Genomic DNA, 68,334 nt, shown 5'->3' with positions numbered 1-68,334 from the left:
TGCAGCCAGAGGATTGCCGAAATCCTGTCTGTCCCTGTCCGGTAAGGAAACGAAGGCAGCATGCAAACAAGAGGCAGAGAGACAGGGATCATTTCTTTTCTCTCTTTTATGTCTTTCTTGTTTTCAGGAGAATTTCACACAACACAAAATTAACTGTTTCGACAGTACAATTTGGTGGGATAGAGAGTACATCCACGATGTTGTATAACCATCAGTCCTATCTAACTGTGGAACATATTTATCACCCCAAAGGAAACTCCATGGCCATTAGCAGGCACTCCCCATCCCCTCCCCCAGCCCCTGACCCCACCATCTACTTCCTGTCTCTGTGGCTGTGACTCCTCCAGGGACGCCCTGTGAGCAGAATCAGACAGTATTTGTCCTTCTGTATCTGGCTTCTCTCACTGAGCGTCACGTCCTCAAGTTTCATCCATGTCATAGCAGGTGTCAGAATCTCCTTCCTTTTCGTGGCTGAGTAATATTCCACTGTATGGATGGACCACATTGTGTTCATCCATTCATCTGATGACAGATATTTGAGTTGTTTCCACCCTTTGTCTATTGTGAATAATGCTGCTATGAACATGGGTGTACAAGTATCCATTCAAGTCCCTGCTTTCCACTCTCTTCTGTATATACCCAGAAGTGGAATTGCTGGATTTTTGGGTAATTTTTTGTTTAAGTTTTTGAAGAACCACCACAATGTTTTGCACAGCAGCTACACCATTTTACATCCGTACCTGTATGTGTTTTTGCATTTTGAGAAATTAAAAATAAGCAGAAAGATACATTGAAGAGATTCATTTTTTAGATGCAAATAATCTAGGCATTGCTTTTAATAACATACCAGTTAAAGAGCATTAAAAAAAATCAGCAGGGAATTCCCTGGCGGTTCAGTGGTTAGGACTCCGTGCTTTCACTACTGCCAAGGGCCCAGGTTCAATCCCTGGTTGGGGAACAAGATCCCACAAGCTGTGCGGTAGGGCCAAAAAAAAAAAAAATCAGCAAAACAGGGACTCTTGGCTAGCTTGGCTAGCTTGAGTGGGACATGCAGGGATGGAAAGACGTCTCTAAAAAAAAAAAAAAGTTAAACTAAAGCATACATTAATCTGAGTATTTAGAAAAGAAAAGAGTGATTAGCTTCCAGTAGGATGGTTTCCCGGAGTGCTGTTTCACATAGGAATAGATTGGGACACCAAGAGATGCTTTGCAAATTAAGAGGAGAAACACAGGGGGTTGGACTCTCAGGGTCCTACAAGGTTGAGGAGCTGGGCTGCGGGGGGGACTCCAGGAGGTGGGTTCTACCCTCCAGCCACTGCCTTCCAAGGGTAGACGTTGAACGGATACCTTGGTTCTTGCAGGAGTGGAGCAGGGAGAAAATGGAAAGATTGAAAATTTTCCCCCTTCAGGGTCCTTCTAGACCTAAATCTTTCTCCTTGCTTAGCAGTGGGGTTAAACCACGGTCTTCCAACCCCCCCCCCCGCCCCCGCACTGTGGACAATTTGGGAGGCTGCTTTGGGGGCGTCCTATGCATTGTGGGGTGTTTGGCAGCATCCCAGGTTTTGATGCCAGGAGGAACCCCAGGTGTAACAACCACAAATGTCCCCAGAGATCGCCCAGTGTCCCCTGGGAGTGGGGGGACAAATTGCCCCTGGTTGAGACCCTCTGGGTTTAACCTCTTTAACCAGAATGAATAACCGGATTTGTTCATTAGCATGTCTCGCCTGGGAGAGTCAAGAGGTCCCTTTCGCTTACTGTAGAGATGGGAAAGTGAGGCCGGAGTCGGCTGGGGCCCCAGAGCAGAACTGGAACCAGACCGCATCCTGGTCTCTGGGAACAGGCTCTCCGGTGCCACGTGGCAGCAGCAAACTGGACTCGGGGAGCGACTGCAACGGGTGGCGTGTGCCTCTCCGCCTCAGTCTCTTCACTCTGCTGATTTCCCAAAGGGCCCCCAGGGTCGGACTTTTCCCGCCGCCCTGATGGGTCTCGAACCCTCAACTCAGAGCTCGCCCCCCCCCCCCCCCCGCCGGTCACGGGAGCAGCGCTCAAGAAAGGGGCGGAGCGTGGCGGAGCGCGCGCGCGCGCTCTTGTGGGGATTGTAGTTCAGGCTCCGCCTCCGCCTCGCGCTGACTCCGCCCCTGGAACTACGCTCCCGTCGTGCCCCGCGGCGCCAGGCGGTGAAGAGGCGGGGCAGGCGGGCCGGTTGCTAAGACTTGGTGAGGCGCAGCGCTTCCGCCCGTCTCGTCAGGTAAGCGCACGGCCCCGGGGTCTCGGGCTCTTGTGTCCCAGGCTCCCGCGGAGGGCGAGCGGGAGCTGGGGCGGGGGTCGCGGCTGCGGTGGACACCGGCCGCGCGGGGAGCTAGGGAGCAACCTGGGCCGGGCTCGTGCGCGCCTCGGGCGGGCGCGGGGAGCGGCGCGTGTGCGTGTGCGCGTGCGCGTGCGCGCGGGGCTGCCGGGCAGCGGGACCCCGCTCTCCGCGCCATCGCCCTTCTGCGCGTGCGCGCGCCCCTGCCGTCCGTGGTGGAGACCTCGTGCCCCAGCTGTTTCCGGCGTGCCTTGCCCAGGGGTCATCGCGGCCAACCCTCTACCTCCGGGCTGTCCACTGGACCGTCCACTTACCAGCTTCCCGCCCGCTTTGGGGGAAATGCCCCAACCTTTCTGTACGTCCTGAACATTGATAATCTTTTCTGATACTTAAGGAAAGTGTGAGTTTTCAAGACCTTTTAAAATTGTGACCTCGGGTCTCTCCCACACCCCACATGCACGAGGTTCTCGAATTTTCATGCACGATGGCCCACTTATAGGGTGGCCAGGTTCTGCAGATAAACACGCAGGTTGCCCCCTTAAATTGGAATTTAGTGTAAACAACACACACATATATATTTTAGAATACGTATATCCCAGTGATTGCATGGGACACAACGATTATGCTAAAAATTTATCTGATCATCTGGAATTCGAATTTAGCGAAGCGTCCTGCATGTTATCTGCGGACCCCACTTTGTTGGGGAGCTTGTCAGAAATGCAGATTTTGGGGCCCTCCCCCTTCTATGGGGCCGAGTCCTGGAAACCGTATTTGAAACCAGTGCCCACCCGGACTGTGTGAGTGTTGGAGACTCCAGCCCTGGCTGTTCCTTCTGCCCAGGGCTCCCCACCCTCCCTCCAGGCCCAGCTCTGTGTCATCGCCTCTGAGGAGCCCTCCTGGAGTCTGCCCGTTGCAGGGCACTGGGCCCCTGAGCCTCCTATGGATTTTGTCACTTTCTGCCCCAGGCAGCCATGCATGGCGGTGGCCGTGGGTCCCATTTCACAGAGGGGGAAGCTGGGGGTGGGGTTGGGACAGGTAACACCAGGTCTCAGCCAGGAAAACGTGGGCTGGGTAAGGGCTTCGGGCAGGGCTGGGACACACCCAGGGGTGAGATAAGGCCCCTTCCTCTGGTTGGGTGTCACCTTCAGAGCCTGACTCAGCTTGCTGAATAAGCCCCGTTGCCTCCTCGGACCCCAGACCCACAGCCCAGCAGTTCCAGGGCACCCAGTGAGGGGACTGGCTGTTAGGTGTCCTGACTCCCTGGTTCTGCAGACCCTCCAGGGCCTGCCCCACGCAGTTGAGCCCTCCCTGAGCCTGGCAGCCGGAGCCCGCCGCAGAGGCTACAACCGTAAATGTAAACAGTTGTGAAAGGGGCTGCACCCCCTCATTGGAACACAGGCACCTTTATGAGGTGCCCTCGCTGTAGGCAGAGGGAGGTGGATACACCCAGGGGAGGGCCTGAGCTTGGCGGGAGCAGCAAAGAGCACAGCGGGGAGGGTGGCGCGCAGTGGGGCGCCCAGAGCTGGGGGTGGATGCGGGGCTTCAAGGACGAAAAGAGGACCAGGTCAGCCTCCGAGCGCGCGCGTTTAGGTCCCCGCGGACGATGAAGCAAGTCGCTGGGTGGGTCACCCTCTGCGGACCCTGTTTCTCATCTGTAGAAGGGGCTCAGGACCCCCATGGTCCGGGTCTCAGAAGGCAGAGTCGGGGAGCTGCTGGCCACCTGGCCTCAGCGTCAGGTCCTGGCTCTGTCCTCCCAGCCACTTGGCCCCAGGCAAGTTCCTTGGCCTCTAGAAAGGGAACAGCCCCACAGTCTCTGTCCTGGGTCATGGGAAGGAGTCGGGGAGCCTGTTCACGGCAGTGTGAGGACGTGCGGTGGTTCCAGCGCCAGCAGTGGTCACGAGGTGCTGGGCCTCGTTTGGGGCCGGCTGCCCTGGCGACCACCACATGTCCCCCACCACCCGCAAGGAGCAGCAGCTCTCCTGAGATACGATTCACACACTGTGTGGTTCACCCACTTAAAGTGTATGTTTGAGTATATTCACTATGTTGTGTGATCAGCACATCTGTCTAATTCCAGAACATTCCATCCCCCCAACAGGAACTCTGTCCCCATCAGCAGTCATTCCCCATCCCCTCCACCAGCCCCTGACAGCCACGAAGCCACTCTCTGTGTCTGTGGATCTGCCTGTTCTGGACGTTTCCCGTCAGTGGAATCACACCCTGTGTGTCCTTCTGTGTCTGGCTTCTCTCACTGAGCATCGTGTTCTCAGGGTCCAGCCACATTGTAGCGAGTGTTGGGGCTTCACCCCTTTTCATGGCTGAGTGATACCCCTGTGTGTGGAGGGACCACGTTGTGTTTATCTGTCCATCTTTCTGTGGACATCTGGGTTGTGTCCACCTTTTGCTGCTGGAATCCTGCTGCTGCAGACATGCGTGTGCGGGTGCCTGCGTGGATGTGTGTTCCAGTTCTCCTGGACACACACCTAGGAGCGGATGGTGGCCTGCTGTATTTAGGCATCCTCCCTGGGAGCCGGCAGCCCGGCCAGCAGTGTCCCAACGGCAGCCCCCTGGACACACACCTAGGAGCGGATGGTGGCCTGCTGTATTTAGGCATCCTCCCTGGGAGCCGGCAGCCTGGCCAGCAGTGTCCCAATGGCAGCCCCCTGTATTTGTCATTTGTTTTATTTTGATCAGACAGAGCTTGCATTCTTGGAGATACAAACGGGACTGTGTCTGTCTTGCCCAGGAGACAATTTTATCTTGCCCGGGAGACAATGGGAGCTTTTGTGGCCTGGGGCAGGCTGTGCAGGCCCTGGCATCCTGGGCACGGTGTGTGCCGGGAGCAGATTCAGAGCCAGTGCCCCGGACCCTCCTGAGGGCCCCCGCCTGGCACGGGTGTCATGGGCGCCCGAGGGGCCCGTCCATGTTGGCTGCTTCTCAGAGCTGCCACCTGCACCCCTGGTCCTGTGCGTTTGCCGAGCTCGTATCGTGAGCTTTGGACAGGCGGTGGTGGGCGAGGACCTACCGTGTCGTCTGGGGGGCCTGTGAGCCGGGGCGCATCACAGGAACAAAAGCCTCGTCCGGATGGAGAGGCGGAAGGGGCTGGCCCACTCCGAGACGCCGCCAGGGTGCAGGGTGCTGCGGGCGTGGCACCGAGATCCTCTGGGGTTCCGCGAAGGTCATCTGTAGTGCATCTCTAACGTCATCCAAGGCAGCCCTGACCAGTAGGAATATAATGCGGGGCATGTATGTGAGACGAAGCGTTTAGAAGCCATGTTTTTGAAATGTATGAAGAAACAGGTGAACTTAACGTTAGTAATACGTTTCTTTAACCTGAGACAGGCAGGGTATTCCCACTTCAGCACGTAGTCAACACGGTCGCTCCCCGGTATCCATGGGGAACTGGTTCCAGGACCCCCAAGGATAACAAAATCCGAGGATGCTCAAGGCCTTTATGTAAAACGGTGTAGTGCAGACGGTCCTCGGTATCCGTGGAACACAGAAAAAACTGAGACAGTTTATGTTCTTTCTTTTGTATTAAGTCTCTGAGGTCCGGTGTGCATTCTCCCAGCGTGAGACATCTCAAAGCAAAAGGGGGAAAAAGACACCGTAACGAGGGCGGTTTAAACTCTGTGCAAAGCAAGCGTTAGTAGGCCGTGAGTGAGAGCACGACCGCTGATGCGTCTCGCTCGGTTGGACGAGCCTCCAGATTCGGCACGCTCCTGGGACCGACCCCTCGTCCGGCCCAGCAGGCTTCCCGCAGCTGAGGATGATGCCCTGCTCCGGTGTCTGTCCCCGCAGTCGGAGCCCTGCCGAGGATGGACCCCACCCCGGGCGACGTGGAGCCACACAGAGACGCGAAGGCCGGGAGCCCCGAGCGAGAGCCGGCGTGGCAGGCCCTCCCGATCCTGTCTGAGCAGCAGTCCGGCGCTGTGGAGCTGGTGCTGGCCTATGCTGCGCCGGTCCTGGACAAGCGCCAGACCTCACGCCTCCTCAAGGAGGTGTCAGCCGTCCACCCGCTGCCCGCACAGCCTCACCTCAAGAGGGTGCGACCCAGCCCCCGCCCCGGCTGCCCACACGCGCTGGAGATGCTGCTGTGCCTGGCGGGTCCGGCCGCGGGCATGCGATCGCTGGCCGAGCTCCTCCCGCCGCCGGCCGTGGACCCCCGTGGCCTGGGCCAGCCCTTCCTGGTGCCTGTGCCCGCGCGGCCGCCCCTGACCAGGGGCCAGTTTGAGGAGGCGCGCGCCCACTGGCCCACCACCTTCCACGAGGACCGGCAGGTGACCCGAGCCCTGGCCGGGCAGCTCTTCTCGGCACAGGAGCGGGTGGCGATGCAGGGCCACATGGAGCGGGCCGTGTGGGCCGCGCAGCAGGCGGCCTCGCGGGGCCTGCGGGCCGTGGGGGCAGTGGTGGTGGAGCCGGCCTCGGGCCGCGTGCTGGCCACAGGCCACGACTGCAGCAGCGCAGCCGGACCCCTGCTGCACGCCACCATGGTGTGCATCGACCTGGTGGCCCGGGGCCAGGGCCGCGGTGCCTATGACCTTGCACCCCACCCCGCCTGCTCCTTCGCCCCAGCCGCCGCCCCCTCAGGCGTCCGCGCGGGCTCCGTGCACAAGCTGGATGAGGACGCCGATGGCCTGCCCTACGTGTGCACCGGCTACGACCTGTACGTCACCCGCGAGCCCTGCGCCATGTGCGCCATGGCCCTGGTCCATTCCCGCGTGCGGCGCGTCTTCTACGGGGCGCCCTCGCCCGACGGCGCGCTGGGCACCCGCTTCCGCCTCCACGCCCAGCCGGACCTCAACCACCGCTTCCAGGCCTTCTGTGGCGTGCTGGAGGCCCAGTGCCGCCGGCTGGACCCCGACGCATAGGCCCAGCCCGGACCGGACCGGACCTTCCTCAGCCTCCCTCATGTTGCCAGGGGCTGCCGGCCCATCTTGGCTTGGGGACACTCGCGCTGTTGCTGCCGGCGCGTGGGGTGCATGCCTGTCTGGGTGAGCTCTTCTCCGGGCTTGGGCGTAGCGGGGCTCCAGCCAGGCCGAGTAGCCGGGCAGCTTCAGACCTGGGCCTCTGGGGCCACCAGGATTGTGTCTCCTTTTCTCAGGTGTCAGGAAACAGCTCTGACGTGTGAAAATAAACAACTGAAAACCAGGTCGGTGTCTGGGACTTCCCTGGCGGTCCAGTAGTTAGGGCTCTGTGCTTCCAGTGCAGGGGGCACAGGTTCGATAAGATCCCATGTATCAAGCGGTGCGGCCAAGAGAAAAAAAAAACCAGATCGTTGCCTGTTGACAGAGGAACGAGGGTCCCTGGATCGGAGTGGCTGCTTCCGCCGACACCTGGGCTTGTACTGGAGGGGGCGCGGGCGGTGAGCTTCTGAGCCACGTGTGGGCAGAGCGGGGCCCCCGGAGTCTGGAAGGCTGTGGCTGGACTCTGGGGAGGAGCCCGGCCAGCCTGGACTCAGCTGACCACATCAATTTCCCGTCCTTCACAGGTGCCCACGGGGTCCCCAGAGGGGCCCTTGGGCTCTTCCAAGGCGGGTTAGCACTAGGACCCGTGTGCGAGGGGCTCGGAGCAGCCTGTTTGTCCATCCAGCAGATACACGTTGACTGACCACACAGTGCCACAGGGCCCTGAGACATCCCTGCCCTGAGCCCCCGCTCCAGCCCCCAGCTCGGGGATGCTCCCAGCCCGTGGGGACAGGTCAGGGGGGCTCGGCCAGAGCCGGAGCAGTGGGCAGACAGTGGGGCCTGCAGGCAGGAGGGCAGGGCCAGGCCAGACTGAGGGTCCCGGTGGGGCCCTCACTGAGCAGGGGGCCGGGGGGTGGACCCAGGGAACTCTCGGTCACTGGATCCTTCCCACCTGGACCACCTCCAGGCAGGGCTCCCCCACCCACTCTGGTGCCAGGCACAGGGGGCAGTGCAGGGCCAGCTGTACCGTGAGGGCCAGGTGGGCACTAGGCGTGGCCACGTTGCCTGGTCTGTTTCCTGAAGATGACACCATCTGCCCACAGGGCCCTCGTGGAACAGGTGAATTCAGCTCAGTTACGCGCCTCGGTGGTGTCTCCTGTGAGGGGCTGCTCTGTGACACGGGCTCCTGGGCTCCTCCTGGGCAGGGCCGCTGGGTGCCGGGTCTGTCCCCTGGTGTTTTACTTGGATTGCAGTGGGGTCCTTGGCCTTGCAAGACTCACAAGGGCAAAAACCGCAGACCAGAGAGGTTGTGTGGTTTGCCTGAGGTCACACAGCAATGAGCATGGACCCATTTATCGGTGATTCAGAGATTCTTTGTGGCCATAGGAGGTGCTCAGAGCCATCCGTGGATAAAGGGGAAGTTCGGGGGGTGGGGGAGATGAGGTAGGAGGGCAGTGGGGGTGGGTTGCCGGGATCCTCTGGCCTGATGCCTCCCCTCGCATAAGTGCCAGGCTGCCTGGGGGGCTCTGAGGTGAGGTGGTGACTGGGATCGCATGTTCAGGGCTGGGCCAGCCTTTGGGCCAAGAGCCCAGATACCCCTGTGGACAGTTTGGTGGTTAGGACGGTGCCCGCGGTAGCCCTCTGGGACTGCAGCTGGCGTTGGGGTCACCCAGCAGACATGGGGACCCCCTGACTGTGACTGTCTCCCCTCCAGGTGGCTGCAGGCTTCTGCCCCTGCCCTGTCTTCACAGCGGAAATGTCAGGTGAGTCCTGGCCGCGTTGCACAGCTAGGGTTCCGGCTTCTCCACTCCTCTGGGAAGCGCTCGGGCGCTGGACGCTGTGCTGCGGGCAGGATCACGTCCCCATTGAGGCCCGTGCAGTGCCTGCCATGGCAGCGCGTGCACTAAAATGGAGCCATACAGAGATGAGCACGGCCCCTGCGCTGGGAGACACGCGAGACCGGAAAAGTTTCGTGTTGAAAACCATGAAGTCTGGACCCCGGGACCCTGGAACAGGACCCTATTGCAGATGTAACTTAATTTGAGGTCCCAATGGAATAGGGTGGCCCTGATGTCTCACGGCAGACGTCCTAAGAAGGAGGAAATGTGGGCACAGACACACAGAAGCCAGGGAAGATGGGGGCGGACACTGGAGGGACGGGTCCACAAGCGCAGGACGCCTGGAGCCCCCAGAAGCTGGAAAGGGCAGGAAGGACCCTCCCCTGGAGCGTGTGGAGGGAGCGTGGCCCTGTCACACCTGGGTCTCAGTCATCTGGTGTCCAGAATGGAGATGGATAAATCTCTCTTGTGTTAAGCCCCCCAGTCTGTGGTCGTTTTGTTACAGCCGCCCTGGGAAGTTCATATGTCCCGAGTGCCAGAACCTTCCCTGGAGTCAAAGGTGTGAATGGCACGTGGGCCCTGCCATGGAGTCTGTGTGTGTTCCTGTGACTTCTGAGAAATCACCACAAACTCAGTGATTTAAAATAAAATTTGTTCTCTGACAGTCCTGAGGTCAGGAGTCCGACTGGGGTCTCACGGGGCTGAATCCAGCTGTGGGCAGGGCTGGTCCTTCCGGAGGCTCCAGGGGAGCAGTGGTTCCCGCCTTTCCAGCTTCTAGAGGTGCCGCATCCCTGGCTCGCGGCCCCTCCTGCATCCTCACAGCCAACAGTGCAGCATCTCCCATCTCTTTCTGCATCTCATCCTCTCGCCTCCCTCTTATAAGGACCCTGTGATGACGCTGGGCCCCTCGGGGAATCCAGTGTCCTCCCCATCCCAGGGGCCTTAATTAGTCCCACCTGCAAAGTCCCCTCTGCCCCGTGAGGTGACATGTCCACAGGTCCTGGGACCAGATGGGCGCATCTTTGGGGCTGGTACAAGCTGATTGCAGAGTGGGTTTTGTTCTGGCTCCTCTGTCCCTGCAGAAAAGGAGAACAACTTCCCCCCGCTGCCCAAATTCATCCCCCTGAAGCCCTGCTTCTACCAGAACTTCTCTGACGAGATCCCTATCGAGCACCAGGTCCTGGTGAAGAGGATCTACCGCCTGTGGCTGTGTGAGTGGACAGGGCAGGAATGGGGGGCCACCTGCAACACCCAGAGACCCAAGCCTGGGACAGGGGCAGGCTAGGAGGCCGCCCTGCACCCGGGCAGTGAGAGCCTGAGGGTTTGGTGATAAAGCTCCTTTCTGCTGAGCTCCTGTCCGGTGTGGATGGAGCAGGGGGCGGGGCTGGGCCCTCTGGACCCTTCTCTGGCCTCGGGGTCCCTGCACTCATGGGAGCCGCCGTCCAGGGGTGGGGGGTGTCCCGGCTCAGCCCCTCTCTCCCCCTTCGCCCCCTCCCCACAGTCTACTGCGCCACCCTGGGCGTCAACCTAATCGCCTGCCTGGCCTGGTGGATCGCCGGCGGCTCGGGAGCCAACTTTGGTCTGGCCCTGGTCTGGCTGCTGCTCTTCTCCCCCTGCGGCTACGTGTGCTGGTTCCGGCCCGCATACAAGGCCTTCCGGTGAGTGGGGCGGGCGGCCTGCACCCTCCAGGGGCCCTCGGGGAGTGTCTGGTGCTGACAGCCCCAAACTGAGGGGAACAGGCTACCTCACCGCGTGCGCTCCCCTCCGTGCCCGGCCCCGCGTGGGCTGCATCCTGGTGTGCATCTGCCGCCGGGCGCAGGCGTGAGCTCCACCCCCTCCTCTTGTCCAGTTCGGATGGCACTTTATATTGGGTCTGCAGACAGCGGCCCACGGGCCAAAACCAGCTGCTGCCTGTTTTGTTCACTTCTAAGAATTTTATTGAGATCATATTTTTACATGTTATCCAGCTCACCTGCTTAACCGTTCAGTGTTTCTAGTATCTTCACAAGGTTGGACAACCATCACCACTGTCTAAAACCCCAAAGAGAAACCTCGTGCCCATTAGCATCCCCCCATCCCGCTCCCCAGCCCCTGACAACCATGAACCTGCTCTCTGTGTCTGTGGATCTGCCTGTTCTAGACATTTCCTGTCTGTGGAATCACACCCTGTGTGTCCTTCCGTGTCTGGCTTCTCTCACTGAGCATCGTGTTCTCAGGGTCCATCCACGTTGTAGTGAGTGTCGGGGCTTCACCCCTTTGCGTGGCCGAGTGGTGGTGCCCCCGTGTGTGGAGGGACCGCAGGTTTTGTTTTGTTTTGTTTTTGTTAATAATATCGTGGGGTTTGTTTTTGGCTGTGTTGGGTCTTTGTTGCTGCGCTCAGGCTTTCCTCAGTTGCAGAGAGCAGGGGCTACTCTTCGTTGCGGTGCGCGGGCTTCTCATTGCAGTGGCTTCTCTTGTTGCCGAGCATGGGCTCTAGGCGCACGGGCTTCAGTAGTTGCCGCACAAGGGCTCAGTAGTTGTGGCTCACAGGCTCCAGAGCGCAGGCTCAGTAGTTGTGGCGCGTGGGCTTAGTTGCTCCGCGGCATGTGGGATCTTCCTGGATCAGGGCTCAAACCCGCGTCCCCTGCATTGGCAGGCGGATTCTTAACCATTGCGCCACCAGGGAAGTCTCCCCACAGCTGTTTATCCATCATCCGTGATGGGCGTTTGAGTTGTTGCCACCTTTTGGGTGCTGTGAATCTTGCTCTGTGAGTTCAACCCCAGCCAGCCCCCTGCTACTCAGGTGTGTGCCATGTTTGCCCCTGGAAGGTCCCTGAATCCAGGACTCAGTGGGAGTCATACAGGGCCCCTGGTGCCCTCTTGGGGGCAAGAATCAGAAACCTGCTCACATGTGCTGAAGCAAAAGGGGCCTGTTGCTTGAGGCCCCAGGCTGGCTGGTGTGACCGTGCGCAGGAACGGGGACCCCCGAGGGCTTCGGGGACTGCCTGGGAGCAGCCCTGAGCTACGCGGGCATCCCTGCCTCCCCCGCCCTTCCTCTGCTGTGGGTCCCCCGGCGCCTGCCCTCCTTTCATGAGCCAGAAGCGGCCTGGGTGAGCCCCGTGCAGCCTCCCTTGTCCGGGGCAGCAGGCATGGGTCCAGCATGCAGAGCACCTCAAATCCACGATGAACCTCCCTTGGGCCACACGGGTGCGGGCATGTCCTTAGGACGCAGGAGGCTCTTAAACTTCCCAGGAGGAGTGTGTCTGGGTGACGTCCTCTGGGAAGGGCAGTGCTGGGCCCCTCCTGATGGGAACTGCAGGGGAGGGGCCGTCCCAATCCCACAGCCTCTGCCTCTTCCTCCTCGGCCTCAGTAACGGCTGTTTTCCTTTCCTCCAGATCTGACAGCTCCTTCAATTTCATGGCGTTTTTCTTCATCTTCGGAGCCCAGTTCATCCTGACCGTCATCCAGGCTATTGGCTTCTCGGGATGGGGCGCATGGTGAGCAGGGCCCCCGAGAGCCCGCGACGAGCGGGGTCAGCTCTGGGGCCACGAGTCACTTGCTCGTACCGTTAGTGCAGGCTGAGCTCTGTGACGAGGACCCCAAAACTCCGACAGCCGGGACAGGGCTGACGTTTGCTCCTTGTTCTCGTCAACCCTCCAGGGAGCTGCCGGCTCCGGGGGCCGGGTGCGGCGGATCCGCCCGCCTTCTGCCGCCTCGTGCCGTGGTCACCCGGCCCCAGGAGGACCTGGGAAGCGTGGTCCATGGTGTGTCTGGGGGGTGGGAGAGCAGCTCGAGGGCCTGCCCTGAGCGGCCACCTGTGCCTAGGCCTACCATCTAGGGAGTGAGTCGTTTTCCATTTGTTTGCTTTTGGGGTATCATATGAGGTTTCTGTGGCTACTGTAACAAATTACTCCAGATTTAGTGACTTGAAATGAAAGAAACTTATGTCACATTCTGGAGGTCAGAACTCACTTTAACCTGTGAGTGGGCAGGGCTGGTCCTTCCGGACACTCCAGGGCAGCATCGGTTCCCGCCTTTTCCAACTTCTAGAGGCGCCGCATCCCTGGCTCTCAGCCCCTCCTGCATCCTCACAGCCAGCAGCGCAGCATCTCCCGTCTCTCTCTGCTTCTGACCCTCCCGCTTCCCTCTTATAGGGACCCTGGGATGACGCCAGGCCCCCCGGGGAATCCAGGGTCATCCCTGTCTCAGGGGCTTTAACTTAATCCCACCTGGAAAGTCCCTTTTGCCACCTAAGGTGCCACATCCGCGGGGCCCTGGAGCAGGACGTGGCAGTGTCGGGGCAGCGGGTCCTTCTGCGGCAGGCAGTGCCCAGAGGTGGCGCTGGGCGGTTGCTCTTCCTGCCGCATGTGCCGCCTGGCGTGTCCCCACATCTCTTGGTAGAATTTCTCGGCGTGTCGGGACCTTGCCCGTGTGAGCGGCGGGGGGTCTTCTGGCTCCTGGGTGGGGCTGCCTGTTGCCATTGCCTTCTAGGTGTCCGTCCCCGTCACTCTGCCGTGTCCGCGGGGACGGCCGCCACGTGCCCTTGGCAGTGGTGAGCTGTGCGCGCTCGTTTTCTTGAGGCCCCGCTGAGGTTGCACGGCCTCTCGGTGTCCGTTTGCTGCCGGGCCTTCACCCCTCCCCAGGATGGAGCCTGTCACCCAGGGTCATCTCCAGGGTGCGTCTCTCCGGGTTCCTGACATCGCTCCCTCCCCGCATGGTGAGCAGACCCTGAATGCTGGGCCTCCTCTCGGCCGATGCCTTCCCAGATGCGGGTGTGGGGTCCTCAGGACCACCCCAAGTGCAGGGATTCACTGGGCGACCCCCAGGCACGGCCGAGACCCCAGACCCAGCGGGAGAGTAGGTGCCCGGGTGGACTCCACGTTTGCATAGGCGGTGTTGGGACGGGGAGCCCCCGAGGTCTGGTTCCAGACGCGGCCTCACGCTGGCACCCAGCCGCCTTCTGCCTGGCCCCCCATCGCCGTGGTTTCTGCGCGGACGGGCAGGGCGCACACCTTCCTTGGGGCCCAGCCTGCAGAAAGGGAACATCGGAGCCGACCTTCCCACCTCCCGTGGGGGCCTCCCCAGCTGGTGACCTCACCTCGTGCAGGGGCTGCCCCGAGATGTTGCCCTTGTTTGGGGAGGGGGAGGGGGGTAGTAATAACAACGGTGACAGTGACGGTGACAGTGCTCCTGGGTGTGCAGGGGGGCTTGGGCACCTCCCAAGGGCTGGCTCATTTGCTCCCCTTGAAGGGGTCTCCTGACTTCCTAGTCTGCAGACAGGGGGACAGGCGTGGATGGGGGCAAGGGTTAAGGTCAGGGTTAGGCTCCGTATCTGGTACCCAAGGCCCTCCCCTTCCTGCCGGTGTGGGCAGCTGTCCTGGCTCTGGTCCCGTACGGGGAGCCCCGGCCTCCGCAGATGGGGGAGTAGATGGCGCCTGGCCCGGGGGCCGCCTCGGGGCTCAGTGCTGGGGCTGGGGCCGAGGAGCTGCAGCTCTGCCTGTCTGCAGTCACCCTGACGGGCCAGCCTAGGCTTCCCCCGCCTGGGGTCTGCCCCGCTGCTGAGCCTCCCCGCCCGGGGTCTGCCCATTCCGGGGGTCTCCTCCTGGCTGGCTGGGGTGTCCCTGTTCCCGGAGTCTCACCCTCCTGCCCAGGTGGCCGCAGTCCCGCAGGTCACCTCCAGGGAGCGAGTGGACCACTCGGGGGTCAGCGTGTGGAACCTCGGGGATGCCTTCCGGGGGCACTGGCTCCCAGCCAGTCCCGGGCCCGCAGGTCTGTCCCTCCCTGCTCACCCCAGACGCTTCCCTGTGAGTCCGTGCAGGAGGCGGACTTTTAAAACCTCTGAGACGTCTTATACGTAAAAGGCTGCGATGCTGCTTTGCGCCAGGAAACCAACAGTGACCCCAGCACCTCAGGTGCTCAGACGTGTCCTTCCTGCCCTCTCGTGACCTCACGTGGGGCTCCTTAGAGATTCGCCCACCACTCAGCCAACTCCCCGCCCACATCTGACGTCCTGGCCGCGACCACACATGGCGGGTGCAGTGCTCTTACCCGCCTGCAGGTGTCCCAGGTTTCCACAGTGTTTCCGTGACGGGTCTTTCCCCTGGGGATCCCTGTGGGTTGTTAACGTTTGGCCTTTGCGGTTGGTTCACATCAGACTCCAGGTGAGGTGTGAACGCCTCTCTGATCCGGGAGCTCGACCGTCTGTAGTCTCCATGGTAGGGGCTTTATCTAGGTGCCTTCACAGCCAGAAAGGCAGCCTCTTAAGCGCATGATTCAGTGGTTTTCAGTGTATTTACAAGGATAGAGGTTCATCACCTCTATCCAATTCCAGAACATTCCGTCACCCCAAAAAGAAGCCCGTCCCCATCATCAGTCACCCACACCCCCTCCCCAGCCCCTGACAACCACGCATCCCCTCTCTGTGTCTGTGGACTTGCCTATTCTGGACGTTTCCCATCAATGGAATCACACCCTGTGTGTCCTTCTGCGTCTGGCTTCTCTCACTGAGCGTCGTGTTCTCAGGGTCCGTCACGTGGTAGCGAGTGTCGGGGCTTCACCCCTTTTCGCGGCTGAGTGATGCTCCCGTGTGTGGAGGGACACGGTATGTGTGTCCATTCACGGACACATGGTGGACGCTTGGGTTGTGTGTGCCTGTCTGTTATTGCTTGTCGTTCTGCTGTGCGGTTTCTACAGGTATCCGTGTGAATGTGTGTTCTCATTCCTCTTCCACCTGGTTGTGGAATTGCTGGGCAACACAGTAACTGTTTAGCTGTCTGAGGAGCTGCCAGGCCCGCCCATAGCCTTTGCAGGCTGCATCCCTGTGCTGTCCTTTTGCACCTTCTGTCCCCATATCCCTGGCTCTGTCTCCTCGAGCTCCTGGCCGAGTGGCCTTGGGGGAGCACCTGGCACCCTCGTGTCCCTGCCGCCTTGTCTCCAGGCCTGTCATCCTCCCTGCCCTCCCCCCACTGCCGCTTGCCTTGGCTGACCTGCCTGGTGGGTGCAGCAGGCTCTGCACATCTGTCCGTAGCTGGTCGAGGCCGGTTTATCACCCACTGTCCTGAATGGGTCACCCTGGGCTGTTGGTGATACTGCTCTCTGGAAGCTCCGGCTGCCGGTCCCTCTGGGAGTCTGGGCCGTGGAGCAGGTCTGCATCCTACAGCCCCACCCTCCCCAGTGGCCAGGATCCATGGCCCCAGATCCGATGCGAGATCATTGGTCCCCAGAGGGGCCCCTCCCCCAGCAGAGCCAGCCCCTCCTCCCCTCCCAGGAGCCCACAGGACAGCATCCAGCCCCCCACTGGCCCAGCCCCATCTGCCTGTCTACCTACCTGAGCCCCCCAGCCGCCCGGCTGTGCTCATACCCCTCAAAGTGCAAAGCAGCGTGTTCTGCTGTCCTTGTTTGTACACAAGGACGTCTCTCCTGGTTTCACAGAGGGGCGAGGCCTGTTCGTGTGTGCCTGCAGCGGGTTGCATACGTCTTATAAACTCTCTCAGGATGGATACATAGTAGATGAGCTACACCAGTTTCCTCGGCAGGAGAGAGACTGTCTATTGTGTTTTTTTTTTTTAATTTCCTGAATCTTGAACAGTGTGGTGTCATTACTTGCTAAGAAGAAACATTCTCAAAAACACCCTATTTCCTGCCTCTCCCTCCCAGAGACCAGATGGGTGTTCTTCCACATGTGGACTAGGGACGCACCCAGTGACCACCAGCTTTTCTCTTGTTTTGCTGTCTCCTTAGCAAACTGATGTTCCAGTCATTCCCAGCCAGTGGGCGTTTACAGGTTACCCTCAGCTTTTCCTTCTTACAAACAATGGCCGTGGCGTAAATTTTTACAAGTGAAATAGTTGGGGAAAAAGGAATGAGCGCTGGGGCTTCCCTGGTGGCGCAGTGGTTGAGAGTCCGCCCGCCGATGCAGGGGACACAGGTTCGTGCCCCGGTCCGGGGAGATCCCACATGCCGCAGGGCGGCTGGGCCCGTGAGCCACGGCCGCTGAGCCTGTGCGTCCGGAGCCTGTGCTCCGCAACGGGAGAGGCCACAACAGTGAGAGTCCCGCGCACCGCAAAAAAAAAAGAAAAAAAGAAAAAGGAATGAGCACTTAAGTCTTGTTGTAGGTCACACCCCATTGCCCTCCAGGAAGGGTGCACCCCACACTGACAAAGTAGTGTTTGTTTCTCCATTCCCTCGCGATGTTTGCCGGGACGATGGTGTGAGAACAAGACTTTTTCTAACTTGCACATCTTTGTTGGTGGGTTCGAGCATCGCTTCCTAAGTTTGTTGCTCCTTGTGAATTGCCCATTTTCTCTGCCGGTCATTTACCTTTTTCTTGTTGATTTATTGGAACTCTTTACATATGAGGGATGGTGGGCCCTTGTCTGGCGGTCATGCTGGCTCCCACACGCTCTCTCGCCCCTTGCAGTGGTTGGCTGGCCGCGATTGGGTTCTTCCAGACAAGTGTTGGGGCCGCCGTGGTCATGCTGCTTCCGGCCATCATGTTCTCCATGTCGGCCGCCATGATGGCCATCACGATCATGAAGGTAACTCCTCTGGGTCCCGAGACATCCCACTTCCTCTCTCACATCCTGTGTCCTGACCTCCCATCCCCGGGGGCTCGTCTTACCCTGTTTTGGGAGCAGGAGACCGAGCATCGGGAAGTGAAGTGAGCGCTGTCAGCAGGGCACACCCTCCGTGGTCCGGACCCTCGACTGCTCAGGCCAGGGCCCTGCCGTCCTGCCCACATGGCCTTCCAGGGAGGAGGGACTTGGGGAGACAGTGCCCTGTGGCCGATGGTGACCACTGCTTGCCAGAGCCCCTAGCACGCGTGTCCCAGAGGGTGGTCCACACTGCCAGTTCAGCCACCGCCGGCCACTAGTCGCTGTTTACAGTTAAATCCAAATTGAGTAAAGTTAACTAAAACTAAAAATTCCTTGCGTCCATTGCACCCACCTCCTCCCGAGCGCTCAGGCGTGAGGGTCTGGCGCCGACCAGCTCCACCGTCACGGGCTCTCCTTGGACAGCCCCACTTCAGGCGTTTGGAGGCTTCCAGCGGGAACGTGAGCCCTATAGTCTGGGGGCATCGGCTGCACGAGGGTTGTCCTGGGGCCACGTGGAAACTGACGGGTGATGAGGCTGATGGTGCGTCCACCTGGCCTTCCCGGAGGTGACCCTCTCGGCCGGGCCCCTCCTGTGCGCCCAGTTCCGCTGCTCAGGGAAGCCAGCCCTACCCACAACTTTTTTTTTTTCTTTTTTCTTTTCCTATGCTGTGGGGCTTGTGGGATCTTAGCTCCCTGACCGGGGATCGAACCTGCACCCTCGGCAGTGAAAATGCAGAGTCCTGAGCACTGGACCGCTGGGGAAGTCCCTGAAAGCTGGGTTTTGAGTCCCTTCCAGCCTCTGCCGTGGGATCTCAACTGTTTTGTCAGGTTTTGAGGCCTGCACTGTTCCGGAGCCCGGGGTCATCTGGAAGGACAGAGGGGTGCCTGCTCCTCTGTGTTTGCCCCTGAAGTCCCCTGGCTCTATGGATGACCCGAAGGGGGCAGGAGGAACCAAGGGAAGCTTGGGGAGATGCTGGGACGAAGGCCGTGCAGGGACAGCTGCGGTTCCACCAGGAACATCTCAGCAGCAGACGGGAGGGGTTCCGAGCTGAGCGAGTCCTCCAGAGCAGAGCTGCCCCATCGGGGTCCCCAGCACCGCCCCGGTTTGGGGGTTCGCCGGGAGGCCATTGCACAGGAGAAAGATAAAGGACAAAAGCGTCAGCTTCGCTGCTCAAGAGCCTCAAGTTAAAACAAATGCCATCTTCTCAGTTAGTGGATTTGCTGGGACGTCCAGAAATAGCCCAGCCCCGTGTCCGAGGGGCCCAGCCTTCCCGCACGGTGGGGAGGAGGCAGTGGTCCGTCCCCAGAGGTCTCTGCTGAGGAAGTCATTGCAGAGATGCCCTTGGCAACATGGGGGCCCGGGGCCTGATGTGCCCCGGGGGTTGAGTCACCGGGTGGTCGCCAGGCTGCAGGCCTGTCCTAGATGAGCCCCATTCCGCTGGGGCGGCGGAGACCCTCGGACGGGCAGGCAGTGGTCACAGCGCAGGCGTGGCCTTCAGAGCCCCCCCGTCTCAGCTTCTGCGCTTTTTCTAAAGCTCCTGCAGTTTGTCATCTGTTTAAGAAAAGCCCCACCTCGAACGCAAGTGGGTCTCTCCACCGTCCTTTCTTCCACCCCCGCAGGTGCACAGCATCTACCGCGGGGCTGGTGGGAGCTTCCAGAAGGCGCAGACGGAGTGGAGCACAGGTGCCTGGCGGAATCCGCCGTCCCGGGAGGCCCAGTACAACAACTTCTCGGGGAACAGCCTGCCTGAGTACCCCACCGTGCCCAGCTACCCGGCCAGCGGCAGCCAGTGGCCTTAGGGGGAGTCCGGCGGCCCCGCTGCCCACCCTCCACCGGCCCACCTGCCCCTCGCCATCCACTCCCACTGCCCTGGGTTTGGTGAGGTCCCACTGCCAGCCGGGGCGGCAGACCCGGGGGCTCTCGGGGACCCGCCCTCGCATTCACCTCACTCCCGAGAGCAGGGCTCCCTGCGAGCTCTGCCCAGAAGCTGTCCGGCCGCCGCTGTCCAGCAGAAGGCCACCCCCTGTGGTCCTGAATGCGTTTAGTCACCGTGACGTCCACTGTGCTGCAGCCACACCCTCTCCCCTCGGGCCTTGCAGGTCAGAGGTGGGCCGGCTGCCCCCTTTCCAGAGCTGCTGACGCAGAGAAGGGCCCCGGCCCTGCGTCCACCCTTCCCGGCCTCCATCCGGGTGGTCGCCCTCGGCCCAGCTTCCAGTAAGAGGGAAAGAGGGAGGCCTTCCCAGCACCAGGTTCCGGTCCCTGGTGGGAGACGGAGGGGCGTGACGGTAGCCGGATCCTCCATGTGTTTGCCCTCTTGTGGACTTGCCGCCTCAGTGCCACGATCTGAGCTTCACCCCGTCTGGCTGGCTGTCCATCTGTCCATTGGCAGCTTACCTCCAGTCCCCCTGCCCGTGGCCACGCTCATTCCGAGACGCTCTCATCTCCCCCGGAGGGGTCTTAGAGCTGGGACCCTCAGGCGGGACCTCGTCAGATCTGACACCTGGGACCAACTCGCTCTGCGGGGAAGGGGAGCCGCCGGTCTGTCCCCGATGGAAGCAGACGGGAAACCAGGCGCATCTCCGCAGAGCGCACGCCCCAGGCCGAGCGCTGGGCCCGAGGCTCGTGGGCTGCCGTCCACGCAGCCCTCCCGGGGCCGCGGGACCAGGAGTTGGAGTCCCTGAGGGGACAGAGGAGAGTGACAAGTCTGTGCCTTATTAGGAATCTGAACCCGCCCCTTCGCTCTGCCCTCCGGTCCTTCCAGCTCCTTCCCAGACAAGCAGCCTGCACCTGTGTGAGTGGATGGGCCCCGTCCAGGCTCCCAGGCGCCCCGGATGCTGCCCCTCGGCTCCTAGCCGCCCAGCCCTCGGGGCAGGACGCCCTTCCTGTCGCACCAGCTGGGCCGCCCCCCACGCCTCTGCCTGCTTGCTTGGCTACTCTTGCCGACCACCCCGCGGTGCCCGAAGGTGGCTGCAAGAAAGCGCCCGGGTCTGGGACCCTAATGGGCCCCTGAGATGGCGTCCCCAAGGCCACCTCCCGTGACGGAGGCGTGTGCCGCTCTCCCCGTGGGGCCGAGTCTCGCGTGAGCGGGGCGCCACCAGTGACGGGCGATGAGCAGGCGTCAGCCAGCCCGGGATCGCCCACAGCACCCACCCCCACCCCGCTCCTCGCTGTGCGTTGTGGTTTTTGTTACGTGAGAATATCCAGGAAATAAAGACATCCTTTCTGCATCAGAGGAGCCTCCGTGGGGGCTGTTTTTGGCGCCATGTGGTATCACCTCCGGGGCCTTCCTCCTCTGGGTCCCAGCGCCCACGGCCTCCGGTGGGATAAACCAGGACCAGGCTGTGCGCTGGGCCGAGTGCCGTCCAAGCTGCCGGCCGCCCCTGCCCGGCACCCTGCCCCACCCACCGCGGAAGCTCGCCCGCAAGCCATGTCCCTTCGTGTTCTTGCTTTCAGTCACATTTTCTTCACGCTCAGCAGCTTTCCTCTGAGAAAGAAAATTTGCAGGAAGTGAGACACCAGCGCCACTTGCCGGGAAGGAGACACGAGGGCTGAAGTGGCTGAGATAGGAGCGGTGTGGGTCTGCAGAGGCCCCAGCCCGGCTCACGGGGGGCCCTGGTGGTGGAGTGGACACCCCGCGTGGACACAGGAGAGCGGCGGCGGGTCTGTTACCCCACGGACACCCGGGGAAGGAAACGAAGTCAGCAGAGAGGAGGCAGACGGAACCCAGAGCAAGTGGCGTGGGTTTCCTCGCGTCCCCCCAAGTTCACGTGAAGTCCTGACCCAGCACCTCAGAGTGGGACCTGTGTGGGAACGAGGTCTTTGCGGGAGTAGTTAGTTAAGGGGAGGTCACACAGAAGCAGGTGGTCCTAACGCAGCAGGACTGGTGTCCTTAAGAGGGGGCCGTTTGGACACACACGGGGAGGGGCCATGTGAAGGCAGAGGCAGAGATGGGGTGAGGCCGCTCCAAGCCTAGGGTTGTGGGGAACCCCGGAAGCCAGGGGAGAGTGGGGGCGGAGGAGGGCAGGTGGTCCCTGGGCAGGAGCCAGCCTGGGACCCCGGATCTCGGGCTCTGCCCTGCCGAGCTGAGGGGATACACGTGTGTGAGCCGCGCAGTCTGCGGTGCTGGGTCGCGGGCGGTGTAGGGCTCACCTGTCGGTGTGGGGGACGTGGGTCTGGGGAAGGGCATCTGCGTCCTCGGCTCAGAGGTGACAGGGACACAGGACAGGGTGGAGGTGAGGGGACCAAGGCCAGGTCGAGAAGGGGACCGTCTGCTGGGGCGGCCGTGACGGGACCACTGACCTGGGACCTAAACGAAGGATTTATCCCTCCCGGTTCTGGATCCAGGTGTGGCCAGACCACACTCCCTCCAGACTCCAGGGGAGGGTCCTTCCTGCCTCTCCGACCCTCAGGGCGCTCCAGGCTCTGCCTCTGTCCTCACAGCCTTCTCTTCTGTCTCTTACGAGGAAACCATCCTTGGATTTGGGGCCCACCCCACATCCAGCATGATCTCAGCTGGTTCCTTACTTTTCATACATCTGAAAAGACCCTGTTTCCAAGTAAGGTCACAGGTTCTGGGCCACTGCTCAGCCCGTCCAGGGAAAGAGAACCGAGGCTGCACCGAGGGGCTTGGCTTTGGGGATGGGTCCCTGGGATGGACAAGAGCATCATTCACGGGGGAAGGGGTGCAGGTGAGGGTGGGGGCACGGCACCTGCAGACGCCCGTGGGAGCCTTCCTGCAGGGGATGCTGGGCTGAGAGCATCCTCAGTGGGATCCGAGGGGAGGGGCTGACCTTGGTCGGGAGCAGCGACAGGTCACCTCTGGTGACAGGAGGCCGGCGGACCAGGCAGGTCCTGCAAATTGTGAGTAGTTGATAGCTGACAGCTTCTCACCAGCTGTCCTCCAGCTCGGGGTCCCCTGGGCACTGCAAGCACTGGGGTTGGAGCATCTTCTGAGGACCGTCCGGGGTGCTGCGGGGTGTGGAGCAGCCTTGCTGGCCCCACCCCCTTGATGCCAGTAGCCCCCCAGTCGTGATGACCACAGACGTCGCCAGACATGGCCCCGTGTCCCCTGGGGGCAGGACCACCTGGGTGAGATCCCTGCTTTAGCTGCAAGATTTGACCTGGCAGATCTGTTCTCAGTGGAAGTCAAGAGCAGCAACTGAACTAGAAAACTTGATGAAGGTTTTTTTTTTTAATCTGATTGAGGGATCAAGTACCCTCAGTTTCATCCCAAAGCATCGAGGCTGATGGAAGTCACTTCCAGGAGTAAGAACATGAAACAAAAAAAACCAGGAAGTTTTTAAAAGGGGACTTGCCTGGGCGTCCAGTGGTTGAGACTCCACGCTCCCGATGCAGGGGGCCCAGGTTTGATCCCTGGTCAGGGAACTAGATCCCACATGCTGCACGGCGTGGCCAAAAAAAAAAAAAAAAAAAAGGTAACTGGAAGAGATTTAACTTTGCTGTGGAGAAAATGAATGATCGATCAGGATTACATTTGATTTGTAGAGTTTACTCCGAACCTACTCAAAGAAACTCATCAGTTGGGGGGCGGTGAATCTGGGTTTAGATGCTGTCTTTCATCAACAAAGACCCAGGGGCCAGGGGGCAGGTGGAAAGGTCCATGTAACAGACGACCACAGACTGGGTGGCTTAACACGGGCAGGAACTGACGCCCACATTCTGGAGGCCTGAGCGCAAGGCTGAGGTGTCACAGGGCCCTGCTCCCTCTGAGACCTTTGGGGGACCCTTCCTGCCTCTCCCAGCTCAGTACTGTTATTTACTATATTAGGATTGAAGACAGAAAATTTTGAAACATTTGTTAATGTCATTTAAAAAATAAACTCATTACATTTGAACTTTTTTTTTTTGAAGTATAGTTGATTTACAATGTTATGTTAGTTTCAGGTGTACAGCAAAGTGATTCAGGTATACATACATGTATATCTATTCTTGTTCAGATTCTTTTCCATTATAGGTTTTTTTTTAACATCTTTATTGGAGTATAATTGCTTTACAGTGGTGTTTCCGTTACAGGTTATTAAAAGGTATTGAATATAGTTCCCTGTGCTATACAGTAGGTCCTTGTTGTTTATTTTATATACTGTAGTGTGTATATGTTAATCCCAAATTCCTAATTTACCCCCCCCTTCCCCCTTTGGTAACCATAAGTTTGTTTTCTATGCCTGCATTTTAACGTTTTTAAAAACCACATTTTCCAAAAATAAAAATAAAAATAAAAGGATGAGTGACATTGCTTTCATTTTTCGAATCTCTGACTTGTGGCTTCAGAGAAGAGGAGCTGGATTCGCCCGTGGGCTCCTTTGCAGCAGGATGACTTGGACCCGAGACACAGATTGAGGGTGAAAGGTTTACCTGGGAGGCGGAAGGCATAAATGAGCAGGTCACAGCCGTGGGCAGTCAGGAGGGCTCAGTCCCTCGAGGACCCTGCCTCAGGTTGTCTGCCCACGGGGGGTGCGCTGGGGGCGTTCATCCTCCAGCTCACACACCTGGGCTGGGGGCCGGGGGGCCTTGACTCTGCCCTCAGGTGGAGAGTGCTGGTCTGTGTGCCTGCGTCTGTGTGTGTGGACGTGCGTGTGTGGGTGTGTTTGTGGGGAATGTGTTTGTGTCTTGTTATGAGTTGAACTGTTTCTCCTCGTCACCCCCCCCCCAAATTTGTATGTTTAAGTCCTAAACCCTAGGACCTCATGGGGAGCATATTTGGAAATAGGGTCATTGCATGTGGGATTAGTTAAAATGAGACTATAGTGGAATGGGGTGCTCCAAACACCAGTATGGCTGGTGTCCTTATCCAAGGGGGAGTTTGGACACAGACAAGACACACAGGCAGAGAGAACACCGGGGGTGGTTGAAGTGATGCTGCCACAGCCAGGGAACCACCAGAAGCGCAGAGAAGGGCCTCCCCTCTCCCCTTCAGGGGGACACCTCAACCTTGGACTTCCAGTCTCCAGAACCAGGAGAGAATAGATCTCTGTTGTTGAAGCCACCCAGTCTGGGTGCTTTGTTACAGCCGTCCCCAGACACACACACAGATGGGTTGTCCTGTCGCCTGGCCAGTCTTCATCTCTGCTCCTGTGACCCCAGCCGTCACCAACCAGGTCCTTCACCCACAACCCAGAATGTCTCCCCACTGCCTCGTGGCTTCTGTTCACCCATCGGGTAAGCCGGGCATCTCGCCTCAAGCATCAGAAACCACCTCCGGCTGTCTCGAGACGGCCCAGGAATTCATTGGAATTGATTTTTCAGAGTAAATTGATTTATAGGAACTTAGCAGATACCCAAGGAATTGGTGAGAGGCTGGAGACCCTGAATCAGACCCCAGACCAGGAGTGAAGGTGGCTGTGAGGACCAAGAGATGCTAATAGAACATCATCTTTTAAAGCATCCTGCGTGGTGAGAGGGTAGGACAACGGCCTCGCCCCTGGAGTGAGCTGGTGGGAGCTGGCTCCAGGCTCCAAATCCTGAACAGGACTGTTCAGTGGCTGTTTTAGTCTCCTGGGGCTGCTGTAACAAATTAACACAAACACTGTGGTTTAAAGGAGCAGACCTGGGCTTCCCTGGTGGCACAGTGGATAAAGAATCTGCCTGCCTAATGCAAGGGACACGGGTTTGATCCCTGGTCCGCGAAGATCCCACATGCCGTGTAGCAACTGAGCTTGTGTGCTGCAAGTAAGGAGCCCATGTGCTGCCACAACTAAGACCCAGTGCAACCACATAAATAATTTTTTTTTTTTTAAAGAGCAGAAATTTGGGGATTCCCTGGCAGTCCAGTGGTTAGGACTCTGTGCTTCCGCTGCTGGGGGCCTGGGTTTGATCCCTGGTTGGGGAACTAAGATCCTGCAAGTCATGTGGCGTGGCCTAAAAAAAAAAAAAGAAAAAAGAAAAGAGCAGAAATGTATTCCCTCCTGTTTCTAGAGGCTGGAAGTCTGAAATCAGGGTGTCAGCTGGGCTGGTTTCTTCTGAAGCCACCAGGGAGAATCTTTTCCATGTCTTTCCCGGCTTCTAGTGGGTCCAGAAATCCTTGTCATTCCTTGGCTTGTAGACACATCACTCCAATCTCTGCCTCTGTGGTTACGTGGCCTCTCCCTGTGTGTCTGTGTCCAAATGTCCCTCTTCTTACAAGGACACCAGCCATTGCATCAGGGCCGCCCTAATCCAGTGCGATCTCATCTTAACTTGATCACGACTGCAAAGACCCAATTTCCAAATAAGATTGCATCCCAGGTCCCAGGGCTCAGGACTTCAACATACCTTTTGGGGACCACAATTCCTAACAGTGGCTAAATCTGGGTGCACGTCTATATGCGTTTCCTGGGGTGGCCGTAACAAAGTACCACAAACTGGGTGGCTCAAATCAGCTATTTATCCTCTGAGGGTCCTTCCTGCCTCTTCCAGCTTCTGGGGGCTCCAGGTATCCTTGGTTTGTGGACATATCCCTCCAGTCTCTGCCTCCGTTTTCATGTGGCTGTTTTCTCTATGTGTCCCTCTTCTTATAAGGACGCAAGGCATTGGATTTAGGGCCACCCTAATTCAGCATGACCTCATCTTAACTAATTACATCGGCAAACACCCTATTTCCAAGAAGGGTCACATTCTGAGGTTCCAGGTGGATGTGAATTTGGGCGGATGCTATCCAACTCTCTACCTTGCCCAGGCCTTGGCCCCCGGTAGTGGGGCGAAGGAGCTCCTCATGGGGGCTCCTTGGGGACAGGTAGGACATTATATGCCCGATGCTCGGGTGACTAAGGCTTCCTGGTTTGGTGGGATTTTTGGGATTTTAGCAATGAAAGGTCCGGGTCCCAGGAGACCCGGGTATATTGGGGTGCTTGGTAACCCTGCACTGTGTCTCAACAATGGGGGGTGGTGGATGCCAGAGAAACCACACAATGGCAGAAGGCCACCATCTGGGTCACATCTCACACAAGTCATGTACCTTGGCCTCCATCCGCTGAGCAGTCCTAGAGGAGGATCTGATTGGCTCATGCTGGGCCAATCAGAGATGGCTGGGAAGTCACATGGTACAGACCTGGTTGCTGGGGGCTGTTCTCAGAGGATGGGGAGGCCCCTGGGGTGAACAGTTTGCTCCGGAGTGCTTCTGTATCCTCAAGGCCTTGGTTTCTTCCTGGTGTCTTCTGGCCTCAGTTTTCCCTCCATAGCTCACAATGACCAAAGAGAGAAATCTGATTTGTCCCAATCACTGGTGAGCTTATGGCGCCAGGCCTCGCCTGCAGCCACTGGGATTGAGGGGGGGGGGTGCTGGGCCCACCCTCTACCCACTGGTGGAAGGCAGCAGCATTGGAGGTTTGAAGCTGGGAGACACTGGGCACGTCACTTGGCCTCTGTAATCCTCAGTTTCCACAGCTCGAAAATGGAAATGTATGTGTCCAAGTTCCTGCCCCACTGGGGCAGAGGCCTGGCTGCAGGGAGGGCTAATTCCATTCAATTCAACAAAAGCTAACCGGGGCACCTGCTTGTGTCTGTGGGCTGGCGCTGGACACCAGGACGCAGCCCTGATTCTGTCCTGGGGTCTCTCCATGCACCTGCCTCTTACAAGGGTAAAGGAACAGAAAGGGGTGCTTCCTGCTTGTCTCTTCCCCGAAATCTACAGCTGTTTGGGATTTATTGGGAGGCTGGGATGTTGTTCGACTTTCCCTGGTAGATGGGTAGGGGTGGGGGGAGGGGGCAATGTGGAGACTAGCTCATCCTCTTTGCAATGTTCTTATTATTTTATCGAGAGCCCCAAATGGGCTGTTTCCTACCCTAGCTTCCCCAAATGGTGTCCCCATGATCAAAGCCAAAAGGAAGCAGGAACATGTGGCGCACCTTTGAAGTGGGTTAAAAAAGAGGGAGCATGAAAGGCTGTTTGCTTTTTCAAAGATCCCAAGTGCTTAGAGAGAAATATGTCCATTTGAGGCAGAAGGTCCTATGCTGGCAGGTCTTTTATTCACTAATTCATGGATTCTCATGATGTACCCGAGGGGGCTATCGTTAGTTACAACTTGCAAACGAAGATGCAGAGGACCCGAGGGGGTTAGTGACCTACTCATAGTCACAGAGCCTTTGGCTGGCACAACCCCAGTCCCGTGGCCTTTCTGCATTCTTTCCTTTGCACAAGCCCCCCTGCCTTTTACAGGGACAAGGTTGGAGCTCGGGTTTAAGGCTCAAATATATCTGGAAGAGAGGCCACCATGCCTCCTGCTCCCCTGGGAGTTGAGCACCTGTGGGCAGATTTTTTTTGAACGTCAAGAGTAGGTGCCTACAGGCACAGCAGTGAGCAAAACAGATTCAGTCCATGTTCTTGCACAGCTGGTGGAAGCCTTTGATTTGAAACAAAGTTAAGGCTCAGGTTGGAGAGGGTGAGGATGCAGTGAGAAAGGACAACAGGGGAACGTGGCTTGGGCTTCCCGGAGGCGGTGACATTGCAAGTGGGGCTGAAGGAGGAGGACTGGGGCAGGACAAGCCCTAAACCGTTGTCATTCCGCCGCCCCCCTCCAGTTTAATTCTCCTCCCCCGTTTTTGGCTGCTGAGACCATGGAAATCTTCTTCCCGTCTGCTAGATCTAGCTCTTAGCCCTTAGGGCCTGGCCCTTGGTCACTCTGCCCCAAGTCACCTTGTAACACCATCTGAAACCGTCGTGTCCATTTATTCACCGTCCTGTCCATCCCCCGGCTCAGCACTTAGGACTCGCTGGGAATCCATGCCAAGAGCCTAGCTCACCATTCTATTTTCAGAGCCGCTGGCAGGCACTTAATAAAGACGAGAATGAGTGAGTCTCCTCCAACGGTAAAAATGCCCCGCCGGAGAAGGCCCTGTCCCGGGGGGAGCAGAGACTCACTGCAGGGCCCTTGCCAGTCGCCCCATCCCCAAGCTTCCTCTTGGTCCGGGGTGGACTGACAGTGCGTGAGCCAGCACTCTGCAGACGACACTTGTTGAGCGCCAGCTGCGTGCCAGGGCCCGTGCTCGGCCGGAAGGCCCAGCTGGACCAGTGCCTTGGGTGACCCCCTCCTTGGCTCCTCGCTTACGTCACTGTTTCTTAGGACGCGGAGAAGCACCGCCAAGCCGCTCGCCAGTCGACCTAAAGTCCTCGCCCCTCCCGGGCCCACCCAGCCGACTCCCGCCGCCCGCTCCGGAAGTCGGCCTGCCCCGCGCTGGCCACGCCCCGCGGCACCGCCCGGCCGTGACGTCAAGTGGCGAGACCTTGACGTCACAGAAGCGCGGTGGGGCGGTGTCCGGGCGACCGGCCACGCGTCGCCATGGCAACGGCAGGGTGGGCCAGGGCCGGCGGCGGGAGCCCCGCCTCCCGGGAGGGTGGATGGGGTCCGGTTCCTTCACCCCGCCCGTGCGCGCCCTCGCGGCCGCGCGCCTCCAGTGGTCCCGGGGGCTGCGGCCCGGCCGCGCTGGAGCGGCCGCAAAGCGCGGCGGTCGTCGCGCGGCGCCACCCGCTGCCGCAAAGCGGCGGGCGCGCCGCCGGGCCCCGCCCCGCGCGGTGACGTCACGCGCGCGCCCCAGGGCCGCCGGCCGCTGCGCAGTGGGCGCCGGGCCCTCCCCCGCGACGCTGGCGGCGTAAACGCGGGCCGCGAGCGACGCTGCGAGACCGGGGCGAGCCGGGCGCCCGCGCGGCTGGGACAGCCCGCGCCCAACATGCGGAGGCCGGCAGCTGCAGCGGCGCCGGAGTGGGGGCCCGAGCGGGCGCCAGAGCCGGAGCCGGAGCGCGAACGGGGTCCGGAGCGGGGGCCCGCGCCGCGCTGCTGAGGGAGCCCGGGCCGCCCAGCCCGGCCGCCCGGCCGCGGGGCCACGGCCACGACCACGGCGAAGGCCGTCAGGTAACGACGCGGACGCCCTTGTCGGCGGCCCCACCCCCGCGGACTCCCGGACCACGCCGCCCTTATATCCCGAGGACCTCCCAGTTCCGGCACCTCGCAGCCCCTACACCCTCACTTCGGACCCCCGCAGACCCCTGCATCCCGTGTCCCGCACCCCGCGGACCCCACAGTCCTGACCCTTTCCTGTGGACCCCTGCACTGCCGACTCTGCTTCCCCACTGACCCCTGCACTGCGACCCCACTGCCCCTCCAGCTCACTGACCCCCACACTCTAGACCCCACCCGCTTAGCACTTCTCCCCTGCACCCCTGATCTTGCCGCCGCCAGCGACCCCCGAACTCAGGCCATGTCACTTCTCACCCCCACTAATCCCCATACTGCAGACCTCATTGTCCTTCCTGATTCCTCACTCCAGACCCTACTGTTCCCTCACTCCAGACCTCAGTGTCCCCCACTGTCCCTCAGCCCCACCCCACCTCCCCCCTTCACCACCTCCCAGCGCTCAAGCCCACGGTCCGCTCCCCGCGTCCTCCCACCCCTCCAGCTCTCTCTACTGGGCCCATCGCTCCTCTCCACGCTGGCGCATACACTCGCCCCTCTGTGGCCCTGCAGGTTTTAGCGGGGAGCTGGGAGCAGGGAAGGGGAGCAACAGTAGGGGTCTGGTCTGGGGGACCTGTTGTGGGCTGCTCAGGAACTCCCGGCTCTCGCCTGGCTGCGCCTCCCCCTTCCGCCCTCGCCACCGGCTTTGTTTTCCGGAAACACTTCGGATCAGGGAGGGGAGTGCGATGTCTGCGTGCCCAGCAGCCACACTCATCCCCTCCCTGCCCTGTGCTTCCCCTGTTTCCTCTGCCCCTGTTTTCTCAGGGGAAGTGTGTTCACTATCGGGCTGGGGGCTGAGAGCACTGCTGTGACGTCCGAGGCGTCGTCCTGGGCAGGCTTTGGGCAGCTGGGGTAGTCCCTTGGCCTCCGGATGGCATTGTTTGCAGGAAACGGCCTGGAGAGCTCTGTGCACATAGGTGGAGCCTAGCATTCTCTCCCCAACCCCTTCCACAGGGGGACCCTGGCCAGGCCAGCATCTGGGACTCCAGGGTTGTTCACACATCCATCCTGAGGGGCTTCTGGGGGGTCCCCCGTCCCTGCTCCAGGGGACATGGACAGGCTCAGTTGGCGTTTCCGGGCCCCCACGGGCTCCTGTGGTTCAGGGATGTGAGAGATCCGTGGGAGAGCACAAAGGCTCTGACCTGGGGGCAAGACCGGGGGCTGGGGGATGGCTCTGATTGGAAGGAGGTGGAGGCTGTGCTTGAGGGGAACCGGCTGAGCTGGGCCGCCGGTTTGAAAGGGGGAAGTTTGTGGTCCTCGCCAGGAGTTCGTTTTTATCTGCTGCGTCTCCACCAAGTTGTGGCTCCGCAGGCGCGTGGCCAGGTGGGTTGGGGGGTTGACTGTAGCGCCCCCAGGAGCGCACACAGCCTTGGACAGGCCCGCCTCACTGTCTCCGGGGCCCCAGGTGTTCAGTTCCCCGGCTGCGGTGGTGTCTGTGGCCCTGCCTCTGAGGAGTGGAATGGGAGGGCCACTTGGGGGTGGTGGGTGTGGGCCGGGGGTCCAGCTGGTGGGGGGCAGCTCCCAGGCTGGGGGCCAGTTGTATGTGCTGCGTTTGGCCGTGGAGGGAGGGGGGTTGGGAAGGAGCTGGCTGGACCCCCACCCTAGGGGTGGGCCAAACCCTGGGGTCTGCAGCGGTCATCCAGCCCGGCTCTGGTTTTTCTGTGTGCAGTTGCCATTTGGGTCTTCTGGTCTGATTTCGAGTTCCTCTAAATTTTTCTGAAGCGGGTTGGGGACAGGCATCTCATTCCCTGGCTCAGAGATGTGACAGCAGAGCCGTGTGTACACAGACTCCTCTGAACTGCTGCTGCTGGTTCCATCTTAACCTCCTCCTTTCAGCTACATAGTAATTACCTCTGGATTGCAAGAGGAAGTAGGTGAGGTTTGTTGGTTTTTTTTTTTACACTGAAAGTTTTCTATCTGTTCGTTCCAGCTCTGGGGAAGCCAGCCAGCCAAGAGGCGTTCTGGACAGCTGCAGGGGCAACCTGTGTCCTTGGGGGTTTACTGGTGGGTCTGAGCGAGCCCTCATTGTGGGCCCAGTCCCCACAAGGTTGTACCTGGGGAAGTAGCACCTCCCCTGGACGTCCTGGGGCACCAGGAACTCCTTGTTCCAGTGCTGCCTGGGCCACCTCAGAGCAGCAGGTTTTCTCCTCACAGTTGTTGTGGGTTTGGGTTGCTGCCTGCCCCCCCCCCCCAGAGGCCTTACTGGGAGGCCTTACCAGGCTGCAGGCTGGGGAGGGAGCTGGCAGCGGGGTGTCACGGCCAGGGGCGTTGGGTGGGTCAGCATGGATGGTGCGTGCGGCTTGGGGTCGTGGTCAGTGTCTGGGGTCCAGCTGGTGCTGTCACGCCCAATGGGGGCCTGGCTGTCGTGATCTAGGCAGCGGGGTGTGCTCGGGAGAGCTCTGGCCGTCGGGTCGGGAATCTTTCCGCCGTGGAGGAAGGGTCCGCCAGGCCCGAGACCTGGTAGGTGCGGAAGGCCCTACCTCGGGCAGCTCCGTGTCTGCCCATCCCCGTTTGGGAGCTTTGGGGGGCCTGTGCTGGGCGATGGCCCAAGTGCCCATCCTACAGATGAGGAGGTGAGGCCTGAGTGACCTCCAGTAGGAAGACCTATGCTCCCTGGGCTCCGCTGGCCCACAGGGGCTGCGAGTACCCATCTCCTCTCCTGGCCTCAGCCCCTCCCTCGTGCCCTGTCTTCCACAGGAGCTTCTGGTCCAGGCTGAGCCCACGCCCGCCTTTGTAGAGCGGGGCTCCATGCAGAGGGTCGGTGGGACTCTCCGGGAGAGTGGCTGGTAGCAGCACTTCCTTCTCCGAACCCCATGCGTCCCCTGGTACCCGGCACGGTCCACGGATGTGCGCCCGCCCTGCTGTCACGCAGCCCTTCCTGTAAGCCCCTTTCAGTGAGCGGCAGAAGCCAGGTTGCTTGGAACAGACTGCGGTGCTTAAATTCCAGAGGGTGAGCCCCTCCCCTCACCGCGGAGACCCAGCCTGCAGAGCCCATGCAGAGTGCGTGCGGGGCGCCAGGAGGTCCCAGCAAGTGCAGATGTCGCGGTGCCTGAGCACCCCTGGTGCGGGACTGCTCTCCCCCGGTGCCCCCGCCAGCAGCCCGTCCTTTGGAGAACGGAGAGTTGCCCACCATCCTCCCGCTGCTCGGAGCCTCTCCTGCCAGTGGCGGGCAGGGGCACCCAGGTGCTGGATCTGGTCCCGGGTCATCCAGGGTCATGGTAGGATCGCTATTTAAAGGTAGAAATAGGGGCTTCTCTGGTGGAGCAGTGGTTGAGAGTCCGCCTGCTGATGCAGGGGACACAGGTTCATGCCCCGGTCCGGGAAGATCCCACATGCCACGGAGCGGCTAGGCCCGTGAGCCATGGTCGCTTAGCCTGCGCGTCCGGAGCCTGTGCTCCGCAACGGGAGAGACCACAGCAGTGAGAGGCCCGCATACTGCAAAAAAAAAAGGTAGAAATATATACTGTATGTATCACAACTTTACGTCGGTCTGTGATGCACCTCAGTCTTAAAAAGTTGTTCTTGGGGACTTCCCTGGTGGCACAGTGGTTAAGAATCCACCTGCCAATGCTTGGGGACTTCCCTGGTGGCACAGTGGTTAAGAATCCACCTGCCAATGCAGGGGACACGGGTTCGAGTCCTGGTCCGGGAAGATCCCACAAGCCGCGGAGCAACTGAGCCCGTGTGCCACAGCTACTGAGCCCGTGCTCTAGAGCCCGCGTGCCACAACTACTGAAGTGCGTGCGCCACAACTACTGAAGCCCGTGAGCCTAGAGCCCGTGCTTGGCAACAAAGAGAAGCTACCGCAACGAGAAGCCCGCGCACCACAACGAAGGCCTAATGCAGCCAAAAGTGGAACTTCCGCCCTCTTGAATGAGGGGACAGCCCTGCCTGGTGTTGGGGGCCAGGCCGCTCCCCTGCCAGCCCCCTGCAGGGCGTAGGGTTGCACGGCAACGTCGCTCATTGTGGGGCCTTGGTGAGTGTTTGCGGTGCCCCCTTGCGGCCGTGCCCGTCATGGGGGGCTCTGCTCGCTGTGGTTCCAGAGCTTGGCTGGTAGGCACGTGGCAGAGCTCTGCTGGGCGCCCAGTGGGTGACCCAGCCGGGACCGCGGGGCAGCTGGCTGGGGAGTAGGCTGAGATTAAGAATCCCAGGCAGAGAATTCCGGAAAGACCGGGGGCTTTCGTGGGGGGACGGTGGGGTGGCAAGGGCTGAGGTTGGGGGAGGTGCCTGGGGACACGTGCAGGCTCCCTTCCTCGTTGCTTCTAGAACAGGCCTTGGGTGTCATTTCAGGGGGCCACGCTGGGAGACTGGTGTCTTTACAGAAACTTGACCGTGCTGTGTGCCAGGCCGCACCGTCTCGGGGATCACCCACATGGACGGGCTGGCCTTGAAGCCAGCCGCTCGCGTAGCTTAACCCGAGCGGGCCGGGAGGGCCCAGGTCAGTGCCGATAGCTCCCAGGACCCCTCGTGCCACCCTGTGCTCCTGTCGCCCCACCAGTGCCCCACCTCCACCTTTGCTGTCACGCTTGCACGGGGGCAGTTTGGGGAGCTCCCGCCCTGGCCTGGGCCCTCCCTCGGACTGCCGGCCCTCAGTCATGAGCTACTTGTTTCCTGAAGCTGCAGCCATGGGTCTAGCGGGAACCTGCATGAGGGACTCTTTCTAGAACCAGCTCTCTCCCCTCGGCACTGTGGGCGTTGGGGCCGGGTCATTCTCTAGGGCAGCCCCGTCGTGACAGCTGCAAACATCCCAGGTGCTGCACGGTGTTAGGGCGGCAGGATCAGCCCGGCGAGCGCCCCAGCTGGGTGTTTCCTGCACCCCACAGCCTGCCGTGAGGGCCCGGTGGGTGCCCGTTTCAGGTGCTCCCTGAGTGTGTCTCTGGGCCTCCACAGGCCCACCTTTGCCCCCAGGAGCTGGAAGTCTGTGGAAGCAGGTGGGGAGGGGACCGGCAGAGGGGAGGCCTGGAGGGATGTGGCTCATGTGGACTGGACGTGGTGGCCGGCCAAGGTCCCCCCATGGGGCAGTGTCTGCCCCCTCACCTCGGGCCGCCCTGCTGCTCGTCCGAGGGTGACCCTCATCCTCCCTCCTGGTTTCGCCCGTGGCCTCCAGGCTGCTGCCTGGGGAGTTGGAGCTTCCTCTGTGGCCAGATGAAGGGGGCAGAGCCAATCAGGAGACCGTCTCCCCTGGACGCTCCACTGCCTTCCCTCCAAAGCTGGGGCTCCAGCCCGGCCAGTCCCCACGCGCCCCTGGGTAGTGCCCCTCACCCAGGCAGGCTGCAGGGCACGCCCGGCGCCTCTCACACCCCAGCCTAGGCTTCCCCGTCTGAAATGGTCATGACAGTACCCAGCTTGCGGGTGGTGCGGAGTATTTTGGAGGCCCAGGTGTCTATCAGGGTCCCCAGCCCTGGTCCGCAAGACAGACAGGATGTAAGCCGTGTGGATGGTGGACAGTGTGCTGGTACCTGGTTGAAAAGTAGAAAGCAACAGGTGACGCTCGTTTATGTCATTTAATTTTGTTTTCTGAGGTATGATCATTGAAACGTTAATTGGTGTGAGAAGTTACTGTTGAGGCGGCTTATGTCCTTCCTATTTGGGTATATATCCATACTCGTGGCTCATCACCATTTGGAAGCTAAGTTTTCATCGGAAACGCTTGATTTTAACAAACGCACGGACTTGAGTAGAAAACATCAGTGCCTTTGGCAATGTGAGTCCTGGCAGAGGCTGTCTGCGCTGCTGTCAGTCATGGCCACGTGTAGCTGATAACAGTGCGGGGTGCCCAGTGAAATTTTAGTTTCAGACAAACCACCGAAAATTGCTTAGTATAAATAGGCCTCAAATAGCGCATTGGACATACTTGTAGTAGAAGTTATTAGCTGCTTATCTAAATTTCCGTGTCAGCTGGGCGCCCTGTGTTTTTATCTGTGTCTGGCCACCCCGGGCTGGTGGCAGCCTTCCATCTGGGGCTTGGGGCTGTGTTGGCCTCAGTGGGTTGGGGCCGGTGACCGGCCTTGAGGTGTGGAGGGGGACCTTTGCAATGAGGAGGTGGTGCTCCCAGGCGGCTGCAGGCCCCGCCCCGGCCTCCGCATCTGGGGGTGGACTGGGCATCTGGTGACTCTGATGCAGCCTCTGGGCAGTGGAGGCGCTCCAGCTCGCGGCCAGTCTGGGGGACCAAAGTCAGGGTGCTGCTTGCTTGCTGAGCGGGGCCAGAGGCCAGCGGGGCAGTTCTGGGGCGAGAAGGGAGCTCCTGAGTGTGCCCAGGTGAGCGTGAGCCCGTCCTGGGCCATCGTGGGGACACCTCTGCGCCCCTGGGGCCTTGTCCTGGGCTGCTGGGAAGGACTGAGGCCGTGAGTCAGCCCTTCCTCCTCTCCCCACCTTCTTGCCGGTGTCTGCGTCTCTTACTTCCTGTGGGCACGAACCCCTTGTCCTCTGAAGGATTTATTGCGTGTCTGTCACAGAAGCTGCTTCAACTGGTGGGGGGGGAGGCGTGGCTCTGGCAGCTGCACGTGCGTCGGACTTTGATCTGCGCCGGACAAGCCCTGTTCTCTGGGCTACCTGCCAAGCCTCACGCCCTGTGCCCCTCCAGACAGCTCTGTGGAGATGCCACACACGCCCCCGGTTTTAGCTGAGGTACGACTCCCAGACCATGAAGTTCGCTGGCGAGTACACCTTGGTGGTTTTAGTGTATTCACAAATTGTGCAGTCGTCACTAAAATCATTTCCAGAACATTCCATCACCCCCAAAAGAACCATGTCCCCATGAGCAGTCACTCCCCAGCCCATGATAGCTACTCACCACTCTCTGTGTTTGTGGATCTGCCTGTTCTGAACGTTTCCCATCAGTGGAGTCGCACCCTGTGTGTCCTGTGTCTGGCTTCTCTCACTGAGCATCGTGGTCTCACGGTCCATCCACGTGGTAGCGAGTGTCAGGGCTTCACTCCTTTTCGTGGCTGAGTGATGTTCCCGTGTGTGGAGGGACCACATTATTTATTCACTCCTCAATTGATGGACATGTGGGTCGTGTGTACCTCTTGGCCGTCATGAGTCATGCTGCTGTGGATGTGCAGACACAGGTGTGCGTGGACGTGTTCTCAGTTGCCTCAGGTGGACATGGAGTAGGTCGAGTGGGGACTGCGTGTTTAACTTTTGAGGAACTGCTGCTTGTTTTCCATGGCGGCTGCACCACCTTCTGCCCCACCCGCCATGGGTGAGGGTCCCGTTTGTCCACGTCCCCGCCAGCTTCCTCTCCAGGTTCTGTGTCCTGGCCTCTCCCAGCATCTCTCCTGTCCTGGGTTGGGGTCTGTCCTTTGTGGTGGTGTCTGTCTCCTCAGAGCCTGGGAACCCTGGCCGGTTTTTGGAAGACCATTCTCCCACTGCCCTGCACTTTCCAGAATGCCAGCCCTTTGGAGCATGTGGGCGCTGGGGCTGGTCCTGCCCTTTGACATTACAGACAACGGGCTGGCCCGTGGACTTCGGTCCTGGCGCCCTCAGCTGCTCTCCTCTGAGCAGGCGTGTCCAGTGCCTGGAGTGACCGGCAGGCCCCACAGGGCCAGGTGGCCCCCCCAGTTGTGATACCACAAAACCACTGTCCTCTCGTTGGTGTTTTCAGTAGCAAAAGCCACACGCACGTTGTGGAGAATGGCCGTTATGACAAAGCGTGGGAATGTCTTAAGAACTTGCTCAGAATCTAGGAGGTGGGCACCAGCCACGCGTTGGTGAAGTCCTTCCAGACCGCTGAACAACACGGGCGTGTTTGTAAGCGGGTCCAGCGACACGCTGCGGACGGACCCGTCGGGATTGGCTGCGGGTTTCCTCCGTGTGGGGTAGAGAGACCGTCTCAGGCTGCGCCACGGGAAACGAAGCCCTGTGGGCCTCAGGCAAGCTCCTGGTGCACCAGGTCCAGGTGGGGGGTTGGGGAGGGAGGACCGTGGAGGCTCCAGCCTGGATGCAGGAGCCCGGCCCATTGGGCAGGCGCTGGGCCTCCTTCCCAGAGGCAGCTGCGTCGTGATGACCCCGGCCCTGAGGGGAGGGCCCGGGTCTTTGTCTCTGACTCCTCACCCGGTGGGGGGCTGGTCGGACGGGTGGGCTGGTGGGTGTGGTTTTCTGGCGAGTTTGCAGGTGCTCTGGGGGCCCCTTAATGTCCTCCCTCGTGTGTCTCTCCGGCCCCTGCGTCTGCGTGTCCCCCCCCCACCCCCGCAACCCCGCTTCCGTGCCCAGCCGGGGCTCCGCGTGAGGCTCCGTGCTGAGAACCCTCTTCCCCACCCTTTCCCCCGCCCTGCTCCTGAGCTCAGGAAAGTTTGCACGTGCTGGCAGGGGCAGGGAAGGCACAGAGGAGCCCCTGGGCTGCAGTCTAGCTTCCTTGCTGTGGAAGCGCGGAGGCCGCTTCTGAGGGCCCTGACGTGCGTCTCCCAGCACCTGGCCTGGGAGCCCAGCTTTCCATCGTTTCCATCGGCGCACGTGTCCCCGCCCCACGCTCTGGCCCGCAGAGGCCTTCGCGTTACTTCCCTGCTCTGCCCCTTGTGCTCTCGGACCCCTTTCAGCAAGTAGCCGCCATGTTCCCCCCGGGACCTGCTGTGTCCCTGGGGAGCACGTTGGGTGGATGGGCTGCCGTCGATGGTGGTGAGCACCGTGATGCTCTTCGAGGGGCTGGGTGGGTGACATTGGAGTGAGGACTGGAGTGGGTGCTGGGTGGGTACTGGGGGAGCTGCTAGAGGAGGTGGAGGTTGTTGTTTTTTTTTTTTTTTTTTTTTTTGCGGTACGCGGGCCTCTCACTGTTGTGGCCTCTCCCGTTGCGGAGCACAGGCTCTGGACGCGCAGGCTCAGCGGCCATGGCTCACGGGCCCAGCCGCTCCGTGGCATGTGGGATCTTCCCAGACCGGGGCACGAACCCGTGTCCCCTGCATCGGCAGGCGGACTCCCAACCACTGCGCCACCAGGGAAGCCACGAGGTTGTTTTTTAAATAGACTTTATTTTTTTTAAGTTATTTATTTATTTATTTATTTTGGCTGCGTTGGGCCTTAGTTGTGGCACGTGGGATCTTTCCTTGCGGCGCGGGCTTCTCTCTTAGTTGTGGCGCATGGGCTCCAGAGTGTGTGGGCTCAGTAGGGATCGAACCCGCGTCCCCTGCATCGGAAGGCGGACTCTTACCCACTGGACCACCAGGGACGTCCCTAAACAGACTTTGTTTTAGAACAGTTTTAGATTTACAGAGAGGCTGTGAATCAGTTCAGAGGGTCCCCGTGTGCCCACGACCAGCCCCTCAGCACCTCCCGCAACCCAGCTGATGGGCCCGTGTTCATACGTCATCCTCAGCCAGAGTCCATGCTGCCTCACGTCCTCTCTACCCCACGTCCTCTCTGCCCCAGGCCCCCGGGCTGTGGTGGTGTCGCCCGCTCTCCTGGGGTGGGGGGCATGGCCGTCTCCCTGTCTCTGTCTCCTCTCCTCACAGGGCACCCGTCACAGCTTCAGGCCCACCCTCATTTGCAGATAAGGTCACAGTCCCAGACTCCAGGGGTGGGACGTGTCTTTGGGGGACACAGCTCAGCCCCCTCCTGGGACCGATATGGGGCTGCAGTGCAGGCACAGCTGACCTGAGCATCCAGGACGAGGGGTCACGCAAGGCCTGTCATGTGGGCTGGGATGGTGCTGCCCCCTCCACGGGCGGCTAGCTCACTGCGAAGGTGTGGACAAGGCCTTGGCGGAGGGGCTGCAGGGAGAGGCCAGCCTCCGCGGTGATGGAAGGTTCCAGACCTGCTCGTCCAGGACAGTGTGCGGCAGCCCCGGCGGTGCTGAGCTCCTGGCACGTGCCTGGTGCCACCGAGCGCGCTTCTGTGTGTTTGCCTTCTGTGAATGCGTGGCCCGTGTGCTGGGGCAGGACGGCCAGTCGTGCCCGTGCGGCCGGCCCGGCCCTGTCTCTGCGCCTCCAGTTGTCTTGTGTTCCACCTGGCATCATGTGGGGTTTGGACGCCCGCCGTCCCCGTGATCGGACTCCTTCTGTGTCCCTTCCCACCCTCCCCGACCCCCGCCTGTTCTCCTTTTAGCTCTCTGTCGGGAGGCTTTTAAACGTGCCCAGACGCAGCGAGAACAGTCCAGTGAACCCGCGGCCCGGGCCCACCCGTTCCCAGCATTGCGAACGATGCAGCACCTCAGCTCGTTCCAGGTGCTGTGTCCAGGGGTCACTGCCGAGCACTCCTCCGGTAGGTTCTCGAGTCGCCCCTGCACAGAAGCGCCCGGTGACTTCTGGGTTGAGGCTGTGGGGTCTGTCGTGAGAACGTTTCAAGTCTGGAGAGGTTTGAAGGAAAGCGCTGTCAGTTCCCCAGTCCTCCTGGGCTCGCCTGTAGCTTGGCTGTGCACCTGTGCGTCTCTGCCCACACTTGCTCTTCATGACCCCGAGCCTGCGGCTGCCCCCGAGCGTGAAGTCTGGCCCCCTTCCACCCCTTTCTCCAGGGGGCGCAGCGTCTGGGCAGCAGCCGGCTTGTGCCGCACACGGACTTTTCCTCGTGGCTGCTGAGAAGGTGATGCCAGGCTGCGCCTCGGCGTGCTCCAGCATTGCTGGTGGCGGTTACCTGCAGCCTCCGCCGGGTGGGGTGCCCCTTCCTCTCCCGTCTCCTCAGGTCGCGTTCCCTTGTCTGTCAGTCAGTGTGTTGTGACCCATTTCTGCCTAATTCATTTAGGTGTCGACCTCGTCCCGGGGGCTGGTCACTGTTTTAGGGCCACTTCCTAGCTCTGTGCTGTAACTCCACGTTGCGGTGACCTCAAGCTTCTAGGCTGCGGCCCCAGGGCCGGCGCGTCTCCAGGGTCCGGGTCCCTCTTGGGGAGCAGTGCATAGGCACCAAGACCTGACGCTCGGGGTGCTCACGGCTGCTGGGGTGCCAACCCCAGCTCTGGGTGACCCTGGGGAGGAGGCCCTCCCTACACGTGTCACCAAGGCCCCGTGGGACGGAAACGGGCTCAGCCTGATGGAGGGACACGCGTGTCCGGAGGTGCCTCAGAGGGGCCGCAGCCACGATCCCACCAGAGTCCCGGCACTTCCTAGGCGGCACCCACCAGGGCCTGCCGTGTGCGGTGGAGCCAGGCAGCCTCCGAGGGGCCGCCCCAGACTGGCCCTGCCTCTGGGCCAGGGCTGTGCCTGTGATGTCGGCCAGGGACTGTGACATCACTGGGTGGAGGCGCTCAGACAACGGGGTTCCCAGGGCCTCCGCGAAGGGGACCTGGCCCAGGCCCTGACGAGATGGAGGACCCCCCAGAGAACACGGCAGGTAACTCACCTGAGCTGGAAGGCAGGCCAGGGGCCGCCTGGGGACTGGCCTGGGGGGCAAGAGGGGGTCATCGGGGCTCAGCGGGGCCTGTGGAATTTAAGTTGGCCATGGGGGCCTGAGCAGAGCCCACACCCCTGGAGGGCCTTCCCTGCATGGGGGGAGAGTCCAGGTGCCCCTGGGAGGACCTGAGGGCCATGTTGGTTGGATCGAGACTGGCTTTGTTTTAGGGTTGGGTCAAGGACTGGGTACACCCCCCCCATGATGAGTTTTAGCTTCGGCGCTTGCACCGGGGCTGGCATCACACACACCTGCCTCCCGGTCCCCCAGGTGTGCCGGGGGGCACCTGCAGACGCCCAGGCTCCTGGCAACGTTTGGCTCTGGTTTTAGCCCTGTGTCCACTCTCTGTTACCCCTGCTCCCCCCAGGTCAGTGGGGGACTCGCTCTTGCCATCCCCCCTCAGGCCCCAGGAGGGGGCCCAGGATAACCATCCTGTGGATGGTGGGGCGACCCCTCCGTGTGCGCTGCGGGTGGCTGCTCTCGTTTGCGGGGTGAGCAGGGCTGGCGTCCTGTCCCTGGGAGGCTCAGGGTCTAGGGCTCCTCCTCCGCCTCCCCGTGGTGGCCACACGCCTGCCTGTTGTCAGGAGGCGGATGGGGGGCCCGTAGGCCTGCCCTGCTGCTGTCGGCCCGGCTGGGTGAGCTGCGGTGGGGCCTCTGGCGTCGCGTGTGGGCTGCGGGCCAGGGTGGGGAGTACACACGCCAGAGTCTCTGATTTTGTCCTTGGCTCCCCACCGGGAGCCCCGTGGACATCGGGGCGTGGGGGCCAACACGGTGCGCCTAGCACCGCAGCCCCTGTTGATGCGGGCTGTGCCCTGGCTCTCGGCTCCCACAGGGCTCCTTCCCTGCTGTGCCCGGTCATGCCCGTCTCTGCATGGCGCCTCCTGGACTCTCGGCCCACCGGCTGCCGCAGGTGTGCTTCTCCGCGCTGGCTGGAGGGCCCCCTGCTGGACAGTGTGACCGGGAGAACAGGCCTGCTGCTGGGGGTTGTGGCCGGGAACGCACTGCTGCCCGAGCCCTGGGCGCGGAGTAAGCGCTCACCTAACACAAGCCATCCTGGGAGGCGGCAGAGGAGAAGGGTCTGCCGAGGGGAGTGTCGCCGGACCCTGAGGCTTGCGTCCTGCAGGGTCTGGGAGTGAGGGCCTGGGAGTGAGCACCTGGGGGTAGGGGCGCTTCTCAACAAGCCCGAGGGGGCGTGTCTCGTGGCTTTGGGGCCGTCAGAGGTTCTGTGAGCTCGAAAGGGTTTGCACCTGGGGACGTGAGGCCAGGCGGAGGCGAAGGCCGTGCCTCTGTGGATCTTGGGCTGGGGCCGAGAGCACGTCCCGCCTGGCCTGAAAGCGGGGGTCGCGGCCTGGAAAGGAGGCCTGCTAGGGAGCCAGGTGCCGGTGGCGGGGCACAGGCTCCCAGGCGGGTGGGCTTGGAGTACAGAGGAGTGGGGCCCTGGGAGGGGTTCCTTGTGTGTGCTGTGGGGCTGGGCGGTGTCAGGGCCCCCCGCCCCATAAAAGCTGCTTGCACAAAGCGGGACCCAGACATGAATCCCTGCCCGCGGGGGTGCGTGGGTCGCGGCGGCGGGACGCGGGACGGCGAGGCGTCCGCCCCGCACTGGCGCAGACGCGCCCAGTCCTCCTGGCCTCGTCTGCGTGGCAGCCACCCTCAGAGGTTCCTTAAGAACCTCCGCGCTCGTCCCCTCCCGCTCGTGTGTGCGTCCCCCTGAGCTCACGGCCCCGTGGTGGCCTGCTGCTGGCGTCTGCCTGCCCTGCACCCTGGCTGCTTCTGCCGCTTGCAGGCGGGAGTGCCTGGCGGGAGTGCGTGGGGCATCCTCGGGGAGTGGAGCCGAGGAGCTGGGAGATCGCAGGGCTCAGCTTTTAATCTTTGAAATTCCCGTGGGTTTTACATCCACCTCTGGTGTGCCTGCTTGTGTGTGCACAGGCATGTGGTGGTTTGTTTTTTTGGTTGTTTTTTTTGATTTATTTTTGGCTGCATTGGGCTTTCTCTAGTTGCAGCGAGTGGGGGCTACTCTTCACTGTGGTGCGCAGGCTCCTCACTGCGGTGGCTTCTCTTGTTGCGGAGCAAGGGCTCCAGGTGCGTGGGCTTCAGTACTTGTGGCACGCAGGCTCAGTAGTTGTGTCTCGCAAGCTCTAGAGCACAGGCTCAGTAGTTGTGGCACACGGGCTTATTTGCTCCATGGCGTGTGGGATCTTCCCGGGCCAGGGCTCGAACCTGTGCCCCCTGCATTGGCAGGAGGATTCTTAACCGCTGCGCCGCGAGGGAAGTCCCCAGGCATGTGTTTTTAATTTCTTTCTGACAAGAAAGAAAATCCGGCTGGAAACCACCCTTAAGTATCCATCAGCAGGGTGGCCTGTAGATTTTGGTGTTCCCTCTCTATGGAATCTGGGAGGACTTCAGCAGAATGGATGAGGGTAGCGTGTCCAGGCGTGTGGTCCGGGCACAAGGTGCCCAGGGTGTACAGGGCACGGGTTCGCTGCGTGTGTGTAGGTCTTGAAACAGCCGACGCAGGGGGCCGGGCACCAGGGGCGGTGGCCTCAGTTTTCTGCAGGAATCCCACGCCGGCTGGTTCCCATCTCAGGGAGTGTTTGCCTCCTGCCCGGTTCTGCTCCATCTGGCCTCTCGGTGGCTCCAGAAGTGAGTCGTGTGCAGTCTCCCGTGTGGTCAGGCGTCTGGCCGCTCTGAGCCTGGCTCCACCTGGTCCCTGTGCGCACCTCCCCCACTGCTGGGTGCCTTTTCCACAGGCACCCGTGAGATGAGCGCGTGTCCGGCGCTGGCACGGGCTCTGGGGGCAACGCGTGCCCGGAGGTGAAGCAGGACCCCCACGCCCCGGGCAGCTGTCCTAAAGCTGGGCGGCAGCAATGCCGGGGGATGCGGCGGGCGTGGGCGGGCGCAGGAGGGGGGCAGCTCCTCCGGCAATTAAAATAGAACTTCCACCTGACCCAGCAGTTGCAGCCTAGGTCCGAGCCGGGAGACAGCACTCGCCTCCTGGGGGTTGTACACAAACGCCCCGGCCGCACAGTTCACCGCAGCCCAAAGGTGGGCACAGCCCGGGTGTCCTCCTGTGGATGAGCGTGCCCTCCACACGTAGCAGCATCACTCCGCCACGAGAAGGACAGAAGCCCTGACACTCGTGGACGGACCCTGAGAACACGATGCTCAGTGAGAGAAGCCAGACACAGAAGGACCCACGGTGTCCGATTCCACTGATGGGAAACGTCCAGAACAGGCAGATCCACAGACACAGAGAGTGGGTTCGTGGTTGTCAGGGGCTGGGGAGAGAGGGAGGAGGTGACTGCTGATGGGGACGGGGCTTCTTGTTGAGGTGATGGAATGTGCTGGAATTTGAGGTGATTGTAGCACAACTCTGCAAGCATAAGCTGTGGTTCAGTAAGAACCGTTGAACTGTCCACTTTATTTATTTTGGCCTTGCTGCGTGACATGTGGGATCTAGTTCCCTGACCAGGGATCGAACCTGGAGCCCCCCTGCATTGGGGAGCATGGAGTCTTAGCTACTGGACCAGCGGGGAGGTCCCACTATTTCCTTTGTTGTTAATTTAGTTATTTCCTTGTAAGTTTGTAACAGCTGTTCCCAGTTGACTCCCAAATTCCTGATGGTGAACAGCTGTCCGCCCGCCCACCCCCCCACAGGGAACTAACTGCTTACAGGTGGGGAGCGGCCTGGCCCGTGGCGTCGGAACCCCTGAGACGCCGAGGGTGTGGGGAGTGGCCTGCTCTGTTAAGGGCCCGGATTCTGGGCCACGCCCCTCCCTGCCTGCCTTTGGGCCTGCAGTGCCCCTGTGGCGTCCCCTTGGCTCAGATCCATCTCCTGCGAGTGCAGCCGGTGAAGGTGGAGACAGACGGGTGGCCGCCCGAGTAGGGGCACCGCTTGGCCAGCGACCAGTGTGTCGTCCACAGGCGCAGACAGCGCTGCTCGGGCGGGGGTGCGCGGCCCCGGGCCGGCCCCTTGCTCGGGTGGCGCGGCTGCGGTGCCGGGGTGTCGGCTGGTGGGAACCCCAGGCAGTGGTGGAGGTGGGCGCACGGTTCTTGTTGGGGTTGCATTGTCCACACACACCGTCCATGTGGTTGGGAAGCTGCCGGCCTAAATGGTGAGGTTTGTCCTGAAGCCTGGGCCCCTGCCTGTCTGGGCATCTCCTGGGCTCCCAGGCTCTGGCCGCTCCGGCCCTGCACGCCCCCCCGGGCAGCGATGACCTGCGTGGGTGCCGAGCACGGACTGGCGTGTGCACGCGTGTGTGAGCATCCCCCCACCCCGTCCTGCTGGCTGTGGGCCTGCCTCTAGGCGCATGGCCAGAGGCCCCCTCATTTGGGCCTGTCCTCGGCCTGCGACTCTTGGCACCTGTGCCGTCGGTGGCACACGGTTGCTGGCTGGCCCTTCCATCCATCAGGCCCTCGGTGGTAGGTGGGGGCGCTGGGGGCCATGTGGGAGGCCAGTTGGGGGCTCGGGCACCCACGGGGGTGGGAGGCGACCCCCTCATCGCCCCCCCAGGGCACCAGGCCTCAGTGCTGGTCCTGCCACAGCCCGCCGGGGGCTCCCCCGGGTGCCTTCATGGGTTGTGGATGAGCTACAGCTGGGCCGCCTACCTGGCGTCAGGGCCCTCACCTGGCCTCACCTCCCCCGACCCCTGCAGGCATTCGGGGGCGTGGCCTCCACCAGGTGTCAGCCCTTGAGTGCTTGGTGGGGAGGGGAGCACAGGTGTGAGCCTCGCAGTGGCCAGTCTGGGCCCGAGGGGAGCTTGGGCAGGCAGAGGGCGTGGGGAGGTGTCATAGGAGCAGGTTAGCGTTTTCTTTCTAAAGCGATTCCTGTGGCTTTGGCGTGAGAATTGGCCAGAGGGGACAGGAGGAGGCGAGGGCCTGTGACCCTCGTGAGAGGAGGAGGTGGCTTGAGAGGCTAGGCCAGCTGGCAGGGGAGAGCCCTGTCCGTCTGAGCTGCAGGGTGACTGGTCCACATGGTGGAGGGAGGAGGGAGAAGCCGGCGCCACAGACAGACCTTGGGAGTGTATCCCCACCCCCCAGCTCGGGTGGCCAGCCCCTCCCTGTAACCTGGAGGGCTATCTGGGTGCCCACCGTTCCCTCCACAGCCCCAGCTTTCTGCTGGAGAGGCCAGGCCGGACTCGCCTTGGGGGCGCGTGTCCAGCCAGCCCCGTCAGGCTCACAGCCCATCTGCCCGCACTCGGGGCCCTTGCAGCCCCTCCTGCCCTCTCACTCTGCTGCAGCAGCAGCCGGTCACCCACCTGTCCACAGGGTCACGGGCTCCTGGAACGAGGCCCAGGGACGTTGATGTTACCTGGATATTGGGCAGGGGTGGGGTGGAGGAGAGGCAGCTCGGAGGCCCCCCAGGTCTGTGGCAGGGGCCTGTCTCCTAGCCTCGGGCACTTTCTGCTCTGTACCTGTCCTCTTCGGAGGAGCGGTGCTGGGGCCTCTGTTGCTCAACTAGGCGTCTCCTCTCCCAGCACAGCCGTCCTCTAGCCTGGGGTGGGCCGGCAGGCGGCACGTGGAATTCTCAGAGGCCCGAGCCTCCCTCCCCTCTGCCCCCAGAAGGTCACAGGTTGCACGAGCCTCCCTCCCCTCTGCCCCTAGAAGGTCACAGGTCGCACCTGCATGTCAGAGATCTTTCCAGAACACGGTCCCGCCACCACTTAACGCCCAGTCCCGGGTCCCCTGCCAGGCTGTGCTCTGGGCCCCGGGGTGCGTGGCGGGCGGGCGCATCGTGGCCTTCTAACTCGTGCCTCTGTTTCTCCTGCAGCCGAGAGCCACGAGATTTGAGCTCCCGGGACCTGTCAGCAGCATGTGTCCTCCCCCCATGCGTGACCCCAAGGCCACCGAGAAGAGCGCTGCGGCCGGGCCCTCGCGAGCGCCCGCGTCTCACTAGCAGGAGCCCGCCGGGCGCCATGGGGTGCTAGCCCTGAAGAGCCGCCGCGACCACAGGTCTCCGTGGAGCCGGGATTTGCACGGCAGCAGAGTCACCGTGGAGAGGCCAGGGTACCACAAACTTATGGATTTTGACAAGAAAGGAGGGAAAGGGGAGTCGGAGGAGGGCCGGAGAATGTCCAAGGCCGCCGGCCGGAGCAGCCACGGCGTCCGGAGCTCGGGGACCAGCTCGGGGGTCCTGATGGTGGGCCCCAACTTCCGAGTCGGGAAGAAGATAGGCTGTGGCAACTTCGGGGAGCTCCGGCTAGGTGAGCCCCGCTCGTTCACTTCCGGGGACGCGGGGGCGGGGGTGGACGTGAGGGCTGGGAACGCAGGTAAGCGCGTGTGGGTTTCTGTCCCCCGCCCCCGGAGGAGGCTCTGCAGAGGTCTGGACCCCGACAGCTGTGGGGCGGTTGTGCCGGGGGCCCAGGCCCACAGAGCTCAGGAGGCTGGTGACGCGGAGGTGGGGGTCCAGGGGCATCTCCTGCACAGCACTTAGTGGTTGGAGCTTAGTGGTGGGCGACCCCCAGCCCCCGTCCAGTGTTCCGTGTCTGTCTGTCGGCTGGTGTTGCTGGTGTCTGATATGCCCAGCGGCCTGCGAGGCCGGGAGAGGCCTGTCCTGAGCCTGAACCTTGGCCATGTCAGAGTCGCTGGGATGGGATCAGCAGCGGGTCCTCACTGCCCTGGGCTCTGGGTCTGAGCCGGTGGACTGCCAGCAGCGGGGGCCCAAACTGCTCATGAGAAGGGCGGAGGTGTGGGAGACACAGGCCCCTCCCCCGGGTGCGGGGCCCCGCGTGCCCAGCCTGATCTGTGCTGCACGGTGGCCGACTCTTCAGCTTCCCCAGCGGGGCTTCCGCGCCCCGACCCTGCTGCCCCATTAGCGTGTGCACGTATGTGTGCCCACACGCACACTGGCTGGCACGCGCACGCTCCCGTCCCCCGGCCCAGTCCTGTCCTACGCCTGGGGGCGCCCCTTGTGGCTTTGGGGGCCCAGATGGCTGCCCTGGGTCTGGCCTTGGCGTTGGGCGCCGCAGCCTAACAGCACGGGTCTGGGTGAACAGATGGCGGCGCGTGGGGCCGCGGGGGTAGTGGCTTTGGGCTTAAATCGCTCTCTAAGGATCAAGGTTTGGCTGTTGCTCCACACGTCAGCGTGCGGGACCCACGGTGCAGGGGCTGGCTGTGCTGGCTGTGCCGTGGGGCTTTATGCCGGGGGCTGGGGCAGCTGCAGACCTCGGTGCCCTCGGGGGCCCCTGGAAGCATTGCCCTGGAGGCCGAGGGGCAACTGTGTTCTTTCCTGCCAGGCTCCTCCGCCTCAGAGCCTGTGGTTTTCTGGGCCTGCAGTTAGTCGCTGTTTGTTACTCTGTCCATCTGTACGACTGCACCCCTGCTCAGGGACCTTTAGCTGTGCCCAGATTTGGGGTGTTGTGAATAAAATTGCCCTGAGCACCTTTCTTCAAGTCTCGTGTATGAGTGTTTTCATCAAAGTGCTGGGCCACGTGTGCTTATGAGAAACTGCCAGGCTGGTTTCCAAAGCGGTCGCACCCCTTTGAACTCCCGCGGGCAGCGTGTGAAGCTTCTCGGTATCCCACATCCTCATCAGCACTTGGAGTTGTCAGGCTTTTCCACTTGGAGCGTGCCAGCGGGTGTGAAGTGGTGCCTCGCTGTGGACTTTATTTGCATTTCCCTGATGACTACTGTTGACCACTGTTCTCCTGTATATAGTACGTCTTGTCTTGTGCCTGCTGCAAAGATTTTTTCATCTCTGGGTTCAGATGTTGATTCGGCCTTAATTTAGGTGTGGTTTTTTTTCTGTTTATCCTGCTTTGGGTTCATTGCGCTTCTAGGGTATGTATATTAACACTCTTTTGTTAAATTTGGAAAAACTTTGCCATCATTACCTCAAATGTTCTTTCTGCCTCTGTTTAGTCTCCTCTCGTTCTCATACTCCAGTCACACATTAGGAGTGTTTGATGCTGTCCCACAGGTCCCTCAGGTTCCTCTCAAGTTTTTTTTCAGTCTTTTTTCTTTCTTCAGCCTGGATAGTTTTTACTGCCTTATTGTAAGTTCACCCTTCTTTTTCTTCTGCAGCGTCCAATATATTATTTGATACATCCACTGAATTTTTCATTTGATACACGGTATTTTTCACTTCCATTTGATTCCCTTATTTTTCTGTTGAGATTTCCCATCTGCTTGTTCATTTTGCCCATCCTTTCCTTAAAATCCTCGAACATACTTGCAATAGCTTTTTGGAAGTATATATTTATTTATCTTACTTATTTATTTTTGGCTGCATTGGGTCTTAGTTGCGGCACGCGGGATCTTTGTTGCAGTGCACGGGCTTCTCTCTAGTTGTGGCACCTGGGCTTCTCTCTAGTTGTGGCGTGCAGGCTCCAGAGCACGTGGGCTCTGTAGTTGTGGTGCATGGGCTTTCTAGTTGAGGCATGTGGGATTAGTTGCCTCGCGGCGTGTGGGATCTTAGTTCCCTGACCAGGGATCACACCTGCATCCCCTGCATTGGAAGGCAGATTCTTAACCACTGGACCACCAGGGAAGTCCCAGCTTTTTTAAAATTGAGGTATAGTTGATTTACCATGTTGTATTAATTTCTGCTCTACAGCAGAGTGATTCAGTTATACATATATTCTTTTTTAAATATTATTTTTCATATTGGTTTATCATAGGATACTGAATATAGTTCTCTGTGCGATACAGTAGGACCTTGTATCTGCTGACGTGTTACCTAACATCTGCTAACCCCAACCTCCCACTCCATCCCTCCCCCAACCCCTCCTCCTTGGCAACCACCAGTCTGTCCTGTATGTCTGTGATTCTGTTTCATAGATAGACTCCACATATAAGTGCTATCATATGGTGTTTGTCTTTCTGACTTGCTTCACTTAATATGATAATCTCTAGGTCAATCCATGTTGCCACAAATGGTATTATTTCATTGTTTTTTATGGCTGAGTAGTATTCCACTGTGTGTGTGTGTGTGTGTGTGTGTGTGTGTGTGTGTGTGTGTGTGTGTATACACATCTTTTTTCTCCATTCCTCTGTTGATGGACATTTAGGTTGTTTCCATGTCTTGACTGTTTAAATAATGCTGCTAATGAATACAGGGGTGCATGTATCTTTTTGGATTATAGATTTGTCTGGCTATATGCCCAGGAGTGGGATTGCTGGATCACATGGTAGCTCTCTTTTTAGTTTTCTGAGGAGCCTGCATACTGTTCTCCACAGTGGCTGCACCAATTTACATTCCCACCAGCAGTGTAGGAGCGTTCCCTTTTGCAGTAGCTATTTTAAATAGCTACTGTGGTGCCTTTGGCGCTGTTTTTCCTTCTTGCAGTGCTGTTCCTTTTTTCACATGTCTAGTGATGTTTTATTGTCTGTTGGACAATGTGGGTGCCACACGTGAGGCCTGGATCATGCTTCATCCTGGCGACTCATCATGACCCCACCAGGGACTGTTTCTCAGCTTTGATAGGGTGGGTGGCAAGCAGGCATTACTCAAGGGCTGGGGTCGCCCCCTCCCAGTGTGTGGGCTTTCTGGGTTCTCAGCCAAATGTCTGGGGAGTTCAGGGTGGCCTCCGTGCTCTGGGTGGTGGAGGCTCCAGCGTCCTCCTGCCCTGTGCAGCCCCGGCATCTCCCTTCTGCTCATGGCCCCCCGGAGGCGTTCTCTGTCAGGCCTTGCAGACTCTCCCACTTTTCACACCTACTGCTGAGCTGGCTGTTGGTGAGGCTCAGAGCCTGGAGCACCCGAGGTCCCCAGGAAGCTGTAAATCCAGACTTCAGGTGCCCGCATGCACGTGCGCGCACACACACTCTCACCTTCAACTCATCTGGACTCCAGGACTTTGGCTTCCCCACGTGCACAGTCAAAACAGGAGGTTTCTGGACCAAGACACAGAATAAGATGACCAATTACCAGAAAGGATCAGTTAGGCATCATCAAAGTTTAAATTTCCAGAAATGTTGTTTAGAGCACGAGTAGGGGGGCTTCCCTGGTGGCGCAGTGGTTAAGAATCCTCCTGCCAATGCAGGGGACAGGGGTTCGATCCCTGGTCTGGGAAGATCCCACATGCCGCGGAGCAACTAAGCTCACGCACCACAACTACTGAGCCCGCGTGCCACAACTACTGAAGCCCGCGCGTCTAGAACCCGAGCTCCGCAACAAGAGAAGCCACCGCAATGAGAAGCCCGTGCACTGCAACGAAGACCCAAAGCAGCCAAAAATAAGTAAAATTAAATTAAAAAAAAAAAAAAACACGAGTAGGCGAGCCACAGACCGGGAGGTGCTATTTGCTGAGCACCATTGGACAAAGCGCTGTTACCCAGGACGCAGGAGAAGACAACAGCTTGGTCAGCAATAAAAAAACAGGTGCTGCGATTAAAACTGGGCCAGAGATCTGAACAGACACCACCCAGAAGCAGACGGACAAGCGGCTGGGGGGCGTGGAGGGCACCTTGCCTTGTTGGCCCCGGACAGGACTTCTGCTCCGTGCGCAGCACAAGCCAGCAAACCTGCCCGAGAAGTGACAGGAAGGCCCGTGCGCAGCGTTCAGTAACGGACACTGGAGATGGGCCAGGTGTGTCCGTGCTGCGACGGACGCGCCCGGGCAGGAAGCCAGAGCGAGCCGCGTCATGCGTGTGCAGGGAACCCCAAGGAGCAGGGAGCATGTGGGGTGGTGTTCCGCCTCTCAGGAGGTGAGGTGGCGGTGACGCTGTCTGTCCTCACGGGATCGGGGTGGCCCAGGAGCACACATTTGCCAAAGCTCATCAAATGCTGTGCGTTTCCCAGGTAAATGCCTCCTCCCAAGGGAAAAACAAGCACTAAATACAAATCGAAGTTGATCTGCAGGCTGCAGTGTTTAGGGGGCAGGGTGCTGAGGTCTGCAACTTCCAGACGCATCTGAAAATGAGATGAACAGGTGATGGCTGTGCAACAGAACAGAGCAATCGCAGATTGTGTGACCCAGGCAGCCAGGGTGTGGGGCTCCCTGCGCCCAGCTCTTCCCGCTCTTCTGAATGTGTGAAACTTTCATCATAAAGAGTGGAGGGGAAACACAAGAGGCATGCCTGCTATTTAATGAAAATGAGGAGGACTAGATGGGCGCTTTCTTTCTCTGCCACTGGGTGCCTTTTACTCGTAGTAACCGAAGGAGTGGAATCTGCAGGAGGGGCCACTGCGGGCACCCCCTTCGCACAGTGGCAGTGAACAGAACAGAGAGGTAGAAAGCTGGGAGAGGAAGAAATACAGCTGTGACCTGTCTTGGACGGCTTGATTGCCCACGTGCGGAGGCCAGAGTAGTCTTTCAGTAAACAATTAGAAAGGAATGAGTTTGGTAAGGCTGCTGCATGTGCCAACACAGATCGACTGTATTTCTCTGTTGGAGCAACGACTGGAAAGTAAAAATTTAAGAATAGTCCCGATCGTGTAAGAGCACCAACACCCATCAGGTGCCTCCAGAACAAATCTCACAAAGGCCGCACACTCTACGCTGAGCAGTAAAAACATCGCCGAGAGAAAGTAACTCTGGAGACGCGGACGCACGGTTCTCCGCAGACTCGGGGCCACCCCTGCAGTTGTCTGGGGACCAGCTGACTCTATAGATGGGGACGGACACCAAGGCCCTGGAGGAGCTGAGGCTGAGCTGAAGACTCCAGGCCAAGCACCACAGTGATGAGACAGCCGGGATGGGCAGGGACCCGGGGGACCGACTGACAGGCATGTGGGCCCCTGACTTGGGCTTGTGGGGTCATACGCACCGGTGTCTTGGCCACCCACGGGTGGAGCGGAACGGCCTGGTGCAGCTGTCTCCCAGATTGTCCCACTGCAGTGGGATGGAGAGGAAGCTGAGGCCTCTTCCCACACTGGATCCTCTCAGAAATAAGACGCAGCAGCACGGCACTTCGGGCGTGAGGTCGCCTGGAGGAGCAGCGCACCGTGGGGCTGAGTCGGAGCTCAGGACCTGGAAAGGCGGGACGGCAGCACCGGGAGGGGCAGAGGGTGGAGCGTGTGCACAGCGCTCACCGTGCATGCAGACGGCCACCCAGGGGCTGGCCCACACTGTGCATGCAGACGGCCACCCAGGGGCTCAGCCACTGGTAGGAACTGTAGCAGGTGAACAGCTCGTGTTTTTGTAGTTTCGTGAGGTTGAGCGCCATGGCTTGTTCTCCGTGGGCACCTGGAGGTCCAGGTGGGCCAGCGATGGGCCGCGTGAGACGTCCTGCCCCAGGCACGTCTGTCTAAGCTGAGGACGCAGGTTACGCTCCCTCCTGATGGGCTCCTGGCTGGGGCCCCTGCTCCACAGCGAGGGGGCGGGGCTGTCCACTGGACGTGTACAGCTCAAGGCCGGAGTTCCTGGCATTGTGGAATGGGGGGCGCCTTCGGGGGTCCCTAGAGGCCGGAGCGGTGAGCATAGGTCAGGTGGTGGTGGGGGGGCCTCACAGAGCCTCTGGGGACAGTGGGGGGAGGGTGTGTGGGAGGGGTGTGATGTCTCCTCCAGGTTCCCTGCGGCTGGAGCTGAAGAAAGGCCTTGGGGTCACCAGGACTCTTTGTTGTGTTTTCACTTTTTTAGATGGGAGAAGTTGGAGCATGTTGGCGTGCTGGCGGGAAGGATCCCGCAGAGGACTTGGGAGCAGCCCCGAGTGGGCGGAGGCAGGGTTGGCCTCTGGGGCGGTGCTGGAGGAGAGGGCAGGACGGCAGGGAGGGGGCCCAGGAGATGAGGGTGCGGGGGCAGATGTGGGTTCCCACGGCCGGTGGGAGTACTTGCGGGCCCGGGAGGGATGGGCCCATCCTTTTCCCTTCCAGGTCCGGGAGGGATGGGCCACGCTCAAGGAGGGCTGCCGCAGAACAGGAGGTGCCCCTTGGACGGGTGGGTCGTGAGCGGTCTCCTGTGTGCTGGGGGTCCTGCCGACCTGACGTGCCTCTCCTCCCACAGGAAAGAATCTCTATACAAATGAATACGTAGCTATCAAATTGGTGAGTCCGGGCCCTGCCCCCTTCCCCCAGTCCCCAGCCTGGGCAGGCCCCTCGCCGGCCCCCAGCAGAGGCTGTCCCCACGGGCTGGGAGGAGGGCAGGACCGTGCCCTGCGTGACATCCATGTGTCCCCTCGTCCCTCCCAGGAGCCCATCAAGTCCCGGGCGCCGCAGCTGCACCTGGAGTACCGCTTCTACAAGCAGCTCAGCGCCGCAGGTACCCCGGGGCCGGGTGTGGGAGCGCAGGGGGAGCCCGCCCGGGCGTCGCGTGAGTCTGTGTGTCCTCCACCCGCAGAGGGCGTCCCTCAGGTCTACTACTTCGGCCCGTGCGGGAAGTACAACGCCATGGTGCTGGAGCTGCTCGGACCCAGCCTGGAGGACCTGTTCGACTTGTGCGACCGCACGTTCACTCTCAAGACAGTGCTCATGATTGCCATCCAGCTGGTGCGGGCCGCGGGAGGGCGAGGGGGCCGGACGCTGTGGGGCGGCAGAGGGAAGGTGGGCAGGGCGGAGGGAGCCCGCTGAGGCCCGCCCGCCCGCAGATCACGCGCATGGAGTACGTGCACACCAAGAGCCTCATCTACCGCGACGTGAAGCCCGAGAACTTCCTGGTGGGGCGACCGGGCACCAAGCGGCAGCACGCCATCCACATCATCGACTTTGGCCTGGCCAAGGAGTACATCGACCCCGAGACCAAGAAGCACATCCCGTACCGCGAGCACAAGAGCCTGACGGGCACGGCGCGCTACATGAGCATCAACACGCACCTGGGCAAGGGTGAGCGGCGTGCGGGGTGGGCGGGGGGGCGCGAGGGCTGCGCTGACCTGCCATCCCCCCCGCAGAGCAGAGCCGCCGTGACGACCTGGAGGCGCTGGGCCACATGTTCATGTATTTCCTGCGCGGCAGCCTGCCCTGGCAGGGGCTCAAGGTGGGCGCGCCGGGGCCGGGGCGGGGCTGGGGGTCTCCTGCGGGCAGCGCCTCGGTGCCGACCGCGCTCTCCCTGCAGGCCGACACGCTCAAGGAGCGCTACCAGAAGATCGGGGACACTAAGCGGGCCACGCCTATCGAGGTGCTCTGTGAGAGCTTCCCAGGTGAGGGTCTGCCCCCCGTCCCCCGCACTCCCTGCAGACCCCCTGCCCAGTGCCGCCGCCCCGCTCCTCCACGCCCCCCAGCCCTGTCGCTGTCCGCAGAGGAGATGGCCACGTACCTGCGCTACGTGCGGCGCCTGGACTTCTTCGAGAAGCCGGACTACGACTACCTGCGCAAGCTCTTCACCGACCTCTTTGACCGCAGCGGCTTCGTGTTCGACTACGAGTACGACTGGGCCGGGAAGCCCCTGGTACGTGGGCGGAGGGGAGGCTGGTGCTGGAGGGGCCCCTGGCGCGTGGGGGCAGCTGGCAAGGACCCTGAAGCCCCTGTGCTCGGGGGCGGGGGTGGCTGGCACGTGACGTGGGGCGGGGGGTGGCTGCCGGGCCTCAGCCGCATCCTGCCCCCTTGCAGCCCACGCCCATCGGCACGGTCCACACCGACCTGCCCTCGCAGCCTCAGGTTCGGGAAAAAGCCCTGCTATACAGCAAAAACCAGGTGAGGGGCCGGCCGAGGACCCCAGCAGCGTGGGGGTGGGGAGAGCAGGGCCTACAGGACTCCCGTGCCCCTCTTGCCCCGCAGGCACTGAACTCCACCAACGGGGAGCTGAATGCCGATGACCCCACCGCTGGCCACTCCAACGCCCCCATCACGGCCCCCGCAGAGGTGGAGGTGGCCGACGACACCAAGTAAGGCCCCCGAGGTTGCTGGGGGCTGGGACTCCCTGGGCCCACCCCCTCGCGCCCGTTCCCCCATCCCCCTCTTCTCCAGCCTGCGCCGCCTCCCAGCCTGTGCCCGCCCCTTCCAGGTGCTGCTGTTTCTTCAAGAGGAGGAAGAGAAAATCTCTGCAGCGACACAAGTGACCCCGGGGCGGTGGCCTCTGAAGCCTCCCGCTGCAGCCCCTCGGGGCCCGCTTTTCCACGGCCACGTGGCCACCGCTGGACGCAGACTGCAGGCCCGGCAGAGCTGCCAGCCCCCGCGTGGGGTCACTTCCTTCACGTAAGGCTTTGGCCGAGATTTCTACACCTGTGTCTAGTCCTCCCCTCCGAGAGCATTAACTATTTAAAACAAGGAAGAGAGAAAACCACAGCGGCCGCCCTGCCTTGTGCCCCCGCGCGTCTGCTGTGTAAGTAGCGCGGCCGCCTCCGTCCAGCCCGCCGCTCGCCCGTTAGTGTCATAAAGTGCAGCTTGTCTCCCTCGATCCAAAGGCCGTTTTCTCGAGGGGGCGCTGCGGGGCGTTGCTGCCAGGGGTGAGCCCGCCCTGGGCCTCCCCAGACCAAAGGGGAAGGCGGGATGAGAGCGGCCCCCAACTGAAATGCTGCACCAAAGCCTGGGCCGGTGGGCGCAGCCCGCGGGGGGTCTGCACACCTGCTCGTGGAGCCGCCGGCCTGGAACTCTCGGGGTGGCCACCGCGTGGCCCGTGGGCTCCTTGTGTCGCTCTGCGCTGCCGGCCGAGCCGTGGAGACAAGCGCCTTAAAGCCCATCCGAGCCCCGCAGGTGCGTGTGGAGCCGGCAGCCCGTCGGTGTGGCCCCCGTGGTCCCCTGGGGCCCGCGTGCTGAGGGCAGAGCAGCTGGGGGTGCCCCGCGTGTGCGTCTAGGTCTTGCTTTACAAAAAGTGTACAGAAATGGCACTTCCGTTTCTCTGATGCTTCCTGGAAGCCATAGAACTTAGGGGCTTTTTTTAAAAAATAAAGGAAAATGAAACCAATTCTGAGCGTGGTGTCCAGTCTTTCCAAGGGGCTTGGCTGAGGCCAGCAGCAGCTCACATAGCCAAGTCCCTGGGAAGGGACAGGCTAGGAGGCAGGACAACTTGGGGAAGGAGCCGGGCAGTGGCAGCCCCCTTGCTCAGGAGAAATAAACGGTCGGAAACAAGGTAACGGAACTGAAGTGGGTGTAAGAACCAGGTTTAGGACTTCCCTGGTGGCGCAGTGGTTAAGCATCCACTTGCCAGTGCAGGAGGACGCAGGTTTGAGCCCTGGTCCCAGAAGGTCGCACATGCCGCGGAGCAACTAAGCCCAGGCGCCGCAGCTACCAAGCCTGCGCTCTAGAGCCCACGAGCCACAGCTACTGAGTCTACATGCCACAACTACTGAGCCTGTGCGTCTGGAGCCCATGCCCTGCAACAAGAGAAGCCACTGCAGTGAGAAGCCCACGCACCACAACAAAGATCCAACGCAGCCAAAAAAAAAAAACCAGGTTTGGTCTACTTGGGGCTGGTGGAAAAAAGAGCCATTGAAGTAAATCACAGTGAGAACAGCAAACACGGGAGCTGAAGGACAGGCTCCTTGCCGTTGTCTGCACAAGTCCATCTGAAACCCTAACCCTAAGGCTTCCCTTCCAGGAGCAAAAAGGTACCAGCTGTGTGTGAACGGTTAGGTCTTGAGTGAACCCGACAGCACAAAGTGGGAAGCCCTGTGACAGCGTCACAGTCACTGTGGACACGGCTGAGGAAAAATGACCTTGGTGGCTATGGACTGATTGTTTATATCCCCCAACATTCAGATGGTGCTGCCAGACCCGCAGTGGGGGACAGTGTTAGGAGGCATGGGGCCTTCGTGATGGGACTAGCGTCCTGGTAAGGAGAGGAGGAGAGACCAGAGCTCTCTGTGCTGGGTGAGGATGCAGCGGGAAGGCGGCTGTCTGCAGGCCGGGACCCGGGCCCTCATCAGGAACCGGCCACACCGATCTCGGACTCCAGGACAGTGAGAAATGCCATGTGTGGTTTCAGCCTGTGTTGTTCTGTTAGGGCAGCATCAGCTAAGAAAACACAACAGCAGCAGTTCTTGAAACAGTTTCACAAGGATCCAGGTAGTTGAAAACGATGGCAGCCCACCGTCTGTCCCAAACAACACAGAACCACTAGGAGGAATGCCTGCCGCGTGCAACATCCTGCCTACACTTACAAAGTAAGGAACACCGCCAAGTCCCCCGTGGGAGCCTGGCCTCCCTCCCACCCCTTTCTCTCTGCTGGGCCGTGTGGGAGCATCGGCAGGGGGCAGCCAGCGAGGTGGGCAGAAGCCAAAAGGCAGAGGTTCACAGCACAACCTGCACATGTCCCTTGCGCCAGCCAGGAACCCCAGCGTCCCCAGGAGAGAGCATGAGGTCAGAGAAGGGCAGACTGTCCCAACAGCGTCAGAAGATACGAAACCATCTTGGATCAGAAATTCAAAAACAAGGGACAGACGCGGACAAAAACCAGACTTGGAAATGGCTGATCCAATTCTGGAAGAAAATGAAAGAACAGATGATTTTAGAAACGAAGGATAAACCGTAAGGTGCCTGAGGCTCCAGGGGAGATCTGAGAAAAGGCCTGGGAAGCAGAACAAGACGGTGAAGAGTTGACGCAGTTGCTGACGCAGGAGATGGTGGCCGAGTGAGTGTCGGTTGCTGGGAGTTCCCTGGTGGCCTAGGGGTTAGGACTCCGTGCTTTCACTGCTGCGGCCAGAGTTCAATCCCTGGTTGGGGAACCGAGATCCCGCCAGCCACACAGCGCAGCCAAAAAATAAAAAATAAAGCTGCTGCTGAAGGGAACTTTCCAGGTAGAGCCTGGAATCTCCACCACGAATTAGAGACAGTCGCCCACAAGGCACATCCTTGCAAGGATGTGGGACGACCTTACGAGGACGTGCACGGGGACGGCCGTGACTGGGGCCTGCAGGCAGAGAGGTAGAATCGTGCACTGAGGCCCGAGAACTCGGCAGCTCAGCCTTTCCAGAAGCTGGTGGAACGAGCCTGAGCTGAGGCTCCCACGTGCTGCCAGGGTGTCCCTCCAGCACCGAGGCCTGGAAAGGCCAGTGCTGCCTGCCCGGTCCGGGACGGAGGGGTAGAGGCCACCTCTGTGTTGTGGGGAAGTGGAAATGGCGCAGCTGGGAGAGCAGGCGGAGAGGAGGCCAGGCCAGCCCTCTGGCGGTGCCAGAACCAGAGGGGTCGGCTCATGTGGCGGTTTTCGTTATAAACAGGGAAGGAACGCAGAAGAGAGGGGCACCTGTGTGATGCTGGCCTATTCCCACTTACCCCCACGTGTGCTATTTTTGCCATTTATTTTACTTCTGACATACGTTATAAGCCCGCAACTCCCTGTCATTATATACGGTCAAGTCTTTCAAATACATTTTTTTAATAAATTTATTTTATTTTTGGCTGCGTTGGGTCTTCGTTGCTGTGCGCGGGCTTTCTCTAGTTGTGGCTCGTGAGCCCTAGAGCACAGGCTCAGTAGTTGTGGCACACGGGCTTAGTTGCTCCGTGGCACGTGGGATCTTCCCGGACCAGGGCTCGAACCCGTGTCCCCTGCGTTGGCAGGCGGGTTCTTAACCACTAATTTATTGATTTTTGGCTGCGTTGGGTCTTCGTTGCTGCACGCGGGCTTTCTCTAGTTGTCGTGAGCAGGGGCTACTCTTCGTTGCCGTGCGCGGGCTTCTCATGATGTGGCACCTCTTGTTGTGGAGCACGGGCTCTAGGCTCGTGGGCTTCAGTAGTTGAGGCGCGTGGGCTCAGTAGTTCCTGCTCGCGGGCTCTAGAGCACAGGCTCAGTAGCTGTGGCACACGGGCTTAGTTGCTCCGTGGCAAGTGGGGTCTTCCCCAACCAGGGTTCGAACCCGTGTCCCTTGCATTGGCAGGTGGATTCTTAACCACTGTGCCACCAGGGAAGCCCCTCAAATACATTTTTAAGAAGAGTTTTGTGGACTTCCCTGATGGCGCAGTGGTTGAGAGTCCGTCTGCCGATGCAGGGGACGCGGGTTCGTGCCCCGGTCCGGGAGGATCCCACATGCCGCGGAGCGGCTGGGCCCGTGAGCCATGGCCACTGGGCCTGCGTGTCTGGAGCCTGTGCTCCGCAACGGGAGAGGCCACAACAGTGAGAGGCCCACGTACCGCAAAAAAAAAAAAAAAAAGTTTTGTATGTTCACCCACGTGGTCACGCTTCCCACTGCTCTTTGTTTCATCTGCTGACCCACCAGAGGTTCCATCTGAGATCCTTTCCTTTCGGTCTGAAGAGCTCCCTTTAATACGTCTTGTGGTGTGGGTTTACTGGCAACAAATTCTCCCAGCTTTTAGTGGCCTAAAAATATCTTTATTTCGCCTACATTAGCAGAAGGTATTTTCAGTGGGAATGGGATTCTGCGTTGGCAGGTGGTTTGGGTTTGACTTTCTTGCCTCAGCATTTTAGAGATGCTATTCCGTTGTTCCTGACAAGAGGTGAGCTGGCCCTGTTAACCCCTTCAAAGGAATGTGTCTTTTTTGTCCGGCTCCTTTTTTTTAAAATTTATTTTTGGCTGCGTTGGGTGTTTGTTGCTGTGCGCAGGCTTTCTCTACTTGAGGTGAGTGGGGGCTGCTCTGTTGCGGTGCGCGGGCTTCTCGTTGCAGTGGCTTCTCTTGTTGTGGAGCGCGGGCTCTAGGCGCACGGGTTTCAGTAGTTGTGGCTCGCGGGCTCAGTTGCTCCGCGTCATGTGGGATCTTCCAGGACCAGGGCTCAAACCAGCGTCCCCTGCATTGGCAGGCGGATTCTTAACCACTGTGCCACCAGGGAAGCCCTGCTTTTTATATTTTGAAGTTATTTGACTCTGATGGGTGTTTTTGGTTGTTTTTTTAAAGTATAGTTGATTTACAATGTTGTGTTAGTTTCGGGTATATAGCAAAGTGATCAAATTTTATATATATGTGTGTGTGTATATATATATATGTGTGTGTGTTCTTTTTCAGATTGTTTTCCATTATAGCTTGTTACAAGATATTGAATATAGTCTCAGGGCTATACGTAGGTTCTTGTTGCTTATTATATGTATAGTAGTGTGTTTCTGTTAATCCCAAACTCCTAATTTATCCCTTCCTCCCATCCTCTTTGGTAACTGTAAGTTTGTTTTCTGTGTCTGTGAGTCTGTTTCTGTTTTGTAAATGTGTTCATTTGTATTTTTTATATTCCACATATAAGTGATATCATATGGTATTTGTCTTTGTCTGACTTATTTAGTATGATAATCTCTAGGTCCATCCATGTTGTGGCAAATGGCGTTATTTCATTTTTATGGCTGAGGTAGTATTCCATGTATATAGGTACCACATCTTCTTTATCCATTCCTCTGTCGATGGACATTTAGGTTGCTTCCGTGTCTTGGCTATTGTAAACAGTGCTGCTGTGAATACTGGGGTGCATGTATCTTTTCAGATTAGCGTTTTGTCTGGATATATGCCCAGTAGTGGGATTGCTGGGTCATATGGTAGTTCTATTTTTAGTTTTCTGAGGAACCTCGATACTGTACTCCATAGTGGCTGCACCAATTTACATTCCCACCAACAGGGTAGGAGGGTTCCCTTTTCTCCACACCCTCTCCAGCATTTATTATTTGTAGACTTTTTAATGATGGCCATTCTGACTGGTGTGAGGTGATTCCTCATTGTGGTTTTGATTTGCGATATATGTATCTATACATATTGTGTATATAAATAGATACATATGTATTTATACTGTATGCAGATTAGGAACGATCCTGAAGGGAATGATATTGTGATTATAATATACCAGAAAAAATGTATATATCATATTTTCTATTCATCCATCAAGGGACACTTAGGTTGTTTCTGTGTCTTGGCTATTGTGAATAATGCTGCAGTGAACATGGCGGGTGCATATATCTCTTCAAGATACCTGATTTCATTTCCTTTGGATATATACCCAGAAGTGGGACTGCTGAATCATATGGGAATTCTATTTTGAATTGTTTGAGGAACCATCATGCTGTTTTCCATTGTGTATCTATGTTTCTGTATTTCTGTAGATTTCTGTAGTGAATCTGTTCTTTTTCTCGTTTTATTTTTAACCACCTAAAGTTATGGTCTGCCACAACAGTCTATATCCTAACCAGAAATTGAACCCCTTTTATTATCTCTTTCATGTCTGTAGGATCTGTAGTGGTGTTCCCCTTCTCTCTTTTTTTTTTAATAAAGGGAACTTTATTTTTATTTATTTATTATTTATTTATTTATTTTTGTTTGCGTTGGGTCCTCGTTGCTGCGTGCAGGCTTTCTTTAGTTGCAGCGAGCGGGGGCCGCTCTTCATTGCAGTATGTGGGCTTCTCATCGCGGTGGCTTCTCTTGTTGTGGAGCACGGGCTCTAGGGCACGCAGGCTTCAGTAGTTGCGGCACAAGGGCTCAGTAGTTGTGGCGCATGGGCCTAGTTGCTCTGCAGCACGTGGGATCTTCCCGGACCAGGGCTTGAACCTGTGTCCCCTGCAGTGGCAGGTGGATTCTTAACCACTGCGCCACCAGGGAAGCCCCCGCTTCTCACGTTTGGTGTTAGTCATGTGTTTTCTCTTTAAAAACAAACAGAAACGTTTGCTATTGTTTTATCAAAGGACCAAAGTTTTGTTTGTATTTCATGTTTTTCGTGTTTTCTGCTTCAATTTTGGCCTCATTATTTTGTTATTTCTCCTGTTTTGGGTTGAACTTGCCGTTAATTCTTTAGTGTCTTAAGATGAAACCTGAGACCATGGATTTTAAACCTCTCTTCTTGGGAATACCCTGGCGGTGCAGTGGTTAGGACTTGGCGCTTTCACTGTGGGGCCCGGGTGAAATCCCTGGTCAGGGAACTAAGATCCTGCAAGCTGTGTGGTGCAGCCAAAAAATCAATGATACTAAATAAGTAAAATAAACCTTTCTTCTTTTCCAACCTATGCATAAAGTGTAAGTGTTCCCCTCAGTTCTGCTTTAGCAGGATCTTCAAATTTTGGTGTATTGTAATCACCATCATTCAGTTCAGAGTAGTTCTTAATTTCCATATGGTTTCTATTTTAGCCTATGTTTATGTCAAGGAGTTAATTACCAAACACTTGGCGATTTCTTGTTGTTATCCTATGATTGATTCTAGTTTGATTCCACTTTAGCCAGAGAACATGCTCTGCAGGAGGTAAATTATTCTTAAACCTGCATTACGGTACATAATATTACCTATTGTGGTCATTGTTTCCTGTGCACTTGATAAAAACCTGTGTTCTGCAGTTGCTGGGAGTAGTGTTCTGTGTATGTCCACTAGGCAAGTCTGCTGTTCATGTTGTTCATGTTGTTCCGATCTTATTGATCCTTCCTGATTTCTTCTGTCATTTATAGAGCTGTGTGATGGTGTCCATCTCCAACTATGAATATAGTTTTGCCAGTTTTTCAGTTTTGTCCTGTCAGTTCTTTTTTTTAATATATTTTTAAAAATATTTATTTGGCTGCACTGGGTCTTAGTTGCAGCACATGGGATCTTTAGTTGTGGCATGCAGGATCTAGTTCCCTGACCAGGGAGTGAACAAGGGCCCACTGCATTGGGAGTGTGGAGTCTTTTTTTTTATTATTATTATTATTTTTAAAAAAATTTTATTTATTTTTGGCTGCATTGGGTCTTCGTTGTATGGAGTCTTCTTCATTCTTCCTCTTCCCCTCCTCTGGGACTCCACTGACAGACGTCAGGCCCTTTGACTGTGTCCCACATCCCTTATGATCTGTTTCATTTTCCCATTCTTATTTTTACTTTTCTTCACATTGGACATTTCTTATTGCCTTGTCTTCTGTTGTGTCCAGTCTACTGTTGCTCCTAGCTGCCAATATTTTCATTACAGATATTGTATTTTTCAGTGCTAGACTGTCAAATATAGATATGTTCCAACTCTGTTGAATTTTGTTATTTTTTTCTTATTTATTCATTTAATTTTTTTTTACATTGGAGTATAGTTAATATACAATGTTGTGTTTTAGGTGTACAGCAAAGTGACATATATCTTTTTTTCCCACTTCAGTTATTACAGACTATTGAGTAGAGTTCCTTGTGCTATACAGTAGGTCCTTGTTGGTTATCTATTTTATGTCTAGTAGTGTGTATATGTTAATCCCAACCTCCTAATTTATCCCTCCCCCCACCTTTCCCCTTTGGTAACCATAAGTTTGTTTTCTAAGTCTGTGAGTCTGTTTCTGTTTTGTAAATAAGTTCATTTGTATCATTTTTTAGATTCCACATATAAGTAATATCATATGATATTAGTCTTTTCTGTCTGACTTCACTTAGTATGAGAATCTCTCGGTCCATCCATGTTGCTGCAAATGGCATTATTTCATTTTTTTTTATGGCTGAGTACTACTCCATTGTATGTATGTACTGCATCTTCTTAAATATTCATCTGTCAGTGGACATTTAGGTTGCTTCTGTGTCTTGCCTATTGCGAATAGTGCTGCTATGAACATTGGGGTGCATGTATCTTTTTGAATTATGGTTTTCTCTGCATATATGGCCAGGTGTGGGATTGCTGGATCACATGGTAGCTCTCTTAGTTTTTTAAGGACCCTCCATACTGTTGTCCATAGTGGCTGCACCAATTTTCATTCCCACTAACAGTGTAGGAGGGTTCCCTTTTCTCCACACCCTCCCCAGCATTTATTGTTTGTAGACTTTTTTTTAAATTAATTAATTTTATTTTTGGCTGCGTTGGGTCTTCATTGCTGTGCGTGGGCTTTTTCTCTAGTTATGGTGAGCGGGGGCTACTCTTCAGTGCGGTGTGCAGGCTTCTTACTGCAGTGGCTTCTCTTGTCACGGAGCATGGGCTCTAGGTGTGCAGGCTTCACTAGTTGTGGCACGTGGGCTCAGTAGTTGTGGCTCGTGGGCCCTAGAGCGCAGGCTCAGTAGTTGTGGCTTGCGGGCTGTAGAGTGCAGGCTCAGTAGTTGTGGCACATGGGCTTCGTTGCTCCGCGGCATGTGGGATCTTCCCGGACCAGGGTTCAAACGCGTGTGCCCTGCATTGGCAGGCGGATTCTTAACCACTGCGCCACCAGGGAAGTCCCTGTTTGTAGACTTTTTGATGATGGCTGTTCTGACTGATGGGAGGTAATACCTCGTATTATAGTTTGTTTTTTTTTTTTTTTTTTAGATGTACGCGGGCCTCTCACTGTTGTGGCCTCTCCCGTTGCGGAGCACAGGCTCCGGACGCGCAGGCTCAGTGGCCATGGCTCACGGGCCCAGCCGCTCCGCGGCATGTGGGATCTTCCCGGACCGGGGCACGAACCCACGTCTCCTGCATCGGCAGGCGGACTCTCAACCGCTGCGCCACCAGGGAAGCCCCTCGTATTATAGTTTTGATTTGCATTTCTCTAGCAGTTAGTGACGTTGAGCATCTTTTCATGTGCTTTTTGACCATCTGTATATCTTCTCTGGAGAAATGCCTGTTTAGATCTTCTGCCCATTTTTCGATTGGGTTTTTTGGTTTTTTTGATATTGAGCTGCATGAGCTGTTTGTATATGTTGGATATTAATCCCTTGTAGGTCGCATCGTTTGCAAATGTTTTTTTCCCATTTCTTAGGTTGTCTTTTTGTTTTGTTTATGGTTTCCTTTGCAGTTCAAAAGCTTTTAAGTTTAGTTAGGTCCCATTTGTTTATTTTTGGTTTTATTTTCATTACTCGAGGAGGTGAATCCAAAAAGACATGGCTGCAATTTATATGAGAGAGTGTTCTGCTTGTTGAAATTACATCTATTTTGTCCATTTTTCTACTGTCTTGAATATATGAACTCTCTGATAACTCCAATTTCTTTTATTGTTTTTGAAGTATAGTTGATTTACCGTGTTCTGTTAGTTTCAGGTATACAGCGAAGTGATCCAGTTACCTATATATCTGTTCTTCTTCAGATTCTTTTCCATTATAGGTTATTACAGGATATTGAATATAGTTTCCTCTAAGTAAGTCCTTGTTGTTTATTTTAGACATAGTACTGTGTGTATGTTAATCCCATACTCCCAATTTATCCCTCCCCCCCCCCGACCTTTCCCCTTTGGTAACTCTAAGTTTGTTTTCTATGTCTGTGAGTCTGTTTTGTACATGCGTTCATTTGTATTATTTTTTAGATTCCACATATAGTGGATATCATATATTTGTCTTTCTCTTTCTGATTTACTTTGTATGACAATCTCTAGGTCCATTGATGTTGCTGCAAATGGCATTATTTCATTCTTTTTTATGGCTGAGTAGTATTCCATTTTATATATGTAGCATTTCTTTATCCATTCATCTGTCAATGGACATTTAGGTTGTTTCCATGTCTTGGCTATTGTCAGCTATTATAGTGCTGCTATTATAGTGCTGCTATGAGCATAGGGGTTACATGTACTTTTTTTTTTTTTTGACGTGCATTTTTAATGTCTTTATTGAATTTGTTACAGTATTGTTTCTGTTTTGTTTTGGTTTTTTGGCCTGAGGCATGTGGGATCCTAGCTCCCCAACCAGGGATTGAACCCATACCCCGTACACTGGAAGGCAAAGTCGTAACCACTGGACCACCAGGAAAGTCCCTGCATGTACCTTTTTGAATTATGCTTTTGTCCAAATATATGCCCAGGAGTGGGATTGCTGGATCATATGGTAGTTCTATTTTTAGTTTTTTAAGGAACCTCCATACTGTTCTCCACAATGGCTGTACCAATTTACATTCCCATCAACAGTGCAGGAGGGTTCCCTTTTCTCCACATCCTCTCCAGCATTTATTGTTTGTAGACTTTTAGATGATGGCCATTCTGACTGGTGTGAGGTGGTATCTCATTGTAATGTTTTGATTTGCATTTCTGTAATAATTGGTGATGTTGAGCATCTTTTCATGTGCCTGTTGGCCATCTGTGTATCTTCTTTGGAGAAATGGCTGTTTAGATCTTCTGCCCAATTTTTGACTGGGTTGTGGGTTTTGTTTATTTTTCAATATTTATTCATTTGGCTGCACCAGGTGTTAGTTGTGGCACGTGGGATCTTTGCTGCGTGTGGGATCTTTTTTTTTTAGTTGTAGCATGCAGGATCCTGTAGTTGTGGCATACAGAATCTAGTTCCCTGACCAAGGATTGAACTCAGACCCTCTGCCTTGGGAGTGCAGAGTCTTAACCACTGGACCACCAGGGAAGTCCCGGGTTGTTTCTTTTGTTTTGTTGTTTTTTTTTTTTTTTTGCGGTACGCGGGCCTCTCACTGTTGTGGCCTCTCCCGTTGCGGAGCACAGGCTCCGGACGCGCAGGCCCAGCGGCCATGGCTCACGGGCCCAGCCGCTCCGCGGCACGTGGGATCCTCCCGGACCGGGGCACGAACCCATGTCCCCTGCATCGGCAGGCGGACTCCCAACCACTGCGCCACCAGGGAAGCCCCCGGGTTGTTTTTTTGATATTGAGCCTGCATGAGCTGTTTGTGTATTTTGGAAATTAATCACTTGTAGGTCACATTGTTTACAAATATTTTCTCCCAGTCCATAGGTCGTCCTTTCATTTTGTTTATGGTTTCCTTTGCTGTGCTAAAGCTTTTAAGTTTAATTAGCTCCCATTTGTTTATTTTTGCTTTTGTTTCCATTACTCTAGGAGGTGGATCCAAAAAGATACTGCTGTGATTCATGTCAAAGAGTGTTCTGTATATGTTTTCCTGTAGGGGTTTTATAGTATCTGGTCTTATATTTAGGTGTTTAATCCATTTTGAGTTTATTTTGTATATGATGTTAGAGAATGTTCTAATTTCATTCTTTTATATTTAGCTCTCTAGTCTTCCCAGCACCACATAAGTGAAGAGACTGTCTTTTCTCCACTGTATATCCTTGTCTCATAGACTGACAGTGAGTGCGTGGGTTTATTTCTGGGCTTTCTATGCTGTTCCAGTGCTCTATATGTGTGTTTTTGTGCCAGTACCATACTGTTTTGATGACTGTAGCTTTGTAATACAGTCTGAAGTCATGGAGTGTGTTCTGACTTCAGCTCTTTTTTTCTTTCTCAAGATTGTTCTGGCTATTTGGGATTGTGTTTCCATATGAATTAAAAAATTTTTTGTTCTAGTTCTGTGAAAAATGCCATTGGTAATTTGATAGAGATTGCATTGAATCTGTAGATTGCCTTGGGTAGTATGGTCATTTTAACAATATTGATTCTTCCAATCTAGGAACATGGTATATCTTTCCATATGTTTGTGTCATCTTCAATTTCTTTCATCAGCATCTCATAGTTTTCTGCGTACAGGTCTTTTGCCTCCTTAGGTAGGTTTATTCTTAGGTATTTTACTTTTTTTGATGCAATGGGTTTCCATAATTTTTCTTATATTTCATTGTTAGTGTATAGAAATGCAACAAATTTCTGTATATTAATTTTGTATCCTGTGACTTTACCAAATTCATTGGTGAACTCTAGTAGTTTTCTGGTAGCATTTTGAGGATTTTGTGTGTATAATATCATGTCATCTGAAAATAGTGACAAGTTTCCTTTTCCAATTTGGATCCCTTTTATTTCTTCTTCTGATTGCTGTAGCTAGGAATTCCAAAACTATGTTGAATAAAAGTAAGAACGGGAGTCCTTTTCTTGTTCCTGATCTTAGAGGAATCGCTTTTAGCTTTTCACCCGTAAGTATGATGTTAGCTGTAGGTTTGCCTAATATGGCCTTTATTATGCTGAGGTATGTGATAACTCCCATTTCTGAAGTACATGTGGAT

The 68,334-nt window shown here is 58.0% G+C and overlaps 3 protein-coding genes across 7 annotated transcripts; all 3 read left to right on the top strand.

Annotated features, from left to right (window-relative positions):
- Positions 1–2,197: 2,197 nt before the first annotated feature.
- On the top strand, positions 2,198–19,424 carry SCAMP4 (secretory carrier membrane protein 4; the record flags this gene model as incomplete). 2 transcript variants are annotated; one of them, XM_082835154.1, is made up of 7 exons in its annotated part: positions 2,198–2,248; positions 8,927–8,975; positions 10,133–10,261; positions 10,552–10,708; positions 12,426–12,527; positions 17,450–17,567; positions 19,245–19,424. In XM_082835154.1, exons 2-7 carry the CDS (start codon positions 8,969–8,971, stop codon positions 19,422–19,424), a joined length of 693 nt encoding a protein of 230 aa, XP_082691280.1. In that variant the 5' UTR covers positions 2,198–2,248; positions 8,927–8,968. The 2 variants fall into 2 exon arrangements, with proteins under 2 accessions (XP_082691280.1, XP_082691279.1); XM_082835153.1 differs by lacking the exon at positions 2,198–2,248 and adding an exon at positions 7,187–7,299.
- On the top strand, positions 6,124–7,183 carry ADAT3 (adenosine deaminase tRNA specific 3; the record flags this gene model as incomplete). The annotated part of the gene is made up of 1 exon (XM_082835152.1): positions 6,124–7,183. The coding sequence occupies one exon, from the start codon at positions 6,124–6,126 to the stop codon at positions 7,174–7,176; it is 1,053 nt and encodes a 350-aa protein (XP_082691278.1). The 3' UTR covers positions 7,177–7,183.
- A 9,819-nt stretch (positions 19,425–29,243) lies between the features above and the next one.
- CSNK1G2 (casein kinase 1 gamma 2) lies at positions 29,244–56,568 on the top strand. 4 transcript variants are annotated; one of them, XM_082834905.1, is made up of 12 exons: positions 29,244–29,465; positions 46,645–47,077; positions 53,756–53,796; positions 53,941–54,010; positions 54,089–54,237; positions 54,336–54,570; positions 54,636–54,721; positions 54,800–54,884; positions 54,984–55,132; positions 55,294–55,377; positions 55,462–55,568; positions 55,688–56,568. In XM_082834905.1, exons 2-12 carry the CDS (start codon positions 46,894–46,896, stop codon positions 55,740–55,742), a joined length of 1,245 nt encoding a protein of 414 aa, XP_082691031.1. In that variant the 5' UTR covers positions 29,244–29,465; positions 46,645–46,893; the 3' UTR covers positions 55,743–56,568. The 4 variants fall into 4 exon arrangements, with proteins under 4 accessions (XP_082691031.1, XP_082691030.1, XP_082691028.1 ...); XM_082834904.1 differs by having other exon boundaries at positions 54,966–55,132; XM_082834902.1 differs by having other exon boundaries at positions 55,294–55,568.
- The last annotated feature ends 11,766 nt before the right edge of the window (positions 56,569–68,334 follow it).

The sequence above is a fragment of the Leucopleurus acutus genome (assembly GCF_964270905.1).
Source record: "Leucopleurus acutus genome assembly, chromosome: 3".
NCBI lineage: Eukaryota > Metazoa > Chordata > Mammalia > Artiodactyla > Delphinidae > Leucopleurus > Leucopleurus acutus.
The sequence above is the reverse complement of the archived record's forward strand: the minus strand, read 5'-3'. Positions and strand labels throughout refer to the sequence as shown.

Coding starts and splice junctions, on each gene's coding strand:
- CSNK1G2 (XM_082834902.1), top strand. CDS start 46,894: ATGGATTTTGACAAGAAAGGAGGGAAAGGGGAGTCGGAGGAGGGCCGG. Junction 54,011..54,088: donor CAAGCAGCTCAGCGCCGCAG/GTACCCCGGGGC, acceptor CTCCACCCGCAG/AGGGCGTCCCTCAGGTCTAC. Junction 54,571..54,635: donor CAACACGCACCTGGGCAAGG/GTGAGCGGCGTG, acceptor TCCCCCCCGCAG/AGCAGAGCCGCCGTGACGAC.